Below are 72,089 nucleotides of genomic sequence, written 5' to 3'. Positions count from 1 at the left end.
GAGTAGGAGCAAAAAGTTCCAGAAAGCGCCACCTATCTGAGAAGATAAAAGAAGAAACATTTATTTTTCGATGCAGGAAATCGATTTAAGTGAAACTGACTTCACGAATTTTAATTATATTAAATGATATTTATATTTCCCACCAAAAAAGTTTATATTTCTTATTTTGAATGCGTTCACAAATATAACATATTCTAAAAAGAAAGATCAATTTTAATTTTTTAAAAAATACAATTAATTTCCACAAAATTAACATTTTGGAAGAATATCATTATCCTATTATTTGAAAAGAAATCATTGAAATGTTAGCTGAAAAATCATATTTACCTACAACTTGTCTTGTATCCGAACAGCTCCAACAGGTGCCTGTGTATCATCAAAGTCTTTTACGCAAAATAGAATCCTTTTCACACTTGCTAAGGATCCAAACTGGGTCAAAATTGAAAGTTTTTCTTTTAAAAGAAAAAAAAAAAAAACCCAAAAGATTCTAAAAAGAAGCACCTCCTAACCCATTCAACCCACTTTCGTTTTCTCCCCTTTCATCTCAACACCACATCCGCGTTCTTTTCCCACGCGGAAATTCGCGAGTTGAAAAAAAAAAAAAAAATATTTAACAAAATAAAAAGCGCACCCCTCTCCTTTCACTAGAGGAACGTGACCTTAAAGAATGCAGAAAAGGGTGCACAGTGGGGAGGAGCACGTAAAAAAAACACGAGCGTCTCCCCCCTTTCTCCCCATAAATAACATCTTAAAAATTTAAAAGGGAAAAGAAACGGGACACACTCCTCACCTGATTTTCACTTCCGGGTTACATCCCCTTTTTAACCCCCTCCCTCCCCTCTTAGTATAATAAACAGGTCAACGAACATATTCTTCTTCTAGTAAGCCACCCCTCTACCTTCTTAAGATTTGGGTGACGACATTTCCGCGCGGAAAAGGAACTGGTGACCCCATTCTGTTTTTTTGCTCTCCCCTTAGAATCCGCAAGGGATTCACACCCCTTCCGAGTTCAGGGCTAAGTCAACCCCTCCATCACTAATATCGGTCACATGTGCTGAAGAAAGAAGTGTTTCTGCACTGCGGTCCCACGCCTGTTTTTATGCGCGACGTGCTAAAGGTGCGTCGCATCTTAAAAAGTGTTGCATTGTACGTCAGAATAGGTGTGCAATTTTTTGGAAACATTAAACACATGATTCATATGAACACACATGCGTGCTTTTAAGGAATAGAGGAACGTTGCAAGCCTCTAATTTACGTTAGGAAGTTATTAGTGGCAAAAGATCCGTGTGGCAATTAATGATGTTCATACATTATTAGCAGTTGGGCAAAGCACACATTTCTTCCTTAATGCTGCAGTGTCGAAAAAGTAGTTAGCGACACTTTAAACACATTTTTTTCAGAGGTAAGGGAAACCTAACTATGTATGCACTACTCAATAGTTATTAATGCACTTCGCACTACCGTTCTTTATTTAGCCACTGATGACTTGTCCGAAAAATAATCGGATGTATGCATCATATCAAAACATTGCAGTATCCAAAGTTTCGAAAATGCAAGTTAAAATATAAATGTAAACTGAAAAACATTCACAGGATATCTCAAAAATATATTCACGTTTTAATTATTTTATTATATATTATGTGAACGATTATTTTATTATATATTAACGAAAGATGTGAACTATATTAATATGAACGATTTCAAATTGATCTTCGCGAAAGGGGAGCAGAATTCTGATTTCATTGCTATTGGGACTCATAGTTTAAGAAATCTTTGTCTAAACAATAAAATGATTCTAAATTCTTGCTATCATCACTGATGTTGCTGACATAACTAACGAGAAAGTTTATTTCTATATGAAACACACTGCGTACGGCTCACGAGTTTTCTCGTGTTTCGTGCGCCGTCTGTTAAAGGTCGCTCACGAATTTTCTCGTTTTCATGCTTTAATTTCGTGTCCTAAAATGCATTATGATCTGTAGTTATAATGATTTTTAAATAATGGACCAATTGTCTAAAAACATGCGGTCCCTGGCGTATTTTTTAGAGATTTTTATGTTGTACGCTATATGAATGCACTTTCCTTGTGAAAGGCATTCTTAATGAAGAGCTTACAACTAATATTAAGCATCAAAAGGCAATTTTGGCAAACTCGTTACTCCCAAATTATACTCAAACGTCCTCGTTTGGGATTGGGTTGTATAGTCTAAGAAATAAATGTTTCCAATTCATGGCTGTCATCACAGATGTTACTGATATAGCTACTGAAAAATTAACTTTGCTTCTAAATGAAATTAAGTACTATGCTTGTGTAAGGCTTCTTATAACTAATATTAGGCTTCAAAAGGCAATTTCGGCAAATTATTCGCTGTTCTCAAATGACCTCGTTTGGGATTGGGACTTATATTTTGAGAAACCTTTATCTAAGAAAGGAAACGTTTCCAATTCTTGGCTGTCAACGCCGATGTTGCTGACACAGCTACTGAAAAACTTACTTTACTTTTAAACTAAATTAAGTGCTATACTTGTGACAGGCATTCTTCAGAGACAACTTACAACTGTTGGTAACTAATATTATTCTTAAGGCATCAGAATCTTCCGAATGCTGGCCAGCAACAGCAGAAGTTGCGTATTCTATTGTTGTTACAGCTGGCACTTCGCACGTACTGCATTAAATTAATGAATTATTTTTAAGCCCCATTTTAAGTAATACATTTCAGAGGCATTACTCTTTAGTGTCACAGTCCGGTTGCAGTTACCCGCCATTAAGGAACCTCCCCGGGGTGAAACAAAGGCGAGGGAAGGCAAAAGACAGTTTTAATTATTGGAGTCGAGGAGAAAATAAAGTGGGGACTTTTCTCTGGCAGTGGAATGCGCGGCGTTGAAATTGTTCTTTTTCTCGCTCTCAGAGAACTAATCAATTTACTTGGCTTATATGTCGTTATGGAGGCACTTCGGTCCTGGCTCTTTTCCATCCCATTAAATGCTGCGGGACTTTAACTGGAAAATCTTTCTCTTCCAGAAATTACTTGGAAGTGGATTGGGGCCCACGGTGGTTGACGTTGCCGTCTTATTCAGAAATTTTAACGATTTTGACAGGAGTGAATGGGTGGGAGGCGGAATTAAGAGCGATTGCTTTGTTTAGAATGGCATTCGGAGAGTTAAAATAGTATGCTCTGAAAAATATTGTACTAGTTCCAGTTGTCTTAAGTTAGTTCCTCACGAACTTAAAACAGCTGAAATGCAATAACCGATCACTAAGGAACATTATAAAGCATTAGTGAAGATTTAAATAGTATACATTAAAAATAGTTTTTTCAGTTCCTCCTGAATTTAATGCAATAATTGTTCATTAGGAAAAATATAAAGCAATTAATAATTACTGCTTTGTTTGAAGAGACGTGTAGTGAAATCAAAATAGAGCATTGGCTAATTACTCAGAAGTGTAATATAATTGAAATATAATCACTGATCATTATGAAAAATTGTAAAGCATTTAAAAAGGTTCTAAAAACATTTTATTGGCAGGTTCCTCGTGAAAATAGAATTAGAACACAATAGGTAAATTCATTGTATGAAAAATTTTAATTGATTCAAAGTGATTGCTTTTCACTTTCTCTTATACTAAGTATAAAGAAAATATTGTAAACGCCAAAAAATACGAACTCCAGATTTCGACGAACTTACACCTCCCTCAGTTCAAAAACAAATTTTTGGCATGTGTCTGTTTGCCTGTCCGTTTATCCGGTTATCGGAAAATTGGAATTCGAGATTTCGACGAATCTCCATGCTTTAGACCTAACTCTCTGAGTTAGAAAAACCGATTTTTGTCATGTCTGTCTGTTACAAAGATAAATCAAAATCACTTTGAGCTAGACAGATGAAATTTAGTATATGACCTTTATACTAAATTTGTAGATTGCTATCAATTTTTTTGCAAAATTCATCTAAAGGAAGTCTGTCTATCCAATTGTTCGCATATGAGTTAACACAATAACTAGAAAATGAAGACAGCAAGATGTATAAAACTCTGTACACAGATTTAGCATCTATAGTGTAGACAATTAGGGAATTTCGAGCCAAATCCAATAAGGTACTGGTTCGTCTGTCTGTCTGTACTTTCAGAAGCAAGTAAACACGAAAATTCAAAAACGCAGGAATTTAAATATACCAAATTTGGATGGGGTTTTGTGATTACAATTGCAGTTTTGTGCCAAATAGGTTGGGAAAAACAGCCTTGGTTACAAATTCAGTTTTCTGAATTCTATTTCCGCATGCCAGGGATTAATCCGAAAAAAAAAACTCTCTAAGGATCATACAATAGATTCAATAAAAATGCTAAATTCACGACAAAGGTTAATATTTCGTAATTATTGTAAACCAATGACATGCGGAAAGATATCTGTCTTACCCAAGGCCTAGTTTTTTTTTTTTTTTTTTGTTTTTTTTTTTTGCGTGGCGGAGGGCGATAACACTTGTTATTCAATAATATGCGAGAAAGTTCTGTAAAGACCTCTTCCACTAATTCAAGAAGGGCTTTAGTTCAAGGAGATTAAACTGAATTCTTTAAGAATATCTTTTTTGTTTGATTCCTCGTGAAGTTAATACAGATAGAATGTCATTGTTCTCTCAGATAGAATGTATTGGATCATTCTCAAGAACTTAATACTTCTCAAACGCGGTGATTAATAACTACGAAAATTCTTTAAAAATTATAATTCTTTTGATAAGATTCTCAGAAATTTTTATATTTTCGATAAATTATTTATTTTGTTATTTTCTCCCAGTTTTAATATAGCTGGAATGGAACATTTTCCCATTCTGGAAATTTATAAATAATTTAAAAAGAATACTATTTTATTAAAATATTATTCTTTATAAACATTGTATTGGCAGATTCCTAAAAGAAAATAGAGCTGAAATGCAATATTTGGCATTACGAAAAATTTTAAATAATTAAAAATAGTTGTCTGTTCTGGAAGGGTATTCAATAACAGAAGTTAAACACTATTCTTTAAGAATATCATATTGATTGGTTCATCTTGAACTTAATATAACTAGAATGCATTATTTTATCACTGTGAAAATTCTTAAAGTCTTCACGGAGTTTTAAATACTGTTCTCTAAAATACTATTTACGAATTTAGTTTATACAAATTACGAATTTAATCGATAATTTAATAGACCGAATTTAAACATTAGTGGCTATAAATTTTAATTAAATTAATAATTAAATATTGAACCCTTTTCTAGATAAATATTTATGAAATATAAGTATAATATTCACTATAAATTTTTGTTCTGGTCGGTTGCTTCCAAACTTAATACAGCTAGAATGGAATAATTTGTCACAATAAAAATTCTTAGGGAATTAATGGAAAATAAGATAATATTCTGTAGAATATTGTATTGGCTTATTCTTCGTGAATTTAATACAGTTGGAATTCAATAAAACGGTGATTACGAAAAAGTATTAAGAAAATAAAAATAACTTTTTTTTCTAGCATTCATAAAAGTATATATAGTCTTCTCCAAATTATTCCATTTATTGATTCCAAAAGATTTAAAGTTATTGGAATGCGATTATTGATACTAAAAATTAAAAATAATGATTGCTTTTATTGAAATGAGGTCATGGAGATTAAAATGGTATTCTCTAAAAATATCATATTTGTTGATTCTCCAAAAAATTAATAAGCGGTAATATAATAATAATAATTCTGCACAGAGAAAAATGAAAAAGATATAAAGTCTGATGCATGATTTGTCTCCGAATCCTTCATTGATTGATACCTCACTTAATAAAGTTAATAACTTAATACACTTAATCTAGTTACAGAACATAATACAGTTAGAATGCAATAAATGGAACTTTAAAAAAATCAATTTATTAGACATCAACTTTAAAGAATTTTTACCAAGAACTCAATATAATTTGAATGTTATTAATTTATATTCATTTACTTATATAACTACGTCAGAAGTTTTTCATGTGTGTTTATTTTTATGTCAATTTCTTTTCGTTTTAGTGTTTAATTTCCATTGCCATCATTATTTTTTATTGTAAAATACAATAAAACATTTTTGCATATTTTTTAAAAAAATGTTTTCTTTTAATATGCTATTTGAAACTGTGTTATTTTAGAGCTCGCAATAATTCCATATTGATGTGCATTACTTGTTTGTAACTCAATTTTTTTACATGCATTTTATTACAGATGTGACTTCATTTTAGTTTATACAATAATTCCTACAGAAAAAATATAGTGAGTTCATGAAAGTAAGTGGTCTGATTTTTCATATAATTTCTGAAATTTTATTAGAAGATGAAAAGAAAAAGAGTGTATTTTCATTTCATTGTTGAGGTTTCTAAATGGATTATTAAACACGTCAAAAGACTTTATCATATCTGAAAAAAAGTCTACCTAACTTTTTATTGTTGAATAATATTAAGAATTGAAGCTGATGTTAAATATTTCGATTGCAGAGTGAGCAATATCAATAAGTTAAATGCCTCTTGTGAAAAGAATATTGTTCAGATCCCAGTTCACTACGAGATCATGTTAGGTGCAATATATTTAATCAGAGTTTGCCTTCTCTATTTTAAATTCTCGAAATGTTCCTAAACTTGGTTTAACTCGTCAAATATGAATATTATAATTAAGGATATTCAAACTTCAACTAAAAGTGAACCTTTTTCTAATCGAATGGTTGAAGCGATAGTATAGACTAAGATATTAGCCCTTAAAATAACCCATTTATCTTAAAATGGTAAAGATTTGAATTACAAAAGTCATAGGTCTACCCTATAAATGTAGACCAATGACTTTGTTTAACACGTCAAACATGAATATTACAGTTAGGGATATTCAAACATCAATTGATATTGAACCTTTTTCCATTCGAATGGTTGAAGCGATAATATGAATTAAGATATTAGCCCTTAAAATAATCCATTCCTCTTAAAATAATAAAGATTTGAATAAGAAAGTCATAGATCTATCACATGTAAAATCTCATTATCTCTTGTGAATCCTTTATGTATCCTGATCTCAGGCGCAAATGAGTCGAAGTATCAGAGAAGAATATCGTAGTTAAAAAATATCGAATGATTTTTTTTTCTAATCTATTGATTCATGTCAATTGATTGATTTATATTAGGAATTAAGATATTAACTAGTTACATCTTGTGTAACCTTTGTTATTTTCACTTTAAAATGATAAATATTTGAATAAATAACTCATGTGTCTACTAGTTCTTAAAAATGCAGTTCCATTTTCTCTTGGAAATCCTTTATGTATCCTGACCTAGGGTACAAATGAGTCTAAACATCAGAAAAAATTATAATTATAAAATATTGAATGATTTTTTTCTAATCGATTGATTTATAGTATTAAATGGTTATATAGTGTAGTCTCTGCTATTTTCACTTTAAAATGATAAAGATTTGAAAAAGAAACGCATGTGTCTATCGGTTCTTAAAAATTTAAAATCTTATTATCTCTAGGAGATACTTTATGTTTCTTGACCCCGGGATCAAATGTGTCAAAAAAGAACATCATAGTTATGAAACATCGGATAAAAGAAAACTTTTTTTCTAATTAAGGGATTGAAGCGATAATATGGATTAGAATATTAATCCTTACAATAAGAAAGATTCGAATAAAAAAAACTCGCCAGTCAACTAGCTTTTAGAAATTGAACTTATCATTATCGGTTCGAGATCCTTTATTCTCTGATCTTAGGAGCAAATAAGTCAAAGAGCATCATATTTATGGAACATCAATAATTATCAATTAATAATAACAATCATTAATTGCAATAATAACAATCATTATAATTATAATAATTAATAATAATCAATAATAATTATCATATAAAAATGTTATCTAATTAATTGATTGATTATGGATAAGAATATTAATCCTTACAGTAAGAAAGATTCGAATAAAAAAACTCGCCAGTCAACTAGCTTTTAGAAATTTAACTTATCATTATCGGTTCGAGATCCTTTATTCTCTGATCTTAGGAGCAAATGAGTCAAAGAGCATCATAGTTATGGAACATCAATAATTATCAATTAATAATAACAATCATTATATTGCAATAATAACAATCATTATAATTATAATAATTAATAACAATCAATAATAATTATCATATAAAAATGTTATCTAATTAATTGATTGATTATGGATAAGAATATTAATCCTTATAGTAATAAATATTTGAATTAAAAAAACTCATCTATCAATCAGCTGTTAGAAATTCAACCCATCATTATTTTTTAGGAATTCTTTATTTCCTGACTTCGGGACCAAATGAGTCAAAGAATCAGAAAAGAACGTCATATTTATAAAATATTGAATGAAACTTTTTCTAATTAATTGATTGAAACGATAATATGGATTAGAATACTAACCGTTAAAATAATAAGGATTTGAATTAAAAAAAGACATCAACTAACCAGCCCTTAGAAATTTAACCCATCATTATTTGTTTGAAAACCTTTGTTTCCTGACCTCGGAATCAAATGTGTCAGAGGACATCATAGTTATGGAACATCGAATAAGAGTGAAACTTCTTCCAATTAATTGATTGATTATGTATTAGAAAATTAACTTTTACAGTAATAGAGATTTGAATTAAAAACTCATCAGCCAACCAGCTTTAGAAATGTCAGCCATCATTATATGTTCGTAATTTTTTATTTCCTGACTTCGGGACCAAATGAGTTAAAGAATCAAAAGAGATCATATTTATGGAACATCGAAACAGAGTTATTTTTTTCAATAAATTAATTGATTACGGATTAGGCAATGCACCTTAAGTAACCCTTATAGTAATAGAGATTTGAATTAAAAACTCATCTGTCGATCACACACCTAAGAATTTTAATTCATCATTATCTGTTTAGAATTCTTTATTTCCTGACTTCGGACCTAACGAATTAAAGAATAAATAAAGAACGCCATAGTCATGGAACATCGAATAAGAGTTAACTTCAACAAAGTGATATTAGAATTAGTGTTCATTTTGTGTGCCTTCTATTTATTATATCTCAAAAAATTAGAAGATTTGAATAAGAAACTCGCTTGTCAACCAGCCTTTAAAGATTTAAACCACCATTATCTATTGAAAATTCTTTTTTATTTTGTTTCCTGATATCGTGACCATACGAGCTCCAGGCGCTAAAGACAATACAAATTCCATCTTTTATTTCTTCGAAGAGCCATTTCTTCCCATAAAAATGTACTTCCAAGCACACTCTATTCTCAAACTTTCATAGACCTATTCCAAGTACGGGTTTCAGAGAGTTTTCTTTCAGAACAATGATGTTGTTGAATATGTTGTTCCTGAGCATTGTATTCTTTGACACATTTTGAGGATGTTATTTTTAATTGGTACTGCACGAATGCCAAGAAGAATGTGAACTCTTCGATCAGTCACAGCAAATCAGGCTAGGCCTTGAGGTTTAGTCGTTGCATTAAACTCGAGGAATTACTTCTGCTCCTGTGTAATTCTGCATGCGTTGGCAGTAATGAGGTTTTATAATTGTAGAAAGAAAAGAATACATAATACAAACTGTTTTACGACTATTAAAATAATTAGAATACCAATGACTCCGACTGGGTTCAGATCTTCGTATCATATAAGAATTACAAAGTTATGCTAGTCAATTAAAAGAATATGTCTCTTTGGATATAGTAATGATTGAAATGAAGGTATGCATAAAGAATTCTTCGTATGGTAGTGAAATGGTGATCGCATGGGTGCTAAATTTGTGACTAAGGTAAATTATAACACGCGCAGAAAAATTATATATGTTAGTCAAATTATAGAGATTAGTGATAGGCTTAATTGTTTTCTCTACCTCCACTAATAGTAAAGACGAATGTGTGTGTTGGGGTTTTGCAAGCCAAGTTGCTTGACCTACAGCTACAAAGCATGACACATATATTCATTGGAGGGTATGAAAACGCAACTAGGAAGGATTTAAAAAAAAATTTTATTACTTAAAATTGAAGCGCCAAGTTAATGTTTTTCAGTGATTAACTTTGGTAAATATTAAAGCCCAAAATTGATTTTTGCATCATTTTAAAATTCAAATTATCTTTTCAATGATAAAAAATTTTCCGCCTGACTGGCTTCTGTATTTACTTACATTTAAAATATATTTTATGCATGTTTTACACCGATATATTTCATTGTTGAAATGGAACTAAAACTATTTAATTATTGTTATTAATATTTCACCCGGGTTAATAATCATTAACCATGGTTAATAACCTTCGATTTCTTTTTCATTATCAAACACGCTTTTAATAAAATTTTTGAAATTTATATTACTTACAATTAGAGTTTAACTTCCGAATTATATAACAGTGACAATTTTTTTAAAGTGAGCCCATTTTAAAACATGCTGCAATATAATAATTATATTTTATAATTATATGCTATGTAATTATATTTAAAAAGATATAAGTAAAATATTAGCAAAATACATAGCACAATTAACAAAAGATGCAGGGTTTCTTAAATAGCATAAGTTATATGTCTATCAAAATTTGGAATTAATTTTTTTTTCTCTAAGGAAACCCTTAAGATCTAGTCATAAAAAAATATTTAGTTAGAATTTTTAGCAACCATTGATCGAAACAAACTAACTGATCTCCTACGGCGGCTAGTATGAAATACAATCATGCGCCATGCCATTTAGAAAGAATAACTCTAGTTTGGATTGATGATGCAATAGAGACTATAATGATGTCACTTCTCAAAAATAAGCCATCTCAAAGTTGAAGTTGTCCTTAACTTCAACTTTGAGATGGCTTATTTTTGAGAAGTGACGTCATTACAGTTTCTATTGCATCATCAATCCAAACTAGGATGGGTTGATCCTATAGGACCAGACCGGACCGGACCGGACTAGAACCGGATAAGTAGGCAACTAACAAGGACCCGTAACTTCGAAGCACCCTGAAATTTTTCCCCGATATTTCCAGAATAATTTAATTTTATACCTACATTTCATTTACAAAGGCCATGCAATTGAGCATATTCACGTTTGAATAAGGTAATTTTGAACTTCAGTTATATTGATTAATTTAATTATATTATTATCCTGTTTGGAAATGACGTGAGAGCTTAAATTTCAAACTATTATTCTTAGGATTTTTTTCCATGCTTTCAAATTCGCTTCCACATCAATGAGAAGTAATTTTTTTTCTGGTTGATTAATTGTCTCTAGGGACAACAACATTGGTATCTTTGTATTTTGAGTTTTTAATTGTTAAAAATGTTTGCATTTTTTTTTTTTTTTTTTTTTGCAATTTTGCTTGGAATAAATTTTTATTTCAATTGTTTTATTTGTGTGATATTTGTCTTCATATTTGCTGCTTAAAAAAAACTGGTTATATAGATATTATATTCACAATAAAAAATATCTTGTTTCGGAATTTTAATTGAGAATTTCAATATCTTTAAACTTGGAAGAAATTGACCAAAATACGAAAGCTTTTGACACAGATTTCCTCTAATACTAGGGTATTAAAAATTGATTGCGACTTAAAATATTGAAACACTACAACCAAAGATTTAAATATTAGAAAATCTGAATGAAATAAGGACAATTACAACAGGAATAGCAAAAGACTAACATAATTAAACTAATTAGCTTTAAAAAAAAATACCATACCTTAATACAAAACAATGCATTATTTTTCAAAAAAGAAAAATGTCAATCGATTTTTTTAAATATAAAATATAATGTGGCTATTAGATTAGGTACTCCGCAATTAAATTATTAAGAGTTCACAAAAACTTTTAAATGTGTAGATTTATATTTCGGTACAGTCCAGATTTCCTGAATAACTCACGCATTTTTTTAACATCGATTTTGACTAAACGATTATATCAGTTCAGCATATATCATCGATCGTATGGGATTCGTACGATTGTAAAAATGCAGTGATATTTTATAAGGGGGGGGGCAGCCACATAAAATAAACAAGTGACGAGAAGATAAACAATGCCCCTATGACAGTTAATTGCTTCTACTTCATCTATGTAATATTTATAGGTGTTATATACAAAACTATTTTTCTTTGAAGGAGAGACCTAGGAGTGACGACTGGGATATCGACACATTCAAGATCTGCCCTTTACGTGACTATGGAAAAATGGAAATGAATTAGAATGAGAATGTGAATGTATCTGAATTTCTGAGCCCCCCATGGTGACCAAGAGTACGGAGATGAGAAGTAGCCAGACTTAGCATGCCGGTTCTCGCTTTTTCTATTGATACAGCAACGGCGATATTGACTGGTTAAAAGGTTCCCATAACTGATGCCCAGACTTACATTCTCAGAGAGGGTTTTGTGTATCGATTAGACGCAGACTACAACACATGTTCTACTATCTAAGGCCATCCGATTATTTAATTTTCCCAAGTGGTCAATGCTAAGGCGGATCATCCTCATTCCATTTAAGAATTTTATTTCCTCCTAAGGGATGTGTGACCTTTCAGCAAATCTCTTGTCTGAGTTTTAAATTTAAAATCAAATAAAATGTATCTAGATGCAAATTCTTTACATAGGAGGATAATATTCATAATCTATAAACTTGATTTTATATACCATATTTTTTGTGTTATCAAAATATATTAAACCAGCGGGAGTGGATTCTTTCGAATATTTTTCACATACTCCTTAATTAATGCATTATTCTTTTATTCCCGCAAAAAAAAAAGTACCTTTAGCAAAGTCCTGAACGTCATGGGTGTGCATATATTTATTTTAAAATTCCAGACATGAGCGTTTCGTACTTCATAGAATAATGAAGAAAATCACGTATCATTTTGGACACCTTTTCATGAACTGACTGAAATCGAAATGTGACAAAACACTTTTAGTACCAAAATCACACATCAAATTTCATTTATATAAATGGTTGTGATTTTGAGTTTGTTTACATGCATGTGAATATACAGATCAACAGGTGGGCGTTCACTGGACAGATCGTGTTCAAAATATGATGCACGATCTTTACTCTACATGTTAAAATAGTTCAACAAATGTTGTCTTAACGTTTAAACGTTAAAAACGTAAATTTTAACGTTTTAAAGTTATCGTGTTTATTTGTATTCGAACAGATAGGTAGACTTCCTCAGAATGGATTTCATTCAAATTTGGTACAAATCTATAAATTTAATGGTAAGACCACATCCAGATTTCATCCATCTAGCTCAAAGTAGTTTGGCAAGTTTTCGCAGACAAACAAATAGACATGTTTCAAAAGATGTGTTTTTTCGGACTCCGAGAGATCTGAACTGAAATTATAAGTAAAAATCTCGAGATCAAAATTTCTTATTTTTTTAAACAATTACAGTACTTTCTCTTTTCACATTAGAAAGAAAAAAAAAAGCTTAATGTTACGAATATTTGCACTATTTTTTCCATAACCGATTTTAACAACTATATACAAGATATTAGTGTACAAAAATACAACCTGTTTTATGAATGTCGTTGATTTCGTTTCCTTTTTTAAATTTAAAAAAAAAAAAAAAAAAAAAAAAAAAACTTTTTGTGTCAACTGGCGAAATACTTTTGAAGAAATCTGTCGCAACTACCAGACATAAAAACTGGGGAAAATCATTCTTTTTCTTTCTCGAACAGAAAGACGGTCGGACTGCTCCGCTGTTACCGTTAAAAATATCCGCTCAAAATAACCTTATCCTTAGATATAAGCCGTTACACACCATTTACGAAAAGGGAAAACGCAGTCCATTAATCGATATATTTGGCCACATTCCATCGATGCCACCATTCCCGAATCGATCTGGCAGCCTGAAGAAAACAAAAGATTAATAAAGATAAAAAGAGAGGAGCGAAACTACTCAACAAAATGCTTCCACCCCTCTAATTAAGAATCGCTAATGGTATCTGTAATGTGGCCCTACCGCAGCTGCAAAACTCAGGTAGCCAGGCTCCTCTCAACTCAACTCGGCCAAAAAATCGATATCGTATCCAGCGAGTGGTGACGTCACGGAAGACGTAGTGGGAGGCGGAGACAGCAGCGAGCGAGTTTCGAGAGCACGTTTTCTTTTTGATGATGCCGGCTATCTTTTAGCAGGTTGAAATAGATTGCAGAGGACAGTTTTCGGTGAGGAGGAAGAGGTTTCTTCCAACAACCCCCTTACCCGAACAGCAGACGATCGGCTAGATGGGAGTGGGGAGTGGGAGGGAATGATCTGAGAGAAATATTCGATACCTTTGAACGCATAAAGATAGCGCCTTTGATGGAAATTGATGTCATCAGGTTAGAAGAATGGCAGAACATTGTCGAATAATAGGACTTAATTCGAGTTCATTAATAGATTATTCAATTCCATGAATTCTTGATAATGGTTCAGATATCTATTATTAGGGTTGCATTAAAGGCCAGATACATTAGACTAGGATCCTCTAATCCAAAGAAATTTCATTTTTTTTGTATGTATTAGCAGCAGTAATACCGATGCAGAAAATGTGATATTTTGTATCTATAAGACCCACAGAATTTTTTTCCATCTGAAATCGCTTTAAAACACCCTGAGTACTATATAAAAGCAAAGCAAAATAAAATTTTAGTGAATTTTTTGATATCTTCACACACATCAGAAACTGCACGAAAGCTGCCGGGAACGAAATTCATGATCTTGGAATCAATCAGACAATAAGGACGGCATCTGGGGCCAATATATTGGCGATGTCAGTAGAGTAAATCGAGTTAAAAAACATTATTCTAATCAAAGACCAAAAGAGTATTGCCCTTACATTCTATATAGAATGTTTCTAAAATCATGTTACACATTCCAAGGGTAGGTCAGACTTGAAGAAACAATTTTTAATATAGAACATGGGGACCTCGAACAATATATGGGGTGGAAGTTGGATGCAGAAAATTCTTTTTCAGTAAATTAAGAAAAAAAAAATATCCTCTAATTTAAAGAAGTTTCATTTTTTTTTTTTTGTATATATTAAAAGTAGTTAATAGCAAAGCCAAAATATTGGTATTATTGGTAGTGGTATTTTCGGGTAAATCTCATAGAATTTTTATACCATCTCGATTTTTTTCTCTGAATACTATGTAAAAGCAAAACAAAATAAAATTTTAGTGAATTAGTTGATATCTTTACACATATCAGAAACTGTACGAAAGCTTTTGGGAAAAGAAAAAAAATTCATGATCTTGGAATCCGTCAAACGACAAGGACTGCCTCTTAGGTCAACATATTGGTCATGTCAGTAGAGTAAACCGGGTTAAATAATATTATTCAAAATTATTAACATTAACAAATAATAACATTATTAACAAAGACCAGAGAGAGAGTATTTCCTTACATTCCTTAAATGTACAAAGAGTTTCTAAAGTCATGTAACAAATTTCAAACGCAGACCAGGCTTATAGAAATAAAATCATTTTTGCTATAGAATATGGGATCCCGAAAGATAAAAGAAGTTCTTAGTCAGTAAATTAAGTAAAAGAAAAAACGTATCAGATTAAATGTAGCTTATTATCATTAGTGAAAAACAAATTTTCAATAGCTAAACGTCTCAGTTATATGAATTACAGCATATGAAACGTATCGCTTCAAAGTCGCTTTGAATATTTAATGTCAAAATTTCAAAAGGTTGTTGTTGATACTCTAACCTACATATCTTAACGAATTTTTGGTGATGCGTATGACTTGTAATGGTATTAATTCCTGCCATTGAGTTGTTTCGTTATTTACTGAAACGAGTGGTATATACTTAATTGGATGTATATATTTCTTTTACTTAATTTACTGACATAACATACCCTGTAAAAAGTTCCATTCTCATTTTGAACTCCCTTGTTCTAATGTAAAAATCTCTTGTTCCAATATCGTAGGCTATTCTTAAAGTTTATCCCATGATTTTAGAAACACTCTGCATACATTATAATTCATTATAATAAGAAGTTCAGTTCAACGCTCAGTTTCCGCTCTTTTCTCAGCAAATTTCTACAGTGTCGATCTTCCGGTATCTGCCTTATTCCTTACATAACTTCAAACAGATCTTTCAATTTATCAAGATTCTTACTTTGGAAGTAGAAAAAAATTCACTTTTCTATGGGTAATTATCAGAGGATTCATACCGATCGTGAACTCTATTGAATCCTATATCGCATCTATAAAAGAATAAGTCAGCGAAATTTGGGACTCTAGAGGGAGTTAAAAATATGTCGTTTAATCTGCTTCGTTACTGGATGCACAAATCTCAAATTTTTTTTTTCAATCAAGCAACTTAGACAAGGTTTTTTCGGTGTTTAAATTGACTGATTTATCGGTGTGTGGCGAGGGAATATCGATGCAAGACTGACCTGAGTATCAGTCTGCATTGAGCGCTTGTTAGAAGAGAATCTTTATTTTTGCATGGTAGAAACTTTGGTCGGTTAGCGTCGTCGAATGCGACTCTGAGGATTGCCGAGAGACCAGAATCAACGAGATTGTGCCTCGAGCCAAGATTATGGGGCTAGAGCTGGATAGCAACAACATCAAAGATATGGCGAAGAATATATTCTAAACTGTCCAAGTGCATATCGAGCTGCATTCGATTTTCAGCGAGAAAAATTGAGAATGAATTTTGGTTAGGAATGGAAGAAATAATAACCTCAGCAAAGCAACAAAATTCCAGTGAAATGAGGAAGATGCCGAAAGCTTGGGAAAATATTGCATAGTACTTTCAGAAGCGTTACCCTAATCAGACAGTAGTTATGCGCACTATAAATTCATTTAATAATAAGACAATGTCTCATTTTCAATTTGTGTTAAACTGTAAAGCGTTGTCAAAGACGAATGGCTTTAGAAAACTTACTTGTAAAAAAAAAGCATGCCTTATAAATAATAAATTGTATTATTGTAAATTTGTTTGAGTATTTGATGGTGGGGTGATTCTTATTTTACATTGATTCTTATGGGGAAAAAGTTTCGGTTAATGAGTGTTTCGCAGTACACTCATTAACCGAATAAATTAACCGAATTTCCAGAATAAAATTCGTGGACGGATTATACTCTTTAAGCAAGGATTCAAGGTGATTTTTTTTAGAATGAACTAAGAAAACTGGATAAATAACAATGGATAAATAATAATAAAATAACAATTAATTTATTTTGAAGAATTTTGTGATGAATAATATGATCATGCCCGTTCGTTATGTTAGAAACTTCTTCCTTACAGAAAACACAGGGAAAACCTCACTTCACATAACAATGACCATGCGTTATTTATTTTTTTTAAAGAAAGTTCTTTTACATAGTTTTTTTTCCTGGAAAAGGATCTTTTTTTTTTCTTGGCATTGCCCTTCCTTCCAAAGGGAAGGAGAGGGGAATCACCACTATTAAATTTTATATCGGAAATTTCGCAACGAAGCCTAGCATTTTTGTATATTTTCTAGAAATAATAGATAATAGATCTCATGCCTTTTATGACCTTTATCTTGAAAACTTTCGATACACTCATGAGCTTCCTCTGATCTTCATCAAATTAAAGATGAATTTAAACGTCATTTTCAGAAGATACCTATTTAAATAGAATGGCAATTTAGAATGAAGTAATTATTATGCAATTACAATGATTTCTTCGTACTAAGAGTTCCTGTAACGATTTTGAAAGGCCTAGAAGTCATAAAATACATGTAACATTTAAGTGGAAGAATTTTGAAAAATATAATCGAAAAGAATAAAATTATTGATTAGTTTTCTCCTTTTTACTTTCTCGTATACGTAGTATAGAGAAAGTATTGTAATCTCTAAAATATTCGAATTCGAGATTTTGACGGATTTCCATATTTTAGACATCCCCACACATTTCTGGGAAATATCCGTCCGCTTCTCTGTCTGAGACTTTGAGTGAGACAAATGAAATTTGGTAAACGGTCTTTACATCAAATTTGCAGATTTCTATCAGATTTTGAGTTAAATCCATCCAGAGGAAATTTGTCTATTCAGCTGTTTGAATATAAGTTAACACTATAAAATGAAAAGAACTAGATAAATAAAATTCGATACACAGATTTAACGACTATAGTGTAAGACACCTATCAAAGTTTGAGCCAAATTCAACGAGGGAATGCCTATCTGTCAATCTGTACTTTCAGAAACATGCAAACATGGTTACTCAAAAACGTAATGACTTAAATATATCATATTTAGTATAGGATTTTGTGACCACAAGTGTAGTTTTGTGTCAAATATTGGTTTCAATCAGTTTGGAAAAATGCGTTTAAAAGACAAATTCGGTTTTCAGATTGTACTGACTAGCGCCCTCTATGTACGAACTCAAAACAAAATAAAAAAAATAAGATCAGAACGAAAGAAGCTGTGATGGAATGACGTGAAGATGAGTGGTGTTATGTGGTAAGCCGATGTGTGTGTGTGTGTGACGTGTTTCGTGGAATGTGGCTTCAAAAAACTGTTAACAAACGGCCCATTTAATGCTGAAATAACTTTATATCTTTTATATATGTGTACCTGTGATGTGTGCAATTAATTACTTATTAAAACATATTGCACTAAAAGGTTGTTGACTATTATTTGCTCATAAGAAACATCACAAGATGCTATTAACTGCATGCCAACGATTAATCACTAAAAATGCTCACCAAGGACCACACTATAGATTCAGTAAAAATGCTCACCAAGGACCACACTATAGATTCAGTAAAAATGCTCACCAAGGACCACACTATAGATTCTGTAAAAATGCTCACCAAGGACCACACTATAGATTCTGTAAAAATGCTCACCAAGGACCACACTATAGATTCAGTAAAAATGCTCACCAAGGACCACACTATAGATTCAGTAAAAATGCTCACCAAGGACCACACTATAGATTCAGTAAAAATGCTCACCAAGGACCACACTATAGATTCAGTAAAAATGCTCACCAAGGACCACACTATAGATTCTGTAAAAATGCTCACCAAGGACCACACTATAGATTCTGTAAAAATGCTCACCAAGGACCACACTATAGATTCAGTAAAAATGCTCACCAAGGACCACACTATAGATTCTGTAAAAATGCTCACCAAGGACCACACTATAGATTCAGTAAAAATGCTCACCAAGGACCACACTATAGATTCTGTAAAAATGCTAAATTCTCGCCAAAGGTTAATATTTCGCAACTGCTGTGCACCAATATTGTGCAAAGCGTTCTCTGGGATAACATCTTTATTAGAATTTGAGAGAAAGTTTTTGGGGAGGGGGAAGTTGGTTTCTTACAAATGGTTCAGTTATATTAACGTCCCGTTGTAAAGCAATACTAAGGCTATTTTGGGACGGACCTCGTAATTTTGAACCGCGGTCAGATGACGATGACGATCTTACAAATGGAATGTTTTGCGTTTAACTTAATTATAATTTAGCTAATAATAGTTTTGTGTTTAGCTTAATTACGATTCCGAATTTTCATATAGATTTACAAACTGATAACTGATTTATCACATTCATACAAATAAGATTAGACAGACACCGAACCCCTTGATGAATGTTGTATATCTCTCTCGAGATTTGAACGCTAGGACTGACTGACGGACAGATTTCGTGTAAAAGTTAATACAAATCTACAATATTAATGTAAAGACCACTCACTAAATTTCATTTGTCGATTTCGCTCTGTTTTCCAGAGAGTTAATGGTTGCACAGAAATACAGTATACTAAAAAGTAATACTTTGAGCTTATAGAAGGTTCTAAAACACTAAGGTTTCACAAAATCTGAAGAATTAAATTTGTTTTCATGATAACAGTTTTTCTCTTTTTGCACTTCTACAACGATATACAAAAAAGAAAAAAAAATGGCATTATATCTGTTTGCAAATACGATAACTGAAAAACGCTTTCAGCTAGACGGACAGAATTTCGATATGGAAGTACGACAACATTCCTAAATTTCTATCAAAATTTGAACGGAATCTATTCGATGAAGTCTCACTGTTTCATTGTTCGATTACACATGAACTCGATGACTCCAAAAACGCAAAGAACTAGGTACATAAAATTTGGTACATAAATTTAGCATCTAAAACATCAATTCTTAATAAGTTTTGAACCAAATCTATCAAAGAGTTGACCGTCTTTCGGAACGCTTTTTCCCAAGTATATAAAAAGCAATAACTCATAAAAAAATGACTTAAAGCAATAAAATTAGATATTTTGTGACTAAAACTGCGGTTCTTTGATATATTTTGGCGTCATTCAGTCTGTAAAAAGGCATTTAAAATACATATCTGCATGATATATTCCGTACAAATATTAGAATCACACTAAAAATCTATATTTCTTAACTATTTTTCGTTAATACCATGCAAGGCATTTGCAACTTTATTCAAGATCTATAATTTTATGTGGGAAAAGGGTTAAGATCTTAACTGGAGAGAATACAAGAAAGCTTTTGGGGTTGATCATTTCCTCTGGTTTTGAAATATAAGTACAGAAACAAACTGAATGTAAGAAGTGACTTCGATCGAAATGGACAAATTTTAATCTATATATTCACTCTCTCGTGAATATATAGATTACGAGAGAGTTGACAAGCAATGTCCAATATTCCTTTAGTTTCTTTTTATTCTGCATTTTGATTCCGTGCTTTTGTGTTTTCTTGCATTTTGACAGCTAAGAAATAATAACCAAGATTTTTTTTCTTTGCTTTATAAATAATATGTTTTTTATTTGTTCATAGTAAACTTTACTAATATTGGCAAATACACAGACATACATATATATATATATATACATATAATGATATCTCTTAATCTAATTTAATTTTTAATTAATTTCCTAATTTTTATCTTAATTTGGCCCGTGTTAACTTCATTCTTAAATGTTCTTTTATTTCTTAATTCAATGCCCACTTTTTATTTAAGTAATTCAACACGCGCTCTATAAAACTGCTAGTCTCAGCATTTTTTCATGCCCCAAGTGAATGGATAAAAATCTTTAATTCTTATACCGTTCTTTTAAAGATACTTATATTTCCCTTACCTAAATCAACACGTGTCAAAGATATCCCTATCAGAATCTCATAATAAAATAACTGAAGAGAAAATTTTTGTGTTGCGATGTAGACTGACGTATGTCTTACCACTTTCTATCTGCATAAATTATGCATTCCAGAATGAAATATGTCAAAAGTTTCTTCTCTTCGGCCACGCATCTGCTAAAATATGTTAAAACACACACACACACACACACACACACACACACACACACACACACACACACACACACACACACACACACACACACACACACACACACACACACACACACACACACACACACACACACACACACATTTATATGTTTGTATTTTTCCACTGAATATTTAGTTAGCTGGCCTCAAAATATCTTCGCAGCAGATGGTTCGCACATCTAGCCTCCGATCAAGACATGAGCATTGTGTTGCAGACTCATTTTACCTACAACTGTTAGAAGAAAGCTAATGGCATGAAATAATCAGAAACAAGTGAAAGGTGCCCTGGAGAAAATTAGATGGCAAACAGGAAGAAACAATGCCTCCCGTCAAAGTTCTGGAAGCTCCAGGAGGACAATTGGTTTGTTATCAAGCATGAATCGCTCACCTGAGGCGCCTGCCTAATGGCTCGGAGCTTTAAACAGAAGCGCTTTTAAAATCGCCGTTGTCGGTTCTTAAAGTCACTGAAGCATGCCAATGGAGGATGGCTAATAGGTTTCAAAAAATAGAAGGCAAAGTCACGAGATAGAAGCTAACCAATCGCAGGCACTGCAGAATAGTTAATTTTCAGAACTGAATGCGAAAAGTCGCAGCCCAGTGCGATGGTCTGTTCTTTGGAAATCGTTAGGCTAAGACATCGAATTCTTGGAACAGAAATTTCGTTAACATGAAAATGTTAAAGTTCGAACAGTAAAGTGAAAAGAAGTTGAAAGTTTGACATGTAAGTACTTGTTTTTTCTCGATTTCTAGCAACTATCATACATTTATGAGGTGTGACCAAATTTACATGGGAGTATAGGATATCAACCTTATTTCAACCTATCTCCATTCTAAACCGGAAAGAGATTGAATTCAACAAAAGAAATATGCCCCACACTTTATATGAAATTAAACAATTTTGGTCTATTTATTTTTCAAAATAGCTCTATATTATCAGAAATTCCCATTGGGCATTTCTATTATAAATCATTTGTGGAAGATATTTTCAATATAAAATATTCTCATCATTTTTGCCGATTATAGAAACTGGAAGAATAATCGAAAATCATACCACAGCGCAGAGCTGAAATCACTACTTGATTTCCAAAACTATTAACATATTTTTGAAGTTTTAGTAATGAAATACAAATTCGGAAAAAGGGCAAAGAAATTCTAATAAACAATTTTTTTAAAAAAGATAAAAATACATTACGGTTGCCAGATGTAAATTAATATTTTCAAATCGGTTTGTTAGTCAAATTCTTTCGATGAATAATGAAGATAGAACAATTTAAAAATGAAAAAATATTTTCAGTTAATAAGTTTTCAAATGATCAGACATTTTTTATTCTAACGATAAGTTAATCAATTTAAATCTAAGCTCTAACACCAAACATTTTACGAAAAAATATATTGAGATACTGGATCATTATTTTATTTTTTTCAACCAGCGGCTTTCACTCTTTTAACACCACATTGCACTAACTTTCCATATCAATTTCAACTATTGTTCCTTGCAAGATTATAAAATAATCATTATCGAAATATGCTATAAATTAGTCGTGCGTTATTTATACTCATATTATTCATATGTTATTATTATATTTTAAGCACAACAAACATGTTTTATCCTAATAATAACATAACATATTTTTTCTTACCTTGGTTTCAATATACAGTTTCTTCGAATTTTTTCCCTCAAATTTTGACTCACAAGTTGAAACTCTCTTGTAATTCTAACTGTAATCAATCTCAATAGAACTGAGATTCCCTTTTGCAATCCTAATTCGAATCAATCTCTATAAGATTTTTGTAATACCTGTGGTAAATCAACAGTATAGTCTATGGTAATTGATAACCATTTTTGCAATCCTAACTGTCGTCGATATCAGTAGCTATGATAATCACTTTTATAATTTTAACTGGAGTCATTCTCTATAGTAGTGAGGATCATTATTGCAATCCTAACTTTTAATCAATATCTACAGTAGTGAGAAACATTATTGCAATCCTAACTGTTATCAGTCTCTACATCATTTATAATCACTTCTATTGCCATAACTATTATCGATCTATACAGTATTAAAAATAACTTTTGTAATCCTAATGAACTCAAATTGACAATAGGTAAAAAGCTATCAATGGCCCCATTACCAATGAACAATGTAATGTTTATTCCTACGTTTCTTAGTTCTATACATATTGTTCTGAGATATAAAACAAAGTTTTATTAAGTATCGATCTTTGTTGTCTATAATATTGACAGTTAAAGTTTAAAACCGATTTTTGTTCCATAATAATTTATTTCATAAAAATTAAAGTAAAAAATATGTGTATACGGTCGCTCAAGAAGTAAGTGTTTACAGTAATAAAAGTAGTTATCATTACGTGTCTTTCAATTATTTACTAGAAATTTTTCTAAAATTCGAAAACATTTTAAATTTTTTAGTATTTTCTAACACTATAAGAATGCTATTCTAAATTAATTACGAAATATAATTAAAAAATAAACCAATACATAACATTCTTAAAAAGAGTGTTATGTATTGGTTATGTTAAGAATAAAAACCAATACATTATATTCTTAAAAAGCATAAAATTAGAACCAAGATTTAATCGCACATCGTTCTCGTGAGTACATCGTTAAGAATAATTCCTGAATGACATTCTTATGCTGTATTTGCAAAAATACATAAATACCATTGACATCAAATCATTGCTACAATTTCTTTCCATGTTTATAAACAAAGTAGCTGAATTTATTTTCGTATAGCATCTCGGTTTTTTTTCCCCCCTTCACTGCTTTTTTTCCAACCATACTTTTAGATTCCATTGATAGAATAAAAGCATTTTATTCTATTATAAGTATAACAAAATTTTTATTTCAAAGAAGAAAAAAAAATTTTTTTTTTTTTTTTTGCATTTTATTCAAAGAAAAAAAAAGAATTCAACTTTTATTTAAATTTCTGCTTACTACTTACATAAAAAATTATCTGCAACATATTTGAAGAAAAAAAAAAAACCCTGCACATAATGCGTTTTTCATGCATTTTGTTGTTCTTTGTTCACTTTTTTTCAACTCGCGTGGATTTGTTGGCGATAACTTTCCGATCTGCATATTTCTTTCTCGATCAACATTTTTTTTGTTAAGTGTGGAAACCATTTCGATGATGGTGGGCGTGTTTCACAGACGAAACTTCGTATTATATCTCTAATGAAAACAGCGTTAGCATAAGCATTTCATGTTAAGTATGGGTTAAGTGTTCTTTTCTTTAAGTATACGAACAGAACTATTTTCTCGAGTGTTAACGCCCTTAAAGGAAATAGTTGAAGGACAACGCCCACCCTTAATCAATACCTGGGAAGCTCGAGATCAGTTTTTTTTTTCACTATAATACATTAAATTTCTTGTAATCGATATTTATACTTAAATATTATGCTTTGTGGGAATGAAATTTAATTTAAAAATTTTGTTTTGGAATTGCATTCTAATTTTGTTTAGTACAAATTCAATAGCTGATATAAAATGATTCACAGAAGAATTTTTCAAATTTGTAATAAAGAAGAAAAAATTTATCTTGCTTTTGTGTACATAATTGATGTATCTTAAGCTCAAGAAAGTCGAACTTTAGGCGAAGAAAAATTAATTTTATTTATTGAATTTTCTTAGTGTTTTTTTTTAATTTTATAAAATCGTATGAATTTCTTTCTATGTTTCTTTCTTTGAGTTAAATTTATTCTTATATTTGCATAACATACACTTCATATTATCTTAGATCTTTAAATACTATTTTTCCAAATTTGAAATTCAAGCAAAGTTTTCTTATGAAACACATCATAAATTAAAATCTAATGCATATTTTTTACTCAAATTTAGTATAATAAATTTCCGTTGTGTTCTGCAAGTACCGAACAAGAGAATAAGCAATATATTTATTTTTAAAAATTGCAATTATTTTAATGCTTTATGGGGGGAAATGAAAAATTCCTGTTATTTATCAGTTCAGTCACAATATTTTAAGAATGGATAAAAAATACAGACTATTTTTTACTTCAAGAACCAGATATTATATTTCTAAAGCTATCTGCAAAATTTTGAAAAAATTATTAGATACATTTCTAAACTAGAAGTTTTTAGTTTTATACCCCTTTTTAGCCAAAAAAAAAAAAAAAAAAAAAAAAAAAAGAATATTTTTCCAATTTTTAAAACACCTTTGTCTTTTAACTGATGCATTTTTGATTCCTACATGATTTTCTTTCTTTTTTTTTTTAACTAACATTTTACAAAATATTTGTCTTGAATGTAGTCACATATCTTAAAAAAATAATCAAAATTTTGAAAAACCCCTCATTTTAAAAATTATACAAAAGTATTTCATAGACATACGACTTGATAGACTTTTCTTTTTTCGCTTCAGACATTGAGCTCTTCGAAAATGTTATTCTCGTGTTTTTTTTATGCGATATTCCTTTAAATAGAATTTCGATTACCCGAATTTTTTTCATATCGATTTTTTTTTTACATCTTTATTATTTTCTCGTATACAAAAAGAAATATATATATATATGTTAAAAACGTTAAGCATTCAAACTCGAGATTTTGATGAATTTCTACGCTCTCGACTTGCCAGAGTCTGAAAAAAAAAATTGCTGAAATTGTATCTGTTTATGAACACGATAACTCAGTAAAGCTTTAAAAAAACGGATGAAATTTGGTTTTTACTCCTAATTCGTAGATTTGAATTAAAGTTTGAACGAAATCCATTCATAGGAAGTCTATCTGTCCAGGTGTCCGAATATAAGATAACACGATAACCACAAAAAAAAAAAAAAACTAAATGGAAAAAATTTGGTTCACGGAGTTAGCATCTAAAAGGTAGATGTTTATCAGATTTGGAATCAAATCTAAAAGGTAGATATGCATCACATTTGGAATCAAATCTAAAAAGTAGATATGCATCAAATTTGGAATCAAATCTAAAAGGTAGATATGCATCAGATTTGGAATCAAATCTAAAAGGTAGATATGCATCAAATTTGGAATCAAATCTAAAAAGTAGATATGCATCAGATTTGCAATCAAATCTAAAAGGTAGATATGCATCAGATTTGGAATCAAATCTAAAAGGTAGATATGCATCAAATTTGGAATCAAATCTAAAAAGTAGATATGCATCAAATTTGGAATCAAATCTAAAAAGTAGATATGCATCAAATTTGGAATCAAATCTAAAAAGTAGATATGCATCAAATTTGGAATCAAATCGTCCAATGAGCTGACCGTCTGTTGGTCTATATTTTACGAAGCATTGTAAATAAGAAGCATACTTTCAGAAGCTCAAAAAACGCAATGCCTTAAAAGTATGAAATTTGGTTTGTCATTTTGTGATTGCAATTGCAGATCTGCAATCGGTTAAATTTCGATAAAATCGATAAAATTTCGGTTTCAATCAGCTGGGAAAAGACGCCCAAAATAAAAATTCGGTTTTATGATACTTTTATATTAACTGATCTCAGCGATTAATCAACAATGGTCGCATGCTAATGGGTCTTTCGCAACTATTGTTCGCCAATGGCATGCCTATTAATAATACTCAGATACTTTTTATTAGACAATATGCGAGAAAGTTTTAGGGTGACCACTCCTGCTGGTTTAACTTGATTTGCGTCATACTTGTACAGGCTGCCGCAGAAACTAGGCAGAAATTTTTCGAACATTATATAATGAGAGTCAATAGGGTAGATAGTATTCTTTAAAAGTGTGTCCTTAAAACGTTTTTAGTTCTGAATATAGTTTCAAAACACACGGGATTCATTTTTAATGCTTTAAAAATTTAGATTTTCAAATATATCAATATTTTTAAATACTTTACAATCATATGCAGGGCTATTCAATTTGAGCATACATTTTCCTTCACCCTCAACATCAGGTATCACACATTTTTGTTAAAAACTGGTGTCACACGTTTTTAAATGAACCATCAATAGCAAAATGAATTCAGCTTTTAAGGCCTCTCAAATTGCTTTCTTCCCCCCCCCCTTTTTTTACCTACTGTCAAGTTTACCAGGGGCTTAGTGAATTAAAATGTGGCTACGGAACATGAGAAAGAAGGACTGTCGATTCAAAAATCCTGGAGACTATTGTGCACTTTAGAAATTAAGGGATCTGTCTAGCTACTGAGCATTTGTTTGTTGCTAAAGACAACTCAAATGTGAGATTGTTTCTCCGGAAGTCTCTAGAACTGAATTGGAGTAAGAATACTCTTCTCTCCAACTCTCTTCTTCTTGTTTCTCTTCTCTTAACAGCATTATTTGAAAGCTATTCAACCGATGTTCGCTTAAGCAACGAACTGGTAGTTGCAATTGGGATGTATGGGGTCTCCCCCCCCCTCCAAGAGAAACACAAACATGATTCAGTTTTTCATAGATGTTCGCTGGTTAGACAACTAAATTAAAAATATTGAAGCTTTTTATCTTAGGTACTTTCAGGTCGCTTTATCCAACGAAAACTTCCTTGGACAATTGTCTTTGCCTACTGAACCAGATACGTTAGTCCTAGTGGAATTGAAATTACCTTATGGCAATCTTAGATAGGCCATTGTGATAATATTGCAAAATATGGAACTTTGAGGCTTATTAGTTATTGTTTGTCAACCGACAATATAGATGTCGGTTGACCAGTATATAATATAACAAATATAACTTCAATTTTAGATATATCAATTTTTTTCGATTATTCAAACACGGTAGTTGGCATATAAAATCCGAACATAACCAAGCTGAGAACAAAGAATAAAAGATGAGCTGCCGTGAAGGATTCCTTCAGGTAGTAATATAACAAAAAAACGCAGGCCATCAACGAGCAAAACCGAATACCGGCAGCCGCACGTCTAAATTTAGGTCCTTCTAAATAAACAAGGAAATCAAATAATAAAGAAGAAAGCAAAAGGAAGAAATAAGAAAAAGCATAAAAAATTAATTAATTTCAATTACAAACGTCGTAATTCCTTAGTAAAGTAAATTATATATTGATAAATTTACTTATTTTGTATAATTAAATACACCAATAAAATCTAAATTTGAAATCCTCCATGCGGAAGTCAAATCTTGGTGACACGCATTTCAAAACCTGGATGAACGACTTACAGACACATAAGGTACGAAAACTCGAATTTTAATACTCTCATTAGGTTTAAATTTACAGGACAATTAGAATTAAAATATCGTTGCCAACAGCTTTCAGAGAAAAGCGGCAATGGGAAGATCAAACCTTAGAAACATCCATTTCAGATCACAGATTGACGAATTACAAATATATACACAATAGAAGAGAGAGTGAATTAAGAAAAAGAAGGAGAAAAATTAATTTGTAAAGATAATTCTTTTTTATAGGTTCTTATTTACTACTCATGTTTATAAAGTTTGAATTTTGGAAAAGATTTCACACTCGTTTCCCTATATGTTAAGAGTTTTAAAATTCTCTCCAATGAATTCGTGCCAAACGATTTTTTTAGAATTCCTATATTGATTAATCGCTTAATTTTATTTCATTTTGATTCATTAAGAAAGACGTTATCTGAAGCAATTTGAGAAAAATTCATTAAAAAGTCCATAATAGTTATGATAATAGGTTAAAGACTTGAAAATACAAAATGATAAAGTAAAAAAAAATAATGTTTTAAATGAAACTAAATAATAATAAATAAATAATGAAATTTAAAAGTCAAAATTATAAAAGCATGCACTTTTTAGTATCCAAAATATGCAGAAAATAATTTTTAAAAAATTAAAATTCGGAAGTCATTGTTTCCAATAAGAAAATTAAAGTCACAAGGAGTATGAATTGTTTTTCAATATTCAATTAAAAATATGATTTAAATAATATATTTTATATCAACACCTCTTACTTTTTCGATTTTAAAATTTCTGTTCCAGAATTTTTAAAATAAAAAAAGATTATCTCCTGCATTTTAATTTTTACAAAAAACATGTTTTTTAAAATTTTATAATTAATATTTTATTTGATCTTCTAGCATTTATTCAATTGAATATACCATGAATGCCATATGTAACATACACGTCGCAACTAATGTATGACTATGACTTAAATCCTTAAACGAAGAAAGTTGAATTATATTAACGCACTGCTTAACTTTTTTTTTCCGTCATTCATTCGTGGTTTTTCGATTATTCGTTTTTCAAGATCTGAAATCCATAGGAATCATCCCCATACGAGCTCCCATACTTAATAAAAATATATATATCAACCTTCTCAAGGAATTTTGGAATATTATAAGAAAAGTCAAAATTTTCAAAATAAAAAAATAGTTATTTACTACAATTCAGAAAGTGTGTCATTGATTTTATTTGTAAGAGAAAATAAAATTAAAAGAAAAAAAAAACTGTTTCGAATATTCTTATTAAAATAAAAATTCTCAGAAGTCGCTTAAAAAAAAAGAAATGAACACTAGCTGGTGAAAAATATATAACTTTTTAACTTCTGTTGTAGAAATCTGTTTCCAAGTTTGGAATGAAATTTTTATTTTAAATTCAATTTAGCCAAAGATTTTTTTTATAGTAAGTATAATTCCTAAACGGAAATCGTAAATTGGTAAAAAAGAATTTGGCTTAGTAAAAAAAAAAAAAAAAAAAAAAAAAAAAAAACACTTAATGTACATTTGTTATATTGTACATATTGTATTTTTTCGTTTTGAAATTTTGATACATCGATTTTTTCCCCCCAGTAATTTTCAAAATCGATATATAAAAGTGCTATTGCATATCTACCGAGATTTTGATTGTTTATAACTCTATTTTTTCTTTATAACCTTTTCTACAAGGATATTTTAATCCTAACAACACACTATTTTAAACTATGAAGAATGCCGCATAGTTAAATAGTTCGAAATGTTTCATTTTAATTTCTACAAAACTAATTATATATTATTTTTGCAAAGTAATAAATCTTTTGCTTCGAATGCTTATTACACACCTTTGGGAAACAATAAAGAACAGAAAAATACCAACTATCTTCAACGTCTCTGAATGCAGTAAAAATTATAATATGGCGGTTAATATTCATTGATTTTTAAGCTTTGAATAGAGAGATTTATTAGAGTCAAGACTCCCACGAGTCTTGACTCTACTCAAAAGAGTCAGACTCCCACGTTAGTTAAATCCAATAACTCAACGCAAAATACCTACTTAATGCAGATTATCATTTACAAAATAAATTATTCTTGACCTTCCGCTGACCTTGCAACTATTGCAGTGGAGTTTACTATCCGATTTCCCACGGTATTTCAAAAATAAAAATGGGTTGCAGTTACATAATTGCTCAATAATTATAAAAATGAGATGCAGATATGTGCTCTATTTGCACATAATTCGCAAAACTGTTATTTGCTGTAGCAGATTGTTCATTTAATTTTTAAAAAAAAGTGTTACATACTTGTTACTAGATATACATCATTTGTAAAATACATATATAAATTAAGATACTTGCATCAAGATAAAGATATTCATTCATCTTTATGTTTTTTTCAAATAAAAATTAAAATAATTGTTTCTTGTCAAGGATTCGCTCATATCAGTTTTATAAAATAAATAAATGAAGTCTTTTATTTTTTTTAAAAAAAGTGAAATATTTATAAGTAATTTTAATATTAACTGTAATAAATATTTTTTCAAACTTAGATTCAATTGATTGTTTGAATTGGTTTCTAGTTCGGTTGAGTAAATTTGAAACCAGAAAAAAAAAACAAAAAAAAAAACTGCAGATTGCTATTTTTTTTTAAATGAGATAATTGTTCCTAGATACGGATATTTATCCTCATGTTTTTTTTTTTTTTAAATAAAAATTCAAATACTTGTTTCTAGGCAAGGATGCGTTCATCACTCTTAAAATTGAATAATAAATTAAGCTTTTTTTTTATAAAAAGTAAAATATTGACAAGGAATTTTAATATAAACTGTAATAAATATTTTTAAAGCTTGGATTAAATTGGCTGTTTGAATTCGCTTTCATTTCGGCTGAGTAAGTTACAAACCAAAATTAAATTTTTAAATAACTTATACAATGCGACATCATATATAGATAAATGCACCTTGCAGGTATAATATTGTTAACATATAAGACAATTCGATGTACAAAAAAAAAAAAAAAAAAAAAAAAAACCGCACATTTTTAATTATTATTTAACTAAAAGCAACTAAGCGTAGTTAATTTTTTAGAATCACAGAAAAAATTAAATGGCCAAAGATATTTATTTTTAAAAATATACTCATACGAAACGAAAATTTTATTTATTTTTTGAACACATTTTTCATTTCTATTAAACCGAATTTCTCTTTCACAATTTCATTTAGGGGAGGATTTTCGTTTATGGGCCAAAGTCACTATAAGAACTCTGAAACTAAATGGATTTTAAATAATCTCCCACCAAGTTAGAAAAAAGAAATCAAAGAACAGAAATTGAGAAAAATAAATGATTCATCTGCATGTGTTAATTGTTTTTAGAGAAACAATCTTCAATTTTGCAACGAATTTTAATAGCAGTGAGAATAAATGTGAAAATGCTTTTCTCTATTTACTTTATATTCCATTTATGAAGGAAATTCACTCACTCTTTTTTCACTGCAAGGGATACACACATTTTGCATAAAAGAATTTTGGTTCGATACACATTAACTGCCCTAATTGAGATTCCTGCAAAAGTTCTATGAACAGAAGTTTTATACATAGGAGTTCGAAGATTTATAATTATTAATAAAATTATTTCTACTTATATAAGTTTATTGTTAGAAAATATCAGACGTTTTTACAACATTTTTTTAATCAAGTAGTTCGATTCTTTATATGCATACAAAATATTACATAAGTAAATATTTGAAACAAAATCAATTTTGGAAGAAGATTTAAGAACAGATAATTTGCAAATTACAAATAAAAATTAATCTACCTCAAACGAAAAATTTTGAAAGAAATTCAATATAAGTTCAAATTTAATAATTAAGAATTTAAGTTGCAAAATAAAAAAGTAAATATAAAAGTAATAAAAAAAGTTATTATTCATACACTGCATCACATAAAAAATGTATAAAAAATGAAGTTTTATTAAAATTAAGCGTGTTAAAAAAACAGGTTCAACATTAAAAACAGCCATTATCTGATATCAAATTATTTTACAAACTTCAAAATCTTTCTTTGAAACTTTATATGAAAATTGAATATAATCCAAACTTAAAAACAAAGACTTGTTATATGATTTCTAACTTCGGAAACGTTTTTAACATGCACCATATTTTTATAAGATCAAATACTTTTAAGATGAGGTGGATGTAGAGCAAATTTATTATGAATAAAAGCAATTCCCCCTCCCTCAATTATATGATTTTTGTCTAGAACTTTCACTGTCTAAAATATAAATAATATATACTAGAAAAAGTAAGCTACAAAAATAGATATTCAAGCAAAATGGTTGAGAAAAAAACTATAACTTTATACTAATATATATATATATATATATATATATATATATATATATATATATATATATATATATATATATATATATATATATGCATCACTAGTATTATAGAAAAATGAAATAATTTTGACATTTTATGATAGATATAAAGAAGTTTATTTTTAAAATTTCAATTATGAAAGTGAATTTATTAAATATGATTTTAAAGTAATATGTATATTTTATTACAATTAAATAGACCTTTTTTAATATAGAAAGAAATATGTTTTAGTTTCACCCTTTGAATTGATATACATAGTTTCTTATAATAAAAAAAGCTCAATAAGTATGTTAATTAAAGTAACATACTTGTTGAGCTATCAAATTACATACTCAATAAGTATGTAAAATTACTTTTTATATGAATATTCTCCTAATGTTCATACGAAATGGAATATTGAAACTAGAGGAAATTTATTTCACTCTTTTTCTATGTTAAAGAGAATTAATACCTGAGATTAACAAACCACATAAATCGTGCTGAATTAGTAAACCGCACCCCCTGTAGTAGGTGCGGTTTACAGATGTCATAAATGAACTTTTAAACAACAAATGATGCTTCAAACGTTTTCTTCACGAAAATTCATTAATTTGTAAGCCCATAACAAGTTTATTTGACAGGAAACGAGAAACAAACAATCGATACGAAAAATTAACCATTTACTACTCACTCAAATAACACTTCAATGACGCCAAAACTCACAAAACACTCATTAAAGCATCAAAATCAGAAAACCGCAAACACAGAAGCTATAGGTAGATAAAAAAAAACATGAGAGGTTGGCGTGTAAATCGGCCTTTTACAACCATTTACTTAAAGGGCCCCTCGCATATCTTTTACTTTATTGATACTAAATGACTCTTTAAAGGAGGCCCTGCACATAATCTTAGTTATTTTTTCAATCATTTTTTTTATATTGCCGTAAGAGCGTAAAGCCACAGATTACAAGGCGCGTTGACAGTTGCGCCCACCCCGGTAGTTGCTCTTTACACCCCGGCGGCCCCCTTGCCCCACATGGGCCCCTGACACGTGGATCCGCTACCCCCACCGGCGAGGTAGAAAAAAAATGATGAAAAAAATGGTAATACGAGGGGATTTTTTTGGATCACTGTCCTCTTTTTTTTTTCCCCCTCCTGCTACAGGACGCTACCTTTGCTCTCTCTCGGTTGGGTGTAAAAAAAAAAAAACAGTGTTTTTTCGCACGTGAGGTGATAAAAAGTAGGGAAGTTAACAAGCGATAAGTTAATGTTATCGAATGATTACTTTCACTTGCTCGTTTGTGGTTTGGACGACGGCATCTGATCACTGTTATTAATGAGTTACAAGAACAGATAATTACTAATGCTTTAAAATGATGTAATGCCTTTTTTATATTATTATTGTTGTCATTCTTCAAATGAGGTCATTTTGTAAAAGTCACCTGGGAGTCACGATTACCAGGTAGTTCAAATTGTAGTTTGATGTACGCAAGAGTTGCAGCAGTTTTGCGAGTGGCAGAACGTTTTTCAACTGAATGTAACATAAAAGACATAAATATACTTACAGCCCAAGTTTTATTAAACGAATATAAATGTTTCATCTTATTTAGACGAATGTCTGAAAGCTGTTTCATCATTATAAGCCGAGTAATTTTATGAGCTGTTTTTTAATCAACTTTAGTCTGTAGTTATACCATTCTACAAGACTTCCGGCATCCATTGAATCTAAATTAACCACAATTACAGAATTTCTGATTCCATTTCTAACTTTTGAAATGAATAGGAAAAACCTTTTTTATTTTCATTTTTTCAAAAAATAAGACCAACAATAAATTGTAAAAGTCAGAATTTTAATATAAGACCTAATATTTCAAATCCCTTAAATTAATGCTATAATATGCATCAAAAATTAGCCGCCTTCGACGTCCTGTTGTTTTAATTGGTAGCAGTTAAATCTGTTCATGATTTCCTCAACTTACTTGATGTTCTTGATTACCTTAACTTGATGTTCATGATTACCTTAACTTGATGTTCATGATTACCTCAACTTTCTTGGTGTTCTTGATTACCTTAACTTGATGTTCTTGATTACCTTAACTTGATGTTCATGATTACCTCAACTTTCTTGATGTTCTTGATTACCTTAACTTATGTTCATGATTACCTCAACAAAGTAATTTTAAGCTTCGAATTGTGGTAGACATTTTAATAGCTTATGCATACTTTGTTAATTGTATGAATTGTTGTTAATTGTATTGTCATTGGGATTGTCTGAACAATCCCAATGAAGTTGAATCCCATGACGTCATAATGTCAATAAAAGCGTAATAATATAGATAATCCATCTTTTAATTGTAGTAATTTTCTCCACATGTAAAGAGCTTAAATAATAAATATCATAGAATTTTAATCTTTAGTTTTCAACAATAGAAGAAAATCACACGGTTAAATGTTTGATGAAACAATGAAAACGGTTCGAATTTCAGGCCAACAATGAAAATGAATTATTAAAAATTATGCACAAACATTTATTGAAAATTGTCAAAATTCTGAAAAAAAAATTGCTAGACAATTTAATAAGTTGATTTCGTTAAAAGGGAATTTCTTTTAAATTTTAAAACAATTTAATAATTGATTTTGTGCAATAATATTTTCGGTAGATGCCATGTGATAAAAGCGGAATTTTCGCTCAGATTTTAATTCATTAAACTTGAGTTTAATTTTTAAAACACCCAACCGAAGTGCACATTCGCATCTTTCAAAGCTTACCAGTGCCAAATTTGGCAGTCGTATGTTAAATGAGCAACCCTTTAAAGTGCTGACATGCTTCCTTACATTAGATGAATAACAGGCGATCGATCATGTAATGGGTGTTTTTCATATTTTATAAAAAACTTGCAACGCTGTTAGAAATGTTTTGTAATATTTGCATTGAACTAATTCAGTAGAATTCAAAATTCAGTTACTTTTCGTATAAAATAACAAAGCGAAATAATTAAAAAAAATACATTCCATATTAATCATTTCAATAACCTGGGCGAACAAACTGGTCGTCAAAGCCTATTAGCAATTTAAAAAGTTTCTGTAATTGGACAATAAGAAACTTAACATTTTCTTATATTATTTATATTTTAGAGCAACCAATCACACTTAGTTTTTCACTCTAGAAGAAGGGGAAAAAAATCCTTTCGGCAAGCTGGAAAACAAAGATAGATTCCTTTACAACTAAGTTATTATCTGGAAATATAAATTATTGATGTTAGAAACAGTCACCATTTGGGCTTGAAAAATCCTTTTCAGCTCCTAACTTCTAAGATGCTTCATTTATTTAAAAATTTAAAATACATAAGTTATTCGTCACTCATTTGGCTAATTGGATTTATTTTTCTATCTTGAATATTAAGAAAGTTACAGCGAAATGAAAATTTCCATCTCTCACCATTTCCACCCCTTTGAGCTAGATGGGCCATTTACCAACTCGTCTGAGATTTTTACATTTCTAACAACATACTCCAAGCCAGTTAAAATATAAACAAAATTATTCTAGTTATTCTGTTCAGAAGGTAGCATGGGCAAAGCGTTATACGCATATAAGCTTTTGAACGAAGGGTGGTTTTGGGTTTTAGGGACAATGATCCATAAAGAAGCGAAGAAATTTTCCCAAAGTCTTGTCATGAGAACTATTGCAATAAGTAGTCTTTCTATACAAATCCACCTAATAGAAAGAAAGAAAAAATTAATAAAATAAAATGCATTACGTTTTTCTTTCTTTGGCTTTGTTAATAAATAAAAAAAACCATTAATCCTCTGCGCGCTTGATTGGTCAGAACAGTGTTGTGTTTTAGAATTACAATAAGAACTCTCAATTTCTTTGCATCAAAATGCACGCACGAATGAGAGAACGCATTCAACAATTATTCAAGATAAAAATCTGGTTCTGAATGCAATGATAGATGAACGAATGCTTCACAGAAAAGTCGAGGTGCATTCAAAGAACTTCTGAGACTTGACAATCAATCCAAAAGTTCCCTTCTCCGGGGTCATAACAGACTTCTGCAGCGCAGAACGCGACACTTTTAAGAAAATGACAAGCTCTTTCATCATTCCATTGTCTTCGATTCGAAAAGGCTCACAAACAAATTTATTTGTATGCTGTGAGCAAGCTTAAATAGCTGACGGCAAATAAATAGCCAGAGTTAGTAATGCCTTCTAACCTTGGAAATTATAAATGCATAATAGATTGAAGCTGATTAATTAGTGAGACTGTATTTAGTCACACATTTGACACAGTACCTCAAATCATGTCGCCACGTTTTGTTTAAAGCTTACCACACACACTGGACTTCTGAAAATAATGGCAGCACGTCTCTTAATACTCGCGATAAGACTAATTTAGAATCATTGGTCACATGACTTTTAAATCATGTGACCCATTTTAATCACGCTTGGGGCAATTATTAACTGAGTAAAAATTGTGTGAGTGTTAAACATTCTTACCACAATTAATATAGAAAGAATAGAAGTAAGAGGATAAAAATCAAAAAGTATAAAATTTTTCTAAAAAAGTTTAAATATTTAAAAGTTTCGAAATATTCTAGAATATTATTAGAAATTTATGAAGCTTCTTAAAAGTTTTTAATTACACTTTGAGCATTTAAAAATAATTCTGAAACATTACAGACATTTTTTAATCTCAACAAACCACTTTGGAGTTTTTTAAAGGTTTGTGGAACGTTCTGAAGCATCTCTAGAGGAGATAGATCATTTAGAGAAAATTATTACTAAGTTAATTATTATTACTACAAATCGTTTGACCTACAGTTATTTAATTAGACATGGATATACTTTATAGGACGGAAATGTGCATCTCAGTGCGATTTTGTTGGAAATTTAATTAATTAAATATAAAGTGCGATTTTGTTGTTTTCTTCACCATATTACTGCAACACATAATCTTTACACCATTTTAAAATTAAAAAAGGGCCTTTTAATAATAATTGTTAAAGTGCGGAAATTTTTCTTTAAATTTCGGCAATTAAAAAATTCTTGGGGAGAAAACAACAATAAAACAGTAAAAGTAGCACTGTTTTAAAAACCAGTTTAAAAATAGCATTGCTTTTATCCTTTTTCGTTTATAAGTTATTTATTTTAATATTTATTTTAATATATTATATGTACAAGTATCCAGCTTCAACTTTTTAGTATATCTGTATAACGATTCAAGTTGATAAAATGAATGTATGTAAATTAAATTCTTATATTTTAATTGAAATCATTTCATACGATTTGGGATAGTGAGTTACGTTTTAGTAGCTTCATAATCTGTGCTACATATCGGATATAGACAACAGAATATCAAGAAAAGTCTCCGAAATTTTTAAATTATGATGATCAAACAATATACAGGGTATCCCAAAAAAATGTATACACATTTTAGCAGCTGATAACAAAGTTATTTCTTCTTTCTTTACATACTGAACCCATTGAACCGAGTGGTGGCAGACAGACTTAAATTTGTAGAAAGGAAATTTATTCTAAAATGCTACTGGAAGTATGAAAATGCAGTAGAAGTGCAAAGACAATTTAAGAGGGAGTTTAACAAAGAACCATCTACACGAGTTACCATCACTCGAATTAGAGATAAGTTTGAAGCTGATGGAACTGTTCAGGACGTCCATAAACCTGCAACAGTTGTTCAATTGAGGGAAAACATTGAACATGAATGTACGAATATCCCAAGGGAATTGTTCCATCATGTGTGCTATTCCATCGCTTCGCGTTGTCAGCAGTGTCTGGAGCAGAACGGACATCAGTTTGAGAACATGCGATAACAAGACAATAGAATGATATTTGTAGAATCTGTTACATGTTGAAAATTATTCGAATTATAATAAACCCCAAATTTACAATTATTTAAAGTGTGTATACATTTTTTGGGGACACCCTGTATGAGGCAATTAAGGTTAACACATAATTAAACTTTTAAATAGGTAAATATGATATTCATTAAGTAAAACTGAATACCAATATTATAGTTCTTGATTTTAAAGCCAATGCTGTTATTAAACCATAATAATAATAATAACAGGACCGCTGTATCTAATGAATTCTTTCGCTCTGTAGGAATATATACATTTAAAAGCATAGCCAAATAAATAACTCTATCTATTATATATATAAAAAAAATTACGCATTGCGTAAGAGACACCTGATCTATAACATTTGGGGTTTGTTTTACCCAGTATTGTTGGCATTGTTTGGAATCTTTAATAAAAAAATGTTATTGCGTCATAATAAGTATTTATATTGCACTTGATGGTGAAATAGTAACAAAACAGGAAAAGTAAAACTTTCATTAACAGCAAATGAATTTAAAGCAATATTATGCGTTCATTCTAGTTTCAGATACACCGTTTCTGGCAATACTAAAGATAACTTTCCAGATTGTTTACTTTTTCGAGTAACAATTTTCAAGCAATCGTTTGAATATCTAAGCAATATACGCTTTATTCATGCATTGTTTTTTTAAAATAGTAATGGGGCATCCTGCGATATCAGATGAAGAAAAAATGCGAAGAAAGACCGAGCAAGGATCTCGCAATTTGAAAAGAAAATCTGATTGAGAAGCTGCTAAGTTAGCGGCGAAACGTGAAAAATTTATACAATATTTAGATATTGGAGATATAAACAAAGAATATTGTCGTTGTGGTGTTTTGGGTCTTGAATAAGAAGTAGCTTATCGATAAATATATATTCTCATCATGGAAAGATTAAGCTGCCAGCATTGAACGAATGGCCAGTAGAGTTTAAAAACTTGCTAACTGCAACTGGCGAAAGTGAGCAACCCCTTAGTTTTTTTTTTTTTTTTTTAACTAAGAATCCAATATTTAAAATATGCGAAAGAAAGATTTTTTTTCAATAATTCTCATTAATTTATATTTTAAATATCAATATTTTATTAATACACTGAGTACAATTAAAGTTTTACATACATGATTTAAATATTTATTATGAGGTACTTTCGTCAAATGGGCAAGTATATTTTTATTGTAGTGTACTTAAGCAGTTGCTTCAGGGCAAAACGGCTCAGCCAAGATGGCGACTTTGATTAGACCATACAAAGTATAACTACAGAAGATAATTCTCAAGATAATAATTACATGATTACTACCGAAGATAATAATTACATGCCATATAAAGTCATTTGGTTTTGATTTTATATAAATAAATTCTATATTTATTTTATGGGAAACTTTTACAGAACGTATAGGAAAACTTGTCCCCATTAAATCCATTTAAAAAAAAAGCAAAACTCCCACATTTTATATTATAATCCAAATATATGGCATGTAAAAAATTACTTCATACTGCAGTAACTTTTCCGGATACGGTCATATTAAGTAGGACACCTCTTTTTTATAAATCCAGTTTTTTTTAAAAAAAATCCATCCAGAATTACCACGGATAAAAAAACCCCGACGGAGCAGTCATTTGAATAAAAAATACCCTTCATTCTCTGGCTCCAGACACAAGTATCCATTCCGTATTCCTCCCCCATAACTGACATTGGCCGTTTGTCGGGGGTGGCGATCACAACAATATCGATAACTTCTGCGCAGTCGCAGTTCAATAAATACCCCATGGTGAAAAATTTCGGGGATCTCCGAACACGGTCGCTTATACCTACTAACCTAGATATTTAAAACGCGTGCCATCCGTCAGGAAAAAGGAGGGGTAGAGAAATAAACAAACGGTGGAAAAAAAAAATACCCACCACTGTTACACCCCCTCCCCCCCCGTTCTTCGAGAGGGGCCCTCAAGGTTACAGATTACGATGAACATGGCAGCTGGTGGGGATGATGATGATGAATGGAAGATTTGCCCAGTTATACACGGAATGGGGAAGGAATACACACATAAAAAATATTTGCGACTTTTTGTTGCTATTTTATTTTCCTCCCCCCCCCTTTCCCCGCCGGAGGTAAAAGGTAATTGAAAAGGAAGTCCGCACGTTTCTGTTGAAGCTCGAGTAGTTATGCTGCTACTTCCACTCAGGTTCGAAGCGAACGGCAATTTTGTTTCATTTGTCACTCGTAAATTTGTTGGGATGAGCAGTTTACAGTTAAGAACCAACAAGCCGATTTGAACAAAGACTACTCATATTAATTTAGTTGCATTGTCTTTTGGTACACGAAGATATCCACTTTCTGAAAGATGCCACGGAGTCGATGTTCACCCGATACGTTTAAAAATCTCCGAAGACATTTTAAATTAGCTATCTATTCGGCATTATTCGATAGTTGCATAGGCTTTTGGTACACAAAGGTCTTATATAAAGGATATCCGCTTCCCATCAGATGCCACGTAGTAAATCTTCACCCGATATGCCCAAAAATCTCACAAGCCATTTTAAATAAGCTATCTGTTCAGTATTCTTCTTCTTCAACAACAACAAAAAAAAAAGGTTAATATTATGAATAGCATAGATCTGGATAACATATATATAGTTAAGTTTACAATGTGAACTGATTCCATCAAGTGATAAATACATGAGATTAATATATTAACATGAACTGTAGAAGTTATTCATTCAATAATAAATTCCTTGGATGAAAAAAAATTGTTCTGAAGTTGGAATATCATGCTATGGAGTTTATTTATTCTAAAAATAGAATATTTCGTTTCATGTTGATGGCGCAACTCATAGAATACCTTTCTCAAATTCTTTAGTATCTCCTATAGCTCGACTGATGAATGTTGACGCTGCAGGAATGCTACTAGTCACATGAGTAGTCAGAAATATGGAGATGCGCCACTATTACGTGGTATCGATAGACTCCATAGACATCAAATAAGTGCAGCACAAATCATGGAATACCTTTGGAATTTCCTATAACTCGATTGAAAGTTGACGTTGCATGAGCGCAAATAGTCGCACAAGTAGCCATGAGAATGCAGAGATACATCACTATAATTTGGTATCGATAGATTCCATATCAAATAAGTGCAGCACAAGGCATGGAATATCGTTCCCAAATTTTTGGGAAATCTCCTATAACTCAATTGAAAGTTTGACGTTGCAGGAGCACCACTAATCGAGTAAGTAGCCAAAAGAATGCGGAAATATACCACTTTTATATGTTATCGACAGATTCCATAGATAGCAGATAAGTGATGGTTCTTTTTATCACATACCAGATTTGCTTCTTGAAATACATATCTAGGATCTAAGTAGCCAAATCAAATGCAGAAAATGTCTTGCATGCATCATAAATAAATCAAGAACAAATCAGGTATTGTGCTTTAGAGTGCTAGTATGGCTATTACATTCTCCTACACATAGCTGAAGTTCCTAAAGGACAGAAAATACTAGCTAAATTACTAACTATGGTGATGTAAATGCCTGATTCAATATGTGGAGGAGATGCAATCTGTGCCAGACACATTTTTCGTAACATTATGAAATTATCAGCTAACATCTCCTTGCAAAGTAGGATCCATAGCTTCACAGAGCTTGTGCCACATCCGGATTTGATCATCAGCTTGTGGCAACTGGAAAAGTGACTCATTGAATCATGCCAACTTTAGCGAATCATCTATGGCTCCGACGAATATAATCAGCAGCCTAAGTAAAATACTGACATTGTTGACATAAAATGATGATCTGCTGTAAGGACTGAATAAGTTTGCTGCTTTTATATCCTATGAATGCCAAATTCTGTTGCTGGAGCCATCATTCATGAGCCCTCACTAAAGTTAGCTGTCAGCTCAGCCTCTTGTTTTTTTATGAGTAGGCGCTTTTGCTTAGACATCGATGGTCTAAACGATTCAGTAGTCATGGATGAATCTAGTGACAGGTTACATCTTCCATGAGATTCTCTCGGTACATCGTTAGATTACTGAAATGCTATGATCAGACGAGATACAGTAATCATTCCATATTCAAACTCGACATATTTTTGCCGAGAGGTTATTCAATGTTTCACAAGACAGAAGAACCACAGGTATTCCATATACTAGGGGCATATACTATATTTGGTATTGGAAGGCATGTTACCTGGCCTACCATTTTCAAGCAGAACCTTCCCTCTTATGTGCAAACACCACCATCGGTATCTTCTATTGTCTTGGCACTCTGTACTCACTACCCAAATGATGTCAAGCCTTTCACCCTGACTCTGTTTTGTATGAAATTGGAGAATTATTATCTCTTTTATGCCTGAACTATTATTTCATGAGTTCTGGCACTCCGAGGTACTTTAACACTCTGCAATATGTGTTTGCTATCCAAATTAGTAGAACATGAAAATATGATATGACCATTAGCGCAATTATGGCACTAAATAAAAAAAAATGACACCATTCAACGACAATATGCTGACACTGGTATGTTCGACCATGGCTCATAAATTAATATGTAAAGCAATACATCATTAATGAGGCTGGAAAAAGAGGATGAAAAAAAATCGATCACCGGAATCAATATATTAAGCTATAAAAGCTAATTTATAGTAAAAAATAAATAAATAAGTAACCAACAATTATCACAGAAAAACGTGAGAGACGGAAAAAAATTATAATACAATAGAAACTAAAACTTCAACGTTACTAATGGTTCTAGATACTGTCCTTTATCTCGCACGCAAAGTTTTAAATTAGAAAATATAATTTTTGGCATAGCTCGAAACTGAAGCGGGCACGTAAGGTACAGACACGTTTCCCTCTTTTTTTAAAATCTAATAAAGCCACTTGTAGTTAATGTTACTGATACGTGATTTTTTGTGCTCTCCTGAAAGTGCTGTAGCAGATACATACAAATTCTGAATTTAATTTTATTATGAAGCTAGCAAAACATACATGACAGCATGCTCGGTTTTGTAATTTGAGATTAATGACATAACTGGATATATAAAAGAAGCTGGTCAAAATTTATAGCTTAATTCCAGTAAAACAAATATAAAAAAAAACCCCGATTGTGACCTCTTGAAAATATAAAGATCAATAAAAACCAAGTTACAATATAATACCTATAACAGGCTGCACTAAATTTATATTGTTGCTTTAAGTGAAACTGGATATCGGTTAAAAAAAAAAAACTTTTTTGTAATTAGTTTGAAGTACTAGTTGAGGCAGTACCGAATTTCGACTATTGTTCCGGATTTTCCTAACCAGAAAATAATTTTTATTAAAAAAAGATAAATTAGATTTAATTTTTTGAAACTTATCTTTTTTTTGGGGGGGGGGAGATTTTTCCCAATTTTTTCTCTAATAAAATATAGCCACCTTAGTAAGAACTAATAAGAAGAAATAACCTAAAGGAAACATTACAAAATATCTTATTTATGTTCCATGCCTACTTAATTTTTATATAAAATAGACAGTTTTAATTCGGAATCTTTTTGATTTTCATTCGTTGATTTCTGTTCACGTTTCTCATCTTCTTATTTGTAGTTAGTGTCCCTTTCCAAGCAAAACTTCTATTTATTTGCACGCGCTGTGAAATATTTTCTAGCAAGAACTGGCAAAGTACCACTTCTGGTACATAGCACAGGACGAAATAAAAGTTATTCCGAGTTTCTACCAAAACAGAATCCGCGTCAAAAACATTACTACGCGAAGGCCTGAAAGAGATGGCTCCGTGGTCAAACCGTTGGCAGTTTTGTAATCTGCAGGAACTTGAAGAGTGGGTGCCGCGGGCATCTCCGCCGAGGGAAAGCCGGCGGAGGAAAAATGGTCCAAGTCAGTAAGGAGATGGATCAAAAGGGTTAAGGGCTGGCTGTACACCGGAGACGCATCCAGCGCTCGTGACCAGAGCCTTTCTTCGTCGCAGGAACTTCCGCCTTCGCCAATATGTGCCTTGATTTCATTCAAGGACGTCTCTCCAGGTCTCTGGATGTAGCTGCATCGCAAGTCCATTCGATACTTCATGGTCTATGAACCGTAAATAGCGATGGAAGTCTTTGGCTCTCTGCCATCTGCACTAATTAAACGTCACACACACATAAAAAAAAACACCGCCACTCCTACTGTAACAAAGATAGGGGGAGAAAAACCATCTATACATAAATATATTAACGCCATCTATTGGCCTTTCAAATTAAGCTGTGATACCTCACATTTTTTTTTTCTCCCTCGTCATTCAAAGGCTTTTTGCTGATTGATTGTGATTAATTAAATATAGTCTGTCTTTTTCTGTCATGAATGGTTACGCGGAGTTCTTATTTAGCTTAATGGTGGAGGTAAAAAAAAATTCCTTTCTTTTCTTTTCTTCCATGAAATATTTTGGAGAGTTGCATGCTCTTACCATTTTAATCTAATTAAATGGCTCATGTATTTATGCAGTTAAAACTAAGAATTCGAATACCTGCATATGTAATTGTGGCTTTTATATATTATGATAACTTTTTCTAAGCATTCGAAATCATTAAATTATTTAATAGATTTTAACAAAAAAAAAAAAAAAAATCCATACTTCATTTCAAATATTTTTATACCGGCTAGAGAAAACAGTAAATGCCTGATTAAAAAATACCATTCATTTATTCAAAAAGCATAAATGCAGTACATAAAACATCAATTTATGGGTACACCGAATTTCTAATGCAATAAATGATTCTTCTTTCATATTTCAAATTATTATATATTTTTCATTTATACTTCGTTTTTTTTAATGAATAAAAGAATCTTTTATTTTTCAGAAAATCCGATACAGATAAAGTGGTCATATTCTAAAAAGAATAGTGACCTGAAGACTAAAATTCCAATGAAAATTTTATTCAACTGCATTTTTACAAAAGAACCCAAGTGAAGATGCAAATATTATCAGGATTATATACAGACATTTTTTTAAACTGTATCTTGAAAAGTCAAGAAACAGTGAAAAGAAAAGTTCTTTCGATGAAATAAAACACTTTCAAAGATTGAATAGAATTTGGTATAGGAATGGCAACTAAAAGTTCATTAGGAAGAGACTGATGCAAAAGTTTCTCACTTGCTGGACCAAAGACAAATCAATTCAAAATACTTATATCTATTGATAATTTTTCTTACATTTTTCATGTATCCTGACTCTTAATGCAAATAAGGGATTCTACATAAATCTAAATAGATCATAATAAGAACTGAGTTGAAAATGAATGCTCACCTGTAACTGGCCTTGGAGGTGGTTTCCCAGAAAAAGTCTTGGAGAGAGCAGTGACCACGAAGATTATTCTGACCTGTTACCCAAGGCCTGAGAATCTAACCTGGGAGACCTCAGCCTTCGCAAGTTAGGGTCTCAGGGAGTGGGGAGCAGGAGTTTGGGACACTCTCTTTGGACAGCAACGTCTTGGAGGAAGACACACCGATGCACACAGCTGGACTTCTTCCCTTCACTTGTGGAGTATATGTGAAGCGATAAAGCAATTTAACAATTATCTCTGGAAACTAGCTGTCGAAAACTGGAAATTATAGACAATGGACAAAGACTATAACAAGCAAGGGGGTGCCGATTTCCAATTATTTAAAAATCCTGCACCATAAAAACAAGGAATGACATCCATTTCTATTTCAAAGGAAATCCAGATGCATTTTATTGTAACGTTATCTTTTTTTTATCATTATTATTGTGACGATCAGATTTTAATAAAATTCCAAAGGCGTCATTTTATTCAAAGCATTTTTCATTTCTGATTACAAAAATCTAAAACTATTTTTGAAATGTCAAAAATTCAAAATTTTTATTCAATAACTTCTTTACAAAAAATACTCGCAAGTACAACTGTAGTAGTGTAAAGCTAACTAATTTACGATAGTAAAACTGTTCAAAATGTATAGTGTTCCATTAAATTAAAAAAAAAAAAAATCTTCCTGCAGACACTAATGTTCTGCATGTTTCTTCTAAAATAATTTAATTTAAGCTAATTTTCCAAATAGTATTTCGCAAATAAATATTTTTTTATCTATTCTTATATTTTCTAAACGTTCTAAATTACAACATTTTCCCATCCCAAGAGGATGAAAATGTGCTTAATTTTAATTAAATAAAAATTTTAATAAATTTAAAATGCTAATTCGCCATTACAATTTAATATTACGTTTAGTTAATCTCCACTGAAATTTTCACAACACATTTAAATTACTTTTGGAGGTTCAATTTATTACTCCACATGAAAGAAAAATTTATTAATATATCAACGAATATTCTTGTTGCCGTGTTAATTGAAAGTGGTATAAAATGAGTACTGAAACGGTGGCACTTTTGTTTTGATAATCATACAAGAAAGAACAACCATTTACTTGAAAATATTTTTCTAAATCACTTTTTTTAATTTCATTTTTATTCTATCTTTTTTTTTCAAATAAATTATATAATAATAATTTAATGAAAATATTTTCAATGAAACAAAATTTTTGCAGAACTGAGAACAACTCTCTTCATTTATGAATTTTTTTAATAACGCCTTAGGTGCTGAAAATGTCATATATACTAACACTTAAGTTCCATTCTTACAATAATATCACAATTGAGACAATTGGAAGAATACAAGCGTAGTTAAATAAACACAAAAAGCATATTGTATGATATAAAGTTTATTGAGAATTCTTTGAGGTACATCAATAAGAATAAAAAATATTCATGAAAAAAATAAAAACATAAAGAAATAAACATTTGTGGAATTCATTTATAAGAATACTAGCCGCCTATGGTGAATACTAGCCGCCAGCCGGTTCGCCAATCTTAATGCTCGTTAAAATTTTAATAGTCAAATAATTCACTCATAATAATATAAAGGCCTTCAGCCATGACGTAATAGGCATCTCTTTAATTTTCTGTTAGCCCCCCCGTAGAATTTATGCTTTAAATTAAAGTGGAAATGATTAATCTGCAATTAATATAAGAACATTTTTTACTAAAACAAAGCATTTTTTAAAAAATATGAGTACTGAAAAAGAGTCGCTGAGTATTTAAATCTTATGGGCACTAAAGAATATCTTTCTTAATTTATGTAATATCTCCAGAAGTTTTCAACAAATTTTTCTCAGATTCATTATGAACAGATCGATTAATTAACAATGTTTAGTTTTAAATGTATCAGACATTAAGAAAATAAACAGAATCGTGTGAAATAATCGGTCGGAAACATGTTCGGTCTTCAAAACCAAGTCCGTATCTGTGGAAAATAGAGTTGTCATCAATCAGAACACAATGCGCATGCGTGAACTTTCTACGCAAGTTGGGGTAACGCTATGCGTATTAGAAATTTTTAATTTCCTTTATTCTGTTTTATTTTAATTCAAAAGTACTTCAGAAAGAACTGAAAGATCGATTAATTAGCAATGTTTAATTTTCAATGCATCAAATACTAAGCAAATAAACAGAATCGTTTGAAATAATCGGCCAAAAATATATTAAGCCTAACCTCGTTAGCGTGGGGGAAAAACTGAAGCCTTACTCATTTGGCGGTGACGAAATTAAAAGATTTTTTTTTGGGGGGGGGGAGTTTTTTAATTAATAATTAAAATCCTAATTCAAAAATTCAAAAAAGAGACCCCCCCGGTGCACATTCTCTACCTCCAAGGTATGCATGTGCCAAATTTGGTAGCTGTAGGTCGAACAGTCGAACTGTAGAGCGCCAACACACACACACACACACACACACACACACACACACACACACACACACACACACACACACACACACACACACACACACACACACATTGAGCTTTATTATAAGTATAGATAAAGTTTTAAGGGAGAAAAGAAAATAATATAAAGAAAAATGTCTACAACAAGTGAGTTTATAATTATTTTTATGGTGAATTCAAAATCCACGGGAAGACTGGAGAAAAAAAAATTACTGTAAAATTATTACAATTCAGATCTAATAAAATTCTAAAATATGAAAAAGAACTAATAGAAAATGAACAATATGATCAATGTGTTCTATACACTATATATCACCACAGAAATCCATAAAAATAATGAAAAAAATATATATATATTGAACCACGCCATATGCAAATACAATATTGTACAATTTCTTTCAAATTTTGAATTGCGTTAGCGTAGTATCTGAATTTTAAAAATCTATTAATTATCACACAATCTATTTATTAATTATTCGTTTTAAAAATTTAATTAAGAACATTAAGACAGAACAATTAAATATAGAATTCGATTTCAACATAAAAGTGCAGAGGCTAATTTCAGTTTTGACTAATTTAAATTTGATTTCTTGAAATAAACCTTTATTTCGAGAAAAAAGGACAGGAAAAAAATTCTTTAAATAAAGAGTTTTCAGAACATAATTGATCCTCTAATTAATGTAAATATCTTTCAGCCAAATAAATGCAACCATAAACGTGTACTGTTCAAGATTTTCAACATTCTGCCTCATGAGCTATTTGGTCATTGAAATATTATATAAAACAATAACATACAAAAAATTAACATACAAAATCTAAGAAAAAATAAATAAAATTTTAAAAATTCCAAAGAAATTGATATATGGTTATGAAGACTGCAATAACATTCTAATATTCTAGTTCTACATCATTAATTGAAATGAGAGCAATTTATTCCCTTTTGTTTTTCCTTTCTGGCCATTTCAACTTAATTCTTGACCAATCCAACCAATAATGCAAGTTTCTGACAATAAATACAATATTTTAATTTCAGTTAACAAAAAGTCTTACATTACTCCAACTGAAGATAAGTCCACATTTAGACTACAATACAGTAGAAGGACAAGAAAATGTTTTTTAGCTGGTAATTCAATTTAAAACTAAATTAAAAATAACAAATTCAATATCGGATCTAAATTATATAAAAGACTCATAGAAGATTAATTGACAGTAAATAATGAGGAAATGCTTCTTTAGTTTATACTAGGAGAAAATTTCATTAAAGAAATTGATAAAAGAAAAATAAGAGAATTAAAGACTGTGCCATATTTTAAAGTTTGATATTTCAGGTGAAAAAAATAAAAATTTCAATACTAAAGAACAAATTCCAAAAATAACAGCCCTGTATTAAACTAACAAATTCTTATGGGTTGATCTAACAGTTAGAATTAGAGATTATCTCCATATCAAACAAATTGGTGACACCATTTTTATCGGATAAAGCTAGAAAGTCTCCCAACGAATTACCCGGCATCGTTACGATCAGGGCTCTCCCGAGAAATTTGAATAAACAACGCATTTATATTCTAAAAGCTACAACAAGTTTCAGTCGCAAAAGCAGGCCTCAAAATCAGAAAGCTTTCGATTCGTCTCTCCTAAGTTCAAGAACACTTCATTCTCTCCTGTACGTAAAGAGCCCCCCCCCCCCTCTTTTTTTTTATCCCTCTCAATCTTCTGTCTGAAACCCTTTCATTATAAAGCATCAGAACACGAACTGGGAAAGGTTGAACACCCGTTATTCTTCGCACCACCATCCCTTGCCCCCCCCCGTCTCCTTTCATCGTACGAATAAGACAGAGCCGAATTATGCCCCTTATTTTTTTTTCTCGCCCCCCCTCCCCCTTTCTGCATCTTGCGCTGTGTATTTTTTGTTCGACCACACAATGGAGTTGATAGCCGTCTTGCCCTACTTTTTTGCTGGATCAAAAATGGATCTGGAAAAGGTTCTACAAAGAAATATAGACTTGGCAGAATGTTCGATAAGTATATTTCGTCAGGATAAAAATTTCTAAGGTATATCAAAAAGCATCTGTATCGATGGAATCTAAATTCCCGGGGTCAGTGGGCGGTAAGGGTTAAAAAAAAAACTTGAAACGAGATTGAAATATCCAAGGGAAACGAGGCCAATCTTTCTGGACTAATTAATTAAAATATGAAAAAAGATGTCTTCATATTCCTTCCAATGCTACGGTAGACATATGAATCTCTTAACCTTTTAACTATTACAGTTAATACATAAAATGGAATCACTGGAATAAATCTAAGATCGCAGAAAACCGAATGTTCAAAGTCTAATCAAATAAGAATCAGAATGTCTAATTTGGTGCAATTCATCCACAAACCATAATTGATTCCCAGTTGATAGTCCAGGGTCCATTTTTTTCGCGCTTTTAATGATATAAAAATGCAGCAAAAGCAAGAAAGCGAATTAAAGTCAAATTTCAAAACAGCAACGGATCAAACTTGCTGACGGATCTAAAATTCAAATTGTTTGGACCCCTGTGAAAGTATCACTAACATATGAATATTCATTTCAAATTGGCAACAATTCAGCTTAAAATATCATAATTTAAAGTAAATGTAATCACCATACTAGTTTTACTAATCATATATTTCTATAATTAATTTAATTATTCTTTGTTGATAATTAGGATACTTTAAACTATTTTCATTTCTATATATTAAGTATGAATACTAAATTAATATCAAAAGAAGTTAAGGACTGGCTTTAGAGATAATTGGGAATTTAGAGGTAATTGGCCTTTTCATTGCAAAACGGGAAGATGTGTTCATTTAGGCGAACTATTATCCGGTTAACCATGTTTCAGATCAGATGACCGCAGATTAATTGACGAAAATTATAGTAGAAAATTCCATCACAGATGCACAGAAATTGCTTAAGAAATAAATAAAAATTAATTTGTAGCACATTAGATATAAATATATGAAAATATGAGAAGTTTTTCTTCCTGGCAATGGGATTCTCTCAACCCATAAAAATTCAAACCAAAATTAATCATTAAAGTCGGGGTGAAACAAACAATGATCCACTAAAGGAATAAAAGTTAATGCTAAATACAAAATTAAAAGAAAAAAAATGCTGAAAAAAATATTAGCAATAACCTACTATTTAGTATATAAAGGAAACCCATACACCGATAAATCAATCAATTTAAACATTAAAAAAAATTTGTCCCAGTTTCTAAACGTCAAATCAGAAGTTGAGATTTAACACCCGCAGACCAAAAGGGTAGGCATATTTTTAACTCCACCCAGTATTACAGACAGCGAGTAACAACTATGTATACTGATAAATAATTTTGTATTACGATTGAAAAAAAATAATATTTTCTATTCGACACTTATTTTATCATAAATCTCAAAAAGAGAGTTGATTTTAAACACTGAAATGCACGGTACGTGTAATAAAAATAAGACCAAAAAAATACTACTTCATTTTGAGCCCTTTTAGGCTGAAAAGCTTTGTCTTTAATTTGCGCATCTTTCTTGCAACACAGCACTCTTTTAACACGGTGCAAAAAATTTGACTTATGTTTCTTAACCATAAAACTTTGAAAATTCCCAATCGATACTACCATAAGCATTGAAATTTCAACCTAAGAAAACAGAAGGAATGCCCTCTTCTTCTTTTACATATTTCTGATCACTAGTTGCAATTGATAAAACGAATTCAGTTGGAGGATTTCCTGAATGCAAAGAGTTCAGACCCAAGCTTTGTAATAATGTAATTTGTCTCCATTCATAGGCCGTGTAAATACCAAATTCTCTCTCCCTCCCCTCTAGTGAAGGGGTTGCCCTTGCCCTAGATCCTCCACCCCATTTAAAGCTTCATTACGCTGGATATGATCATACCGGAAAAACTGTTGCCTACCTGATCAGCCTGGATGTAGAAATTTGTCGATAAAAAAAAAAAAACCCTTCATTGGCTACAGTCGCTAATAATTCTTAATATTATAAAGCAGTAAACAATATTTCTTCATATTATAAAGTAGTAAAACTACTATTTTTAAAAGTTTTTGACATACACTGACAGTGAAATAACCGCGACACAATAAGATTAAAATAAACGTGCATTAGAAGAGAAAGAAACATCCAAACTGCTATCGAAATTCTAGTACACTAAATAAACATACAATGTTAATACAGTCATTGATGCATTATTAATACAGTCATTGATGCATTATTAATGCAGTCATTGATGCATTATTAATGCAGTCATTGCTGATTTATATATAGCTAAAAAGTTTTACTAAATAGCTATAGGTAGATTTGAGAAAGTATATTTCAAAAACAATCCAGAGAACTATTAAAACAAATATTAGTTCCTCAAATTACTTTTCAGTATTTGAAGATAAAATTCTACTTCTTTACGAAATTGAGCCGTACTTGATCGTAAATATACTAAAGTGAATTTCATGAAATTAAGAATGGTTTGGTTTAGTTATATTAACGTCCCGTTTGAAGCAACACTAGGGCTATTTTGGGATGGACTTCGTCATTTTGAACCGCGGTCAGATGACGAGGACGACACCTAGGCTGGCACCCCCCTCTCCACACCAGAGAGAGGACGTTTGGTCAGGACGGATTTAACGTGCAACAGATCCCCTTACACGACGTTTCTTCGGTGGAATCGGGTCTCGAACCTGGAACCCTCCGGTCCCGAAGCCGAGACCTTACCACAAGACCACCGCGGCCCTCCAATTTAAGAATGTGACCCTTCTTTGAGCAAATTTCCAAGTCACGGAAGTTGCAATTCAAAATACACATCGCCAATCGATAAAGATAGAAGAAAATATTTTTTTAAAAGTATTTAGAATAGACACATTTATTTGTGAAAAAATTCGCATAAAGTTAATCACAATATCTGATAATGTTAAGTCTAAAGACAAATGAGTTGAATTATTTAACTTTTTAATCTATTAAGAAAGAATTCTTAAATTGTACATATTCAAATTATTTAGCACAGATAATAATGAAATTGCATTAATCCATATTCAACGGAAGAAGCAAGAGGTAAGAAATATGCACATAAGCCAGAATCCATATCTTTCACCGTTATAAACTTGGTATGAATATTCCACGAATCAGGAGAAATTCCACAAAAGTTTTAAACGATTGCTCCAAACTTCATAAGAAGCAATAGTTGGTTGAAATAATATGCAATACATATTGTAATTTAATGATGACCGAAAGTTTCGTTCTGTATAACAAGATTAATTTTTTTAAATTCAAAAGTAAAACTTTTCAGAAATAATTCTTGGCTTTTTTTTTTGTAAAATATACATATATGAAATATCATGAGTCAGATATTTTCTTAGTCTGTTTATTGATTCCGAATATAATTTCTTTGCTGTCAGTTAAGTTAATTTTTCGACTGACATAAACAGAGGCATCTTTAAAGCCAAGCATTTCTAGTGCAGACATCCTCTTGAAAAGTCAAGCGACCAACAAAGAAAAAGAGCACCTAAATAGGGAAGGAAAAAAAAAAAAAAAATTCAAAAGTTGACGACCTGCTCAATCGGGCGGCGCTTTTCTAATCAGAACCTCCCAATAATGCGCGCGCCTCAAAAACAAACTGAAGCCGACAATGCAAAAAGGCAGCAAAATGCACAGTCCATCCCTGATGCCGATTTGTCAGTCGGAATCAGTTTTGCCGATGAATGGCGGGAACAAAAACGAAAAGAACAAAGGCTTTATTAGGACCAGGGGTGCTGGACAAAAGCGAAAATGCGGTGTTCGTAGTTGATTGTCCATTTAGTGAATGCGATTAAGAGCAGTGTTGGCTCACGCGATTTTAATTGGTGGCAGGCATTGATGGGATTTCGGTTGGAATCGCTGTATGGCTTCCCTCCTTTCACTCGAATCAGCTTAGAATTCACGACAGGGGGGCGGGGGTGGGAGTTCCAAAGGAAGGCAAAATATTAACGGCTTGCCAGACTGGAAAAGAGCGTAGGGAAGACCCATTAAAACACACGCTTTTCCACTTTGGTTACTAATAAGTACGCTAGGCGGTATAATTAGCTAATATTTCGCAAGAACAAAGCATTAATATGCCATTATCTGTTTTAAACTTGAGAGTAAAAGCTTCTTTTTCCAACATTATCTATTCCAAGTCACAAGGCCATTTTATAGAAAACATACATATAAAAACGACAATATCTGTTGATGTTGAAATCAATGTATAAAATGGGGACATATTTAATTTATGCTTTCCATCTTTCAGCCTTATCTAGTTTATAAATTACTTCGAATAGTATTACTTCTTAACATCATTTGAAGGAATTGAAAATAACACAAATTTACTTTCATGCCCTATACAGGCAATTTGCATAGAAAGTTATATTAAATATTACATGCAGCTATGGTCAGAGCACTCAAGACATCATCAGGTAATTTCAACAACTGCTTTTAAAAAAGAAACCACAGCCTATGTTACTGTTTTATGGAAAACAGGAAAGCATTTATAGAATTCAATTACACCAATTAGGATGTACGGTTCTATATGAGGCGACATGACAACAACTAATGCTAAGAAGTTGTCAGTTTTACAGAATAAATAACTCACACATACATAAAATGTTTCTTGGCAAGCAAGATAAAAATAACACTGTGACTGTGTTAAAAATGGCACTGAAAATAAAATACATAGTATAATTTTTTAAAAAAGAACCATGCTACAGAATAATTTTAAATTTCTTTTCACGATAGAGCAATCCATTTTCTTCCCATCATTGTACTTAGCATATAACGTTCTCACGAATTTCTTTAAACATCCTAAAAAAAAACATCAACACTTTACCAACTAACAATTAACGAACACATTCATACGAATTTCTCACCCTATTTAAACCTTCTGCAAAAACACTCACAAATACGTTCCGACTGGCCCTTTATAAAAAGGGTCTGCTTGCCCCCCCCCCCCCAATTAACCAAGTGAAATCAAACACATTCATGCTTTCGTCGATACATCAGGAACAAAACCCTCACCAAAAAAAGGATCCGCAATTCCAACGGGAGCAAAAAACATTCGAAAAGAGTTCGAATCCTTCCGGCTAGAAGAAATGATGAGCCATCCCCGAGATTAAGGTCGTGAGAGAACGCCGTAGGGATACTCGACTTTCTGAACAAAGGCAAAAAGGAGTGAAATTTTCTTACCCCCCCCCCTTCAGCAGAACGTTCGAAGGGGGAGGGAGACATGAAGGAAGGAACGGAGCACCTGGCGCGGATGGGTTAAGGAGGAGAAAAGAATCTTGACGGTGGCTGGGTCGATACCCGGAAATCTTTCCTGCGATGTAACATCCACCCTCCTCTTTCGGAAAAGATCGAGCCCCCCCCCCCCTTCCATTCCGGGTCTTTCCGATTTTCATCAAACATTTAAGAGGACGCTGGGATTCATTGAGTTGCGCATTAATGAGAAGAATCTTTTGACATCGGAGATGTTGCATGTTTAATGACACGGACGTTGGAAACTCGGCTTTACCTTCTGTGTCATATCTCCAATGATTTGTTTGGGATTAAAAGGTGAAGAAATATACCGGAGACAAGACACAGGACAGAGACATGGTGCATTAGTATCTGTGAACTAAATCTGAATAAACTGCAAATTTTGAGGGAAAAAAAATGCGTACAGAATCAAAGATATGTGATAAATTTTCAATGATATTTTTATGTATGCGTATATATATATGGACTGTGTTTAATTCTAAGTGGCAACAGTTAATATGTAAAACTAACTTTAAATTGACAGCGATACATTTACTAAAAGTGAAACAAACGTTTTTAAACAAAATCACAACACAGTTTAAAACACTAATGATGATATTTGACTTTTCTGAGAAAACAATACACACCTTAATGGCAGCATTTCAAAATTTAAAATTTCTGGACGCTGTCTTTTTTTGAATTGCACGGTAAAATATACTATTTGTATAGATAAATAAAAATTTGATGGTAGTATAAGATGTAAATGTCACAATATAAATATATTTATAAAATATTTAAAAATAATTTACAATCATTTTAATAACTTTTAAAAACATCTAATTTGGCTCTTAAAAAATGGAACTTCTCTCTTTCTCCTTTAGTTTAAGGAGAAAGAGAGATATTCATATTCTAAAATCTGAGATCTTTCTCCTTAAGATTTCACAATATGAATATTTTTTAATATCGAATCTTTTATTCTCGAAAAATAGATAATTTCACATCTTTTAAAGACTTGTCATTCCAAAAAATTCCAGCAACTACAAATTAGTTTAGAGAAATTTCGATAGAAATATGCGTATCATGTGCCATTTTTGTCGATTACCTACATCACACAAATGTGATAAAAAATCTTTATCTGAGTATAATGCGACATGACAAGTGGAATCTACACCTACATAGGCATTTTACGAAAGATTAATTTGAATCTATTTGTCTATAATTTCTCTGTACCCTTTTTGCAATAAAAAAGAAAGGTTTACAACAAACGTTTTGTACAGATAAAAAAAACAAAATCTACATATTTTGGCAGATGCACTAAGTAATCTAATACAATTGTTTTGCATGATAACAATCTAAATCTAAATCAATCTAAAATGATTTCTATTTCTCTCTTTTTCTCCCTTATTTTAAAAATATTTTTTTAGAAAAAAAAAATGCAAATATGTCGCATATGCTAATTGATTTGAAATAATCAATTAAGGTTTTAAATAATTTTGGCATTTTCTTTTTAAATATTTAAATCTTTTAAATTATTAGTTCTACTTTGAATTCTTCATTTAATCAAAAATTTCAGCACTATAGATAAATAAATCCCGAAGTAAAATTGAATAAATACTGAAATCAGATTTTAAGAAGGATAATAAATTCTCCACAACTTTGCACAGAAGCAATCCAATTTCACGAAATTGTAGATAAATAAATTTACACCGTGCAATTAATTGAAAAATAATCTTTAAATTGAATGAACGTATATCTTCAAAATGCACGTAGATTTAAAATGATACTAAAGGAAAACCATGAATACCAAATTGAAAAGGAGATATGAAAGACTGATATTCTTATTATATGAGCAGTAAACCTTAAAATGAAAGTGCTACTTTGTAATTTGATACACATCCTTTTGATAACTTGCAAAAGAATTGAATATTTGCAGGAAAAGTAATGATATCCATGCAACCGTAGAAAGATGACTAGCCGAGCAAAACATAATGCACCAACCAGTGCCCAGATAATAATAAAAGTGAAGGCTCTGAAAAATAATTTGAACCTATCATCAAACATAATGTGATCAAAACAGGAAATCCTGCATACGAACCATGAAAACCACAGAAGGACTCAAGCGCTACCAAATACAATGCGACAGCATGATGTGAAATCGTAAGCTCAACAACTGTATCTGAAACAGTAAGCTATAAGGGTTTTTAACAAAAACGGTTCAGGTGGCTTTCAAATCATACCTGCTGTCTATAAACACTATGAAACAATATTAAAAATACGGAGATTCTAATTTCAAAGCAGTAAATGGGGCACAAGGAAATAAAAAAAGATGGACCTTAAGACATAGAGAAGATAGGGGGGGGGGGGGGGAGAAGCAATATAACAGGAAACCAAAATTGATGGTTATAAATTGATAATTAAAGAGCAAATATTCAAGTATCTACGTTAATGTTAAAAGTATCTTAAAAGTAGAGTATCATAAATCCAAAAAGCCAATCAGCAGTAATATCATTTTTTAAAAAAATTGAAAATTGCTGATTTTGTTAACTATACCACTACAATTAGAATCAACCGCCAATGAAAGTTAAAGAATTTCAGCAAAAATTTTCTAGTCATAGACAAAGATAAATTCAATTTTTTTTTCTATATAAAATTTAAGTTGGATAAAAAAAATTTTGAATTTTTTAAAAACTAAATAAAAGAAAATTTAATGATTTTTTTTTCAAAATAACCTGAAAAGAAAATTGTCGGCAGAGAATTAACTAACTTTAAAAAAAAATGAAGATCAATAAGGATTTATAATCGCACAAGTACACTAAAACTAAAAACTCGTTACTTTATTTGGTACCTAATTTTATTTATCCTAACAATTAAATAAAAAAAACATTTCCAATTCAACAAATAATCTCAAAAATATTACATTACTTGACAAGAAAAATTTCAACTTTTTTCCCTATCACATGATTTCTGTCTTTTCACCATTAAATAAATGATTGTTTGCAATCATTATATTATAATATAATTATTGCAATATAATTAAATATGTTATTTTAAATTGCCTTATTATATCAACTTTATAAAGTAATCTCTTTACGTTAAAAAAAAAAGGTTAATAATGTATGATAAACTACATCTTAATTAAAGCATCAAACTATTTATAGACGAGTAAAATTCGAAAATAAATAAATAAAATGTAAACTTTTTTGGCCTTTTAAAACGTCTAATTCCTCTTTTTCAACCAACATTATCTATAAACAAACTTGCAAGTTTATCCAATTCTAAGATTTTTTTTAAATGCGAACTTTTCAAAATCCGGTGAACAATCCATTTATAATAAATAAGTTTAGAAATAGCAAATAAAAATTGCTATTTCATAAACCTGTTTGATGAATTATATTTAAAAAAAAATCACTTATGGTGAACAATAAATCACATTTAATTAAAGCCTACGTGAGAGATTTATTTTAATTTTTCAACAATATATCACTGCGTCTGGATGTCTCAGCAGAAACAAAATTGCTGACTATGTTAACTTTTCCATCTGTTCTTATTTCAAAAACTACCACCTGACGATCTGGGCGGGATTTTACTGACAGTTGGATCGCATCACTCTCTGAGACACACCTCTAGTTTAGATTTCAATTGCTAAACAAGATCTCAAAAAGATACGTCAATTCTTTATAAAGGTACTTTTTTTTAATATATCAGTCACGCATATCTTAAGAGTGCGTGTATCAAATAAAAGATTCGAAAAAAGATTAGGGCAAGATAATTCCAGAGTGTTGCACTACCATGATTTTTAATTAAGCTTTCAATGTTTTTATCACTATAAAAGGTATGCATGACAAAAATCATACGATCTTTGAGAACAATGATTAAAAAGTTAGCATGTCAAATAACGTGGAACCAGAATTCGATGTATCATATTAGTACATACATTTTGCCCTGGATAACACGTCACGTAAAGTAAACGTCACTTCTCTTTAACTGATACATCCTCATCTATTTCATGGGATTTCTTTTGTTGCTTCAGTCATACAAAGTCTTTAGAGATCGGTGTGGGAACCATTTTTTAAATCCTAACCGTTCTGAGATGAAAAGCCATTTTAGTTTGTGTCCACCTCGAGCTCGATGCTTTTCTGGTTGGCAAATAAATAAATAAACTGTGTATTAAAATATGCTTGGATTTCTAATTCAAAGGAAGGAAAAATAAAATAGAAAATATAACTTTTATAGATTCATGGAATAATTTAAATTTTCTTCTAAACCATCTCTTACGAACAGACCAAATTTTTTCCTGACCACATAATTGGATAAATAGGAATTTAAAAACTGACAACAGATCAAACGATATTAAATTTAAAAAAAATTATTTAATACAGTTTAAAGAAATTATTTAAATTAAGAGGATTGATTTCTCTCATTAATCTTGATTTATTATTACCGAAGAATTGAAAAGATGGCAAAGGCTAGTTTTTCCGACTCTACAATTTATAGCTCTTTCAGACTCAAATTTCTTGGCTATCATTTTATTCAATATGAAACAATTTTATCACTACTCTATGAAACTCCTTGTAAAATTTAAAACTGACCTGAACATAGACAGAAAAATAATAAATTGGAGGGCATTGTTATTTTGACGTTTGCAAATTAAAATAAGAGAATTTCTACACAAGATATTCACTTTAATCGTGACCGCTCATTTGGTTACAAAAAAATTCTTAAAATGTTAGTAATCAAAATTATTTTACTATATATGGCCGGCAACAATGCAGAAATTTAGACTTCATAATTTTGAAGTATTACATTTATATTCTCAAAACAAGACAAAAAATTTTATTCTTTATTTCATTTAAAGCATTTTTCTTAGTTGGAATTTTTCTCTCTAATGATTAAAACAGGGGCAAAAATCACGAATAGAATAGATATCCTCTATAAAATGAAAAGCGTACTTTAAAAAATAAAAGCGAATGACAAAGAAGCTTCGAAAAAAAAAAAAACATATTATATATATATATATATATATATTTAAATATCTGTTTTCCGTCGAAATTTCTTTGCTCTACCAGGATCTAAATTTTAAAACACATCTCAAATAATTTAAAGTAAAAAAAGTTATACTTTTCCTGTTAGACACCAAAACATTCTAAATTCTTACAATCTCAGTTTAACAGTAAAAAAATTCCTAAAACTTAAATGAACGAGGAAAACAGGTTTCGGATTCTTTATATACATTTGTATAAATATGAAAATTAGATATTCTAACAAATAATAAGTGAAAAATAAATGAAAAATGATTTAATTTAAAAGTAATTTCGATGAAATGTTGGATATTATAATAGCTTCCAGAATGGCTGATGGTTATTACTGTTACATGTAGAATACATCAGATGATGCTATGATGATATCTTCGAGACATGAAAATTCAAATATTTGAATTCTAGCTCTCTGAGTACTTAATGCAACACAAAATACCTGTTTATATATATTAATATTAATGATATTTTAAAGTTCTAAAACAATGCAAAATAACATTTCTTACATTTAAAAGGATGTGAAATTATTTTAAAATCGCTTTAATGCAATTGAACACTTTGTTCTTCAGAGTTCCGACATTGTATTTTTTTAATTTACAAAACAAAGCTGATATCGTTACTAATATTTTCTACTTTGCTTTAAAATAAATAAAATAAAGAGAAATGCATGCACATTTTATGAATTTCCTTTTAGTTTTACAATACAAGAATGCAAGAAAAGTGTCAGATATTAGAAATACAACAAATTACATGAACAATTGTGCTGCATTTTAGTAAAATTTTATTGGGTTGGGAGAACTAGAGCAGATACTTGGGGGAAAAAACGATATCATTTAAAATGCTGAAAATTTCAAAAGATTTTAAAAAATGATTTTATGCTTCAAAATAATCTATCACTCGAATCCATTTTTTGCAGCGTAAATATTTGATTTGAGCTTCTCAAAAGCAATGAATTTAAAAATTCTAGTTTCTTTTAGGGAAATAAAAAAATAATTGACTCATTTATTTAATTTTGGAAATCAATTTAGATATAAGTAATTAATATTCAGACATTTTTCCAGAATAAAATAATGAGTGAAATGAATCAAATAACGAATTTTCACAAGAGGAAAAAGTATTATTTTATTTACAGTATGGCTTAATACGTTTTCCTAAAACAAAGAACAAATAATTATTTACCTAAGGCAAAATCATGCTAAATGGAATATCAAAATCAATTAATCAATACTGGATCTTTCGTGACCTATCATTCACTGGCTGAAACAACCATTCATTAGAGAAACCAAAAATAACCACAAAATCCTTCTATTACGCATACTTATATTTTCAACATCGTAATGATTTCCAATACTTCTGAAGGACGAGAAAAGTATTTGACAAATACAGAAACTAACAATTAACACACAAGGCTTTTACTTTAAATTTTTATGAACATACATTTGAAAATTTAAGTGCATTCTGTGTCAAGGAATACGAAACCTGAAATTTACATAATGAAGATCAAATAAATAATATTAAAAAAAAAGAAGTAACATAAAAAGATGTTTAAGCAGTCTCATCACTTTCTCTCGCAGTAATTACGATAAAATTAGCTCAATTAAGTAGATTATAGGTTGATGCTACTGGGCTCTGCAGTAAATTTGCTAAATAAAAAAAAATTCTTAAGAAAAGATTGAGATGAATAATTGCTTTCTCGTTAATGAAACATTGTAAAAGTAATTTCAAAAAATATCACACACGCAGAAAAAATAATTTTTTCTACAACTGCCTTAGCCGTGTCATAACCTGTTTGATCGCGTTTGTAAATGAAGTTATATTAGCTTATTATTTTAATGAATAATTTTCAAACTTAAGGTTTTTGTCTGTTGCATTTCTTTTAAAATACAAAGGCCTGTTTTTTTTTATTGCATGAAAGGCAGCAACAAAAATAATTTTTCAGATTTTTCACTTGTTTCTGCCAATAAATAGAGATTACGAGTGGCTATTGTTTCTGATAAACAGTGAATTTCTATATAAAAATTTTGGGAACAATATATAAAAAAAAAAGATTTGGTTTTGGATATATATAAATATATAATGTTATCTCTATATCTAATTTAAATCCTAATTAATTTCAAAATTTTTAACTTCTTATGTTAACTTTATTCTGAAAATGTTCTCTTATTTTCTAATCCAACTCCTATTCTTTTTATTTAATTAATCCTACACGCGCTCTGTAAAACTGCTAAATTCGGCGGGTTCCCACGCTCCGAGTGAAGGGATAAAAATTCTTAATGTTTGCAATATTCTTTTAAAGATACCCAAATTTCCCTATCCTAAATCGACATGTGTCAAAAAAAAAAAATATCTCAATCTGAATTTTATTGTAAAAACCACTGAAGGAAAAATTTCAACCTCTTTTTTTTTCTGTTGTGTAGCGATGGAAACTGGCGCGTCTTTTCACCATCGCTTCTTCTTTGTACATAATATGGCCCCCGTGATGAGATAAATCAAAGTTTTAAATTTTAAAAGTTTTTTCTTCTGCTCGGTCACGAATCTGGTAAAAAATATGTTTACAAATATATGAAACGATTTATGGGACTTGAAAAGATGCGATGGGAAAAATAATTATTAGAAGAAAGAAAAATAGAACAAATATATAAAATCTCACATTTATATACAAAAAAAAATAAAAAAATAAAAAATAAAATAAAAAAATAAAGTATTTAAGTTTCACTCTTTTGAGAATGTTGCTGATGTAGGAGCGAGGTAGGTGTAAAATGAGAAAGAAAACTGCATACAGAAACCATTACAAGATATTAAGAAAAGATATCTGAATGAATTTCGTAAAGCTATATAAGCACTTCGTCTTCTATATAAGAAATACTGCCAAACAAGAAATCAAACCTACGCATTAAAATAGAAGTCAATCGTTTAAAAATGATTTATTTCTTTACATTAAAATGCTCGGAAATAAGCAGTTGGTGGATCTATTTTTTTATAACGATATTGAATTCTATATAAAAGTGATAGTGAAATGTTCCAAAATTCTTAATACTGACTTCTACTAAAATTAAAGGTCAACGATTCTAAAAATGCCGCACTACTGCAAAAAATGGATATTATAATTACAAACCGCTTATATAAATACACACACAAAATTTGTAAAATTAAGTACAGCAACACCGTAAAATAAAATTTTGAATATTTTAAAATGTTGCTTCATCTGAAACATAAATATAACTTAAAAACAAAATTAATTCTGACAAGTTTCAAACGCACGAGAGTTTGCAAGGAAGAGTAAAACTGACGAAAATTGAATCACTGAGACAAAAAGATAGACAAACTGACTTCTTTAAGTTTATAATGTAACTAATGATGAAGCAGGAATAGTAAATGCTAGATAAATAAATAAACTAAGTAAAACTGGAAAAACTAATGCATTTTGATGACACTATATCTTTTTAAAGAGAAAAAAATCGATCATAATTTTAATAAAAATAACATTTCCAAGTTGCAAAAAATGTTATTTACGACAGGCATGATGCTAAAATATTTCAAAATGTTATACAATGCAGACTGTCGAACCTAGAGCTATGAAATTTGGAGAGACTTCTTTTGTAAACTTCTTGTGTAATTGTCCGTTAAGTTTCTGATTCCGGGAAATATTTTTGCTCACAAACCATTTTTACAGGCATTTAAAAAAAATGTCAATGATATAATTTTGTTTTCTTAGAATGTTTTTAGTTAATTTTATTTAAAAAGATATTTGACAAACTTTTTATTATTTTAGTAACTGGATTCATAACGAAGGGGTTATTAATTATATTAAATTTATTTTTAATATGCACATTATCGCCTCTAATGCAGAATAAAAATTTAAAATACAAAGAAAGACGAATCAAGTTTAAAAATTGTCAAGTCACAATATTACGAACTATAGAATCGTCTTTAATTTGCTTCTTAATTATCTCTTGCAATGATTAATTAAATTTAGCATTATTTTTTTAACTATCTTATATCTCCAAGCTCTAATACTGATAATAAATAGTTATTATAACTCGCTTAATTGATAGTTCGAATTATATCAAAAATACTTATCTTTCTTTCTTTGATCATCCATATTACATTTTTTCAGGGAAAAAAATTCTTATTTTGATTTGATTTATCTCATGCTTCCTTAATAAAAAGCTACTATTATTTATTCTTATTACTACTTTTCAAAGAATTTGAACAACAATTAAAATGACGAAGATGCATTAGATTCTGAATTCTTCAAACGTCTTAAATTTTATTACTCGTACATAACATATCAAATACACTAATTGTGAAAATATCTCATTACCATTTACATCAAATAAAGTACTTTTAATAAAACGAAACTGAGTGCAAAATCATAGAAATTAACCATATGGTGCAGAGATTCAAAATATCCTTAAGATTCATTCATTTTCTTCTTTTACAGCTTTCTTTACACTCTCCTCAATTTCAAATATATTTAAAATTAAAGTTTACACAATAAAAACTTTATTTATTAGAATTTGTAAATATAAGACGGACTTAAATAAGTACTTTACAGCATATGAAACTATATAATTTCGAAAAAAGAATAAAAACTAATAATAATCATTTTTTTAACGAATCTGATGCTTTTCCCATATACAATAAAAACGAATCGCAATACAGGAACACGTTCTTGCAAATACTAAACACTTATATAAAAAAAATCTTTTCAGTTTATAACGCTATTGAATTCAGTGATAAATGGTGGTAATATTTCATACATGACAAAATAACTACACAAATACAAAAAAATTTATACTCCGAACTAAACGAAATTTGAAATATTAGTCCCAAAAGAACTTGAATTAAATTTTAAGAATGAAAAAAAAAAAGTCAATTTTAAGCAAAACAGCGTTTTTCCTTCAATTTATCAAAGCATTTACAAAACATTTCAATCTCTGTTTGAGAAATAAAAACATTTAAAATCACAGATAATGCATAAAAAGCTAAGTCTTAAAAAAAATAAGCATTTACACTTCAAAAATTCGAATGTCCTGTCTTCCCAGAGGCCCGACGAAACTCCACAGACGAATACTACCGACGCTTATGGCATGAATCGAGGAAAGTTAGCAAGCTGTATAGTTCGCCCGTAAGGTGTAGTTCTAAACTATACAACCTACTACCTCACTTCGAAAGCACACCTTTCTTCATAACAACCGGAAGGACAGGGCCTGCTTCTGAAGACTCTGAAAAAGAAACGAGAAGATCTATTAAAATCTGCATGAAAAGTATAAGAAAAAGGTATTTAAGAAACCACTTACAGAAAGTAGATGATTCTGGTCCTTCATATATTTATATATATAACATTTATCAGCGATCTTCAAACCTTTTTATACCTATTTAAAGTATATGATGTTCAAGTGGCGCCCTACACCCTCATCTAAAGAAAATATCAGTTAGACGTTTGTAGCTATATTATATAAGTGTTGATAATCTATACTTGTAATGAAGATGAATGTGTGTGTGTGTTGGCGCTCTACTGGCTAGACTGTTTGACCTATAGCTATCAAATTTAGCACATGTATGCACTGGATGTCGGGAATGTGCACCTTGGAGAGATTGCTTTGAATTTTTAATTAGAATTTTAATTTAAAATGAAGCAAAATTTTGGAGTTTTTCCGTGGTAACTTCCGAAATTATTACAGCACAAAACTGATTTTGACATCATGTAAAAGCTCAAAACATCTTTTCAATAATATAAATTTTTTAACCTATAAATTCAAGTTTCTATTTTTAACGAATTGTTTAAAAAAATATTTTAATTATGCTTTCCAATAATTTATTTCGCTCAAAAGTTGACTAGTAATGAAAATAAAGAAAAGAGATGCTACTGAATTTAAAATTTGTATCATATTCTTTTACTTATCCATGTGATAGTAGCATTATTTGTGATATTAAGGTCATCAATTCATATCATAGAATCTACTGACTGGCATGTACATGTATTTTTTTACGCAATCAAAATCTATCTCAATACATTATGTTTGCTGGAGTATTTCGTATACATCATTAACCTTTTGCTAGAATCGGCTTTCTGATATAAAGATGTTCTATTTTTAACAGTATCCATTTTGAAGACTACTGGTATATATTGTAACTATTGCTAGTTCTGAAAAGTTCCGGGACTTTTTAGATGTTTTTCAAGTGTAAATGAACATCACTTTCCATAATACAATACGACTCGCCATCCAATTCAAATGTTTACAGCGTATGTGGTTGAGGAATTCGAACTGGAAAAGCTAAGTAATAAACGCTTCATCATTATAAGCTGCCCTCTTTTGTTGATATTAAGATACAAGTAGAAATTTTACATTTTGGTATTCTACAAACAGCTTTATTTCCCGATCTTTCTCCATATAACTTTTTCCATAAAAAAGAATCCATTCGAGAGGTAAATTCGACAAAAAGTGCATTAGAAAATGTGGCAAAACGCATGCTTGAATATGATAGTCAATTCAAACAATCTTCTTTCCATTATAAAATAAATTCCGGAAATTTTTGAACATAATTATATAGTTAATAAAAAAGTTAGAAACTATCTTTTAAGCTATGAAATTTTTTAATTCAACATCTACAATGCCAATATAAAAGTAAGGCGAAATATTTAATAATATTTACAGCTGCATATAGATAGAAGATTACTTATACAACTTGTTTTAATGTCCCTTGTAGTTTTAAGAATATTAATAATTTTAAATTCGGAGAGTATTAGTAGGTAAAAAAATATTCTTGCTGAATCACACATAGTCAAAATTCATATACCTTTTAGTAATATATATTTTTCTTTGCATCTAAAACTGCAATAACTGAATCTTTTCAAGAATAAGAAGAATTATCATCTAAACTACCTTATTTATAACCTAAAATGACAGCCAAATTTTTATTTATCTTCTATTTAAAACCAAGCATGAAAAATTTTTACAGCATTTTAATAACAAAAGTTTGAATCATTAAAAAAATATTACTGAAAAATTTTCTTACATTGCTCTAAAATATAATTTTCCAATACTGATAATAACATTGCAAGAGAAAAAATTTAGAGTTCTAAAAATCTTTTAATTAATTGTTCTTAGAACGATTTGAAATCGAAAAAACAAGGATAAATACCACTAAAATCTTTATAAATTTAATGGAATTGGTCTCCGTCAAAAAATCCAGAACAAAAAAACTACCATAATTTTGTAGATTGAAGCAATTAATATTTGTAAATAAACTATTAATAAATACTTCCCAACATAAAGTAATGCATATAATAACAATAATAATAAATTTAAAAAGCAGAATAATCCCAAAGAAGAATAATTAGCTTCCAGATTTCCAAAATAAAGGATACCATCACTTAATAAGTAACACCTTCTTGTTAAAAACATAAATTTAATTATTTCATTATGGTGCATCCTTTATTATTTTCTATATTAATATTGATATTCGAACTATTTAAAAAAAGTATCTAAAAAGACTACGAATGAATGAATTAAATTAATAACTAATTTTATCAATAATTTTGTAATTGTACAGAATTCTTGTGACTTTATATTCATTCATCTTTATTAGTAAATTTAATTTGAAAATAAAAGTGATGATACTAAGAAAGCATTGCTAATTGTTTATCTGCTACTTTTTAAGTTTAATTTTATCACAAATATTATCCAATATAACTACCAATTTAAGTGATTTAAGAACTCTACCATAGTATGTATTTCTGTCAGAACTATTTCGATTAGTCCGGGAGTGGGTACAACACATTTGCTGGCATCTGTTACTTTGGGAAAGTAGGGAAGATCGATGAGTTTTCTGCGTTTGCTTTAACATTTATGGCGCAAAGAAGACCCGATTTTTTTTTTAAGTAGGAAAAATGTTTTAAAAAGTGAAAGGTTTTAAGAAAGACGATTTGAAGTTCGGTGCGAAAGAAAGTGGTGAAAATGTCCCAGCGAGCATTACAATAATAGGCTTAAAGGATCTTATACTGAATAGCGAGGAAAAGAAGAAAATCTCCGGAATTCGTTCAAGAACTGCTGACGAATATCATCGCCGATGGAAAATTTTAAAAGCAGCATGAGAAGAGTTACAAAAAAGAAGGAAAGGAAAAAAAAAAAAGGTGAGAGAGCATTCAAAAGCAGATTTGTAGCTGTTATTCCAAAAATCAAAACAGGAATACAAATTAAGAGTTGGCAAGCTCAATTTAATACATTATTCCATTATCATCTAATTCCGCCTCTGATTTAAAGAATTAAAATTTATATTTCCCAGATTAGAATTCAATCGATTATGTGGCGATATTAAGGATTAGCAGCCATTGTACAGTCAGCTTGAATAACTTCAGAAAAGCTGATGAAATCACCTTGGAAATAAAAATGCAATATCTAGTATAAACAAGACATTTTTGGGGCACATTGTTTGTTGTAACTTTGCAATGAATGAGTGCCAATCATGATAAGGCTGTCAAAATCTCATTTTGGTAGGGAAGATTCCTTAATAGTCAACTTTTCCTTAGAGTCAACTTTTGAAACTGACTATGTTTTCAAACCAAAGAAAAATTTTCATTAATATCTTTGTATATGATAAATTTAAATCATAATTACATGCAATACAAATGTTAAGTGTGACTACAGACAAGTAAATGTGCTTCAGTTTTATATCTGAAAATCCTATTAGGAATTTTCATTTTTAATATTGATGTGAAAGAGGCTGAATAATTGGATGCAATTTCTGAAAAAAATATTTGAAGGGGTAGAGAGAATATCATTAGTAGTAGTTAGTTTTGGGTTAAAAATTAATTAAAAATCATTCTATCTCTCTAAAAAAACAGATAATTTTACTGCTTAGAAAATTAAATTACCTAAGAAAAACAAAAATGATAAATGTTGTTTTGCCGGTTCCTTTCAACTTCCTTAAGTACCTGATTCATAATACAAAAATGAAATCAATCTTCAAAATATTCAATCAAATTCACTAGCCGCGGCCAAAGGACATTCAAAGACAGACATTCAAAGCAAAATTTGTAACAGAGCATTATGCAAATACTTCTTGACTCAGATAGCACAAATAATAAATTCTGAAAAATGTAGAGCTCTCCTCGTGAAGAGAAGTAGTCTCTTGCCTTGTTTCGAAGACCAAAGATTACCAAAGAGTTGATACGAAAAATACGATAAATTGAGAGTAAGAAATTTAAATAAAACATCTAAAGGCAACTTTGAGGTTTTAGCTCTAACCACCAGCTGTTAGAATTTCAGACCTGTTTACAATGATTCATGCAAGAGAGAAGAAAATAATATTTAATTTACTAATATTAATGGTTGCTGGAATTATCGATATTATTATTTGAACTGATGTCATAAGGAAATTGAAATGATAAGGGGGAAATGCTGCCTATAGGTATTGTAGCAATGAAAACCTGCTTAGAATGGATATTTAGAGGTAAAGAATCCCCAGAAGAATTTTTAAATCAAAATCGGATGCAATTGAAAATAAAGCTAAGATTTCAAGTCTATGGAGATTAGATTTTATAGGAATCATGGATCCTATTGAGAAGTAGAGACATAAGATTTAGTTTTAAACTAAAGAAACGGTGATTTATGATGATTGATATGAATTATCCTATCTTAGGCTGATGATAAATCTCCTCTGCCTAAATAAGCTTAATTTGTTTCAGAAAAGAACTTGTTATTAAAGTGACTGATGATGGTATAATAGGAGAAATACCCATGAAGGAAGTAATTTCTTATGACAAAAACTAACCCCATCATGTCGTGACAAAAAAAGGCATCAGTATTGCTCCTATATGTGTTCAGTCATATAAGCTAATCATGCTTCTTTGAACAAATGCCTGCAGGACGGTGAATTTGTTCTTAATATCTTTGATTCTGGAAGAGCCATTTTAAAGCCATGGCCGATATCTTCTTCTCTTCAAGTGAGTTTTGACGTGAAATGCCATACCTTCCAGTTGATTTTATTCATCAACCGCTATATTCAAGACACTGAAGGATTTGCAGAACTGTTCAAAAGAAGACTTTCTCGCAGTTTCTAAGTAAACAATGCGCTCACAATTATTGAAAATAAAGAACAATTACAGAAGTTAATTTTCAATTCTGAAACCTTGATGACCAAAGGCAGTTTTGAGCTAAGGGAGAAATACATTAGAGATCAAAGAGAAATATTGTGACAGAAATTCAAGGATTATGCCCTTTTTGGGAAAAACAATTTGAAAGTAATAAAAATTAATATCCAAACAGACCATGCTTATATTCAATAAAATGCTTGACCTTTCAGCTTTTGTTTCTCTAGACATACTTCATCTAAAAATAATGCAACAGAACGCTTGAAAGATGGACAATAGTTGGTACGAAAAAGTGAACCTGTTACAGAGTTCTAGCAATGACTTCAAGATCTAAGAATTTTAAAGAGATCCAAGATTTATCTAAGCTCCTTCAGAAGAATTAAGTAACTATACCATTTACATCTTTGTTGAATGAAGCAAGGTAGTTTAGTAGTTGTTTTTTTCGAGCAAAGAAAGATGATCAATAGAATGCTTTTTCTTGCAGAAAATCCCACATTGTTCTGTTAATGGAGCTGGATGTAACCAATTTATGGAGCTAGCTTAGCTGATTCTGTTACTAAAACCCTTGGTTGGCAACATAATGAGCCGCATTTTTGGAGCTATTCAACAACAGTTCTTACATGGATTACCCGAGACGAAATTTTGTCTTTCATCCGAAACCGTGCTCAAAAGTTCAGATGTTTACATGATTCATCTCAATGGAAGTATATAAACGCCGAAACAATTCTTGCAGATTAGCCACTAAGAGGTTGCTAAGCAAAATAATTACAAAAAACAATCGAAAGGTTTCCTTGGATGGAAGATCTTTCGGCATCCTAAATTGCTTTGGATTCCTCTAACAAATCTGGGAATGAAAAAAACATTGAAAAGAAAAATTCAAAAACAATTTGTACTTTACGAAGCAATGACACCATTGATGATTGTATGGATTCGTCGTTTAAAGCATAATTGTTGAAGCCCAGTTAAAATAAAAGCAAGAAGAATCGGTAACTATAGAATTTCATGAAGAAGAAATAAAAACCTTCATATTTCAGAAGAAATCCTTCGTATCAGAAAGTGATGAAAGATTAAAAATATTATTTTCGCATGAAAAAGAAAATAACCCACAAAAAGGAATAATGAATATCCTCTGAAATTTCTTGTTTTTATTCAAAGCGTAAGGTTTGAAAAATTGATTTACAATGTGCATTTTAAGAATTGCCATGCAAATGTCTAGAAGTTTTTCATCATACTCAAAATATTGGATCCTCAATAAAAAGCGGACCCCCCCCCTCCTCGTAATTAAGCGCACTATCTACAAAAGACTTAATTCG

The sequence above is a fragment of the Argiope bruennichi genome, chromosome 1 (genome assembly GCF_947563725.1).
Source record: "Argiope bruennichi chromosome 1, qqArgBrue1.1, whole genome shotgun sequence".
Lineage (NCBI taxonomy): Eukaryota > Metazoa > Arthropoda > Arachnida > Araneae > Araneidae > Argiope > Argiope bruennichi.
Note: the sequence above shows the minus strand (reverse complement) of the source record.